The sequence below is a fragment of the Scyliorhinus torazame genome, chromosome 26 (assembly GCF_047496885.1).
Source record: "Scyliorhinus torazame isolate Kashiwa2021f chromosome 26, sScyTor2.1, whole genome shotgun sequence".
Classification (NCBI taxonomy): domain Eukaryota; kingdom Metazoa; phylum Chordata; class Chondrichthyes; order Carcharhiniformes; family Scyliorhinidae; genus Scyliorhinus; species Scyliorhinus torazame.
In genome coordinates this window covers 20,326,615-20,398,703 of record NC_092732.1, presented here as the reverse complement: position 1 = coordinate 20,398,703, position 72,089 = coordinate 20,326,615, and the positions used below count along the sequence as shown (strand labels likewise).

At 49.2% G+C, this 72,089-nt stretch overlaps 1 protein-coding gene across 1 annotated transcript; it reads right to left on the bottom strand.

Annotated features, from left to right (window-relative positions):
- Positions 1 to 28,004: 28,004 nt before the first annotated feature.
- On the bottom strand, positions 28,005 to 48,888 carry LOC140403071 (probable G-protein coupled receptor 139). Its single transcript, XM_072490723.1, has 2 exons — positions 48,643 to 48,888; positions 28,005 to 29,024 (listed from the first exon to the last, which is right to left on the bottom strand). The coding sequence occupies exons 1-2, from the start codon at positions 48,815 to 48,817 to the stop codon at positions 28,123 to 28,125; spliced, it is 1,077 nt and encodes a 358-aa protein (XP_072346824.1). The 5' UTR covers positions 48,818 to 48,888; the 3' UTR covers positions 28,005 to 28,122.
- Between the last annotated feature and the right edge of the window lie 23,201 nt (positions 48,889 to 72,089).

The following is a 72,089-nucleotide window of genomic DNA, read 5'->3' as shown; positions in this document are numbered from 1 at the left end:
GCTTTTCCCCGGGGTGGAGAGGTCAATTACTGGGGGGTATAGGTTTAAGGTGAGAGGGGCAATGTTTAGAGTAGATGTACGAGGGAAGTTTTTTACGCAGAGGGTAGTGGTTGCCTGGAACTCGCTGCCGGAGGAGGTGGTGGAAGTAGGGACGATAGTGACACTTAAGGGGCATCTTGACAAATATATGAATAGGATGGGAATAGAGGGATACGGACCCAGGAAGTGTAGAAGATTGTAGTTTAGTCGGGCAGCATGGTCGGCACGGGCTTTGAGGGCCGAAGGGCCTGTTCCTGTGCTGTAAATTTCTTTGTTCTTTGTATATAAACTACCCGAACTGCTCGATTAGATTCCAGTCTGTAACTCATTACCAAGTATCTGTTCTTCTTTATATAAACCACCCAAACTCCTCGATTAGATTCCAGCCTGCAATGCACTCTCGTGTAGCTGATATTCTATGTATAAACCTCCCTGAACTCACAATTAGATTCCATTCTATAACTCACTCCTGGGGATCTATTCTATATATAAGCCACCTGAGCAACACGATTAACTTCCAATGTGCAACTCACTCCCGTGTATCCGTTATTTTGGAGGCCTATAGAAAACCTCTAACAGGGTGACCTCTCCTTTCCTGTTTCTAACCTCAGCCCATACTACCCCAGTAGACGAGTCCTCATCAAACGTCCTTTCTGCCACCGTAATACTGTCCTTGACTAACAATGCCACCCCTCCGCCTCTTTTACCACCTTCCCTGAGCTTACTGAAATATCTAAATCCCGGCACCTGCAACATCCAGTCCTGTCCCTGCTCAATTCATGTCTCCGAAATGGCCACAACATCGAAGTCCCAGGTACCAGCCCATGCCGCAAGTTCACCCACCTTATTCCGGATGCTCCTGGCATTGAAGAAGACACACTTTAAACCACATTCCTGCCTGCCGGTACACTCCTGCAGCTTTGAAACCCTACTCATGACCTCACTACTCTCAACCTCCTGTATACTGGAGCTACAATTCAGGTTCCCAAGCCCCTGCTGAACTAGTTTAAACCCTACCGAAGAGCATTAGCATATTTCCCCCCCAGAATATTGGTACCCCTCTGATCCAGGTGCAGACCATCCCGTTTGTAGAGGTCCCACCGACCCCAGAATGAGCCCCAGTTATCCAGAAATCAGAAACCCTCCCTCCTGCACCATCCCTGTAGCCACGTGTTCAACTCCTCTCTCTCCCTATTCCTCGTCTCGCTATCACGTGGCGTGGGTAACAACCCAGAGAGAATAACTCTGTCCTAGATCTAAGTTTCCACCCTAGCTCCCTGAATTCCTGCCTTACGTCACGGCAAATCTTTTCCAGAAACTTCAGTTTCCCGCCCTTTCCCCTTATATATTAATCCATCATTGCTCACAGATTTCCCTCAGCGAGTGAACATTTATATGTCTCCGTGGTTAGCAGAAGAGGAATTACATTACAGAAAACAAACATCTGAAGATTTGAGAGGGCTTTGATCGGTCAATTATAAATTGAATCCGCATGGAGAGACACCTTATTTAGCAAGTTCGACTGCTCTTAATAAATCCTCAGATTAGCAGAAATGTTCATTGTGAATACCTACCTCTCTGATCTGTGAACTTGCACTCAGGACGACGCTGCCGTTGACCTGAACGGCGCAAGAGCAGAGAGCGCCGCTGTCCCAAGATTCCGCCGGTAGGCTGGTGCAACGCCTGATGGTGTAGGTCCCGTCACGCTCGATTGTCCCGGAATAGGTCTGTCCGTCGCTATCAGCCCCCCCCCCCCCCCCCGCCCTCCCCCAAACCCCCCACCCGCCCCGGGAACATTCCAGCTTTGCGAAGGGTAGGTCATGCCTCACAAACCTTATTGAGTTCTTTGAGAAGGTGACTGAACAGGTAGACGAGGGAAGAGCAATTGATGTGGTGTATATGGATTTCAGTAAAGCGTTTGATAAGGTTCCCCATGGTAGGCTATTGTAGTAAATACGGAGTCTGCGGATTGAGGTTGATTTACAGATGTGGATCAGGAATTGGCTAGCTGAAAGAAGACAGAGGGTGGTGGTTGATGGGAAATGTTCAGAATGGAGTTCAGTTACAAGTGGCGTACCACAAGGATCTGTTCTGGGGCCGTTGCTGTTTGTCATTTTTATCAATGACCTAGAGGAGGGCGCAGAAGGGTGGGTGAGTAAATTTGCAGACGACACTATAGTCGGTGGTGTTTTCGACAGTGCGGAAGGATGTAGCAGGTTACAGAGGGATATAGATAAGCTACAGAGCTGGGCTGAGAGGTGGCAAATGGAGTTTAATGTAGAGAAGTGTGAGGTGATTCACTTTGGAAGGAATAACAGGAATGCGGAATATTTGGCCAATGGTAAAGTTCTTGGAAGTGTGGATGACCAGAGGGATCTAGGTGTCCATGTCCATAGATCCCTGAAAGTTGCCACCCAGGTTGATAGGATTGTGAAGAAGGCCTATGGAGTGTTGGCCTTTATTGGTAGAGGGATTGAGTTCCGGAGTCATGAGGTCATGTTGCAGCTGTACAAAACTCATTTGGAGTATTGCGTACAGTTCTGGTCACCGCATTATAGGAAGGACGTGGAAGCTTTGGAGCGGGTGCGCAGGAGATTTCCCAGGATGTTGCCTGGTATGGAGGGAAAATCTTATGAGGAAAGGTTGATGGACTTAAGGTTGTTTTCGTTAGAGAGAAGGTTAAGAGGAGACTTAATAGAGGCATACAAAATGATCAGGGGGTTAGATAGGGTGGACAGTGAGAGCCTTCTCCCGCGGATGGAAATGGCTAGCACGAGGGGACATAGCTTTAAACTGAGGGGTAATAGATATAGGGACAGAGGTCAGAGGTAGGTTCTTTACGCAAAGAGTAGTGAGGCCGTGGAATGCCCTACCTGCAACAGTAGTGAACTAGCCAACGTTGAGGGCATTTAAAAGTTTATTGGATAGGCATATGGATGATTATGGCATAGTGTAGGTTAGATGGCTTTTGTTTCGGTGCAACATCGTGGGCCGAAGGGCCTGTACTGCGCTGTATCGTTCTATGTTCTATAAGAGGAAATGAATCTGGAGATAATCCTCTGACAAACGCAACAACGGGATTTGTTCCATGGATAGAATCTCATCCTGCGCAGGGACGAGGAGAATATGCTGGGGGATCCCGCTGAATCAGGAAAATAAAACAGGCATCCCATTAGCAATTGAAACAGGAAATTTGATTAGTTGTTGAAATTCTCACTTCAAAGGAATAATGACGAAATTTACCTGTAATGACTAACTTGGACGCGTTTCCAAATATTAGAGCCATGTTCGCACCATTGCAGATTGCACAGTAATATATCCCAGAATCATTTCTCCGGGTATCCACAATGAGCAATATAGAATTGCCCTTTTTGTTAGAAACCTCACTCGAAAACCTCCCCATTGCTCGCCTATAAACCAGTTTAATGTCACTTCTCCCCCTCTCCTTGTGCCAGTGGATAAACGTTGCTGCTGAGTCCTGGGTGTGGCAGCTGAGTTTACAACACACCCGACTGCGAGTGCCTGGCGCAGTGGAGACTGGGAGAAGTCGGGCTGAGACACCATAACTGTTTAAGTGGGAGGAAACAAAGTCACATCAGGTTATGAAGTCCCGACCAATATACTCCTGTAGAGAGACAAAAACAAACTTTGCGAAATGCCCACGTCAAATAAATCGCCCTCTTAAAATGGCATTGATTATGGGGCTGGCTGCACCACTTCTCTCCTCATTTTCTAAAGGCACAGTCGGAGTCCATTCACCAATAAACCTGATTTAAACAGGGGCCGGATATAGAGGCGGTACAGTGCACGGGAGGAGTGGATAGAGAAAGAGAGAGGAGCAGTGGTGTAGTATGGGTTGGTATAGTGCGGTGGTGGAGTGGATAGAGAAAGAAAGAGGAGTAGGGATGGTGTATTGGATCGGTATAGTGTAGGGGAGGAGGGGGAGAGAAAGAGAGAGGAGCAGGGATGGTGTATTGGATCGGTATAGTGTAGGGGAGGAGGGGGAGAGAAAGAGAGAGGAGCAGTGATGTAGTATGGATCGGTATAGTGTAGGGGAGGAGGGGGAAGAGAGAGGAGCAGTGATGAAGTGTTGAATCGGTATAGTGCAGTGGTGGAGTGGGGAGAGAAAGAGAGAGGAGGAGTGATGGTGTATTGGATCGGTATAGTGCAGTGGTGGAGTGGGGAGAGAAAGAAAGAGGAGCAGGGGTGGTGCATTGGATCGGTATAGTGTAGGGGAGGAGTGGATAGAGAAAGAGAGAGGAGCAGTGGTGTAGTATGGGTCGGTATAGTGCAGTGGTGGAGTGGATAGAGAAAGAAAGAGGAGTAGGGATGGTGTATTGGATCGGTATAGTGTAGGGGAGGAGGGGGAGAGAAAGAGAGAGGAGCAGGGATGGTGTATTGGATCGGTATAGTGTCGGGGAGGAGGGGGAGAGAAAGAGAGAGGAGCAGTGATGTAGTATGGATCGGTATAGTGTAGGGGAGGAGGGGGAAGAGAGAGGAGCAGTGATGAAGTGTTGAATCGGTATAGTGCAGTGGTGGAGTGGGGAGAGAAAGAGAGAGGAGCAGTGATGGTGTATTGGATCGGTATAGTGCAGTGGTGGAGTGGGGAGAGAAAGAAAGAGGAGCAGGGATGGTGCATTGGATCGGTATAGTGTAGGGGAGGAGTGGATAGAGAAAGAGAGAGGAGCAGTGGTGTAGTATGGGTCGGTATAGTGCAGTGGTTGAGTGGATAGAGAAAGAAAGAGGAGTAGGGATGGTGTATTGGATCGGTATAGTGTAGGGGAGGAGGGGGAGAGAAAGAGAGAGGAGCAGGGATGGTGTATTGGATCGGTATAGTGCAGGGGAGGAGGGGAGAGAAAGAGAGAGGAGCAGTGATGTAGTATGGATCGGTATAGTGTAGGGGAGTAGGGGGAAGAGAGAGGAGCAGTGATGGAGTATTGGATCGGTATAGTGCAGTGGTGGAGTGGGGAGAGAAAGAGAGAGGAGCAGTGATGGTGTATTGGATCGGTATAGTGCAGTGGTGGAGTGGGGAGAGAAAGAGAGAGGAGCAGGGATGGTGCATTGGATCGGTATAGTGTAGGGGAGGAGTGGATAGAGAAAGAGAGAGGAGCAGTGGTGTAGTATGGGTCGGTATAGTGCAGTGGTTGAGTGGATAGAGAAAGAAAGAGGAGTAGGGATGGTGTATTGGATCGGTATAGTGTAGGGGAGGAGGGGGAGAGAAAGAGAGAGGAGCAGGGATGGTGTATTGGATCGGTATAGTGCAGGGGAGGAGGGGAGAGAAAGAGAGAGGAGCAGTGATGTAGTATGGATCGGTATAGTGTAGGGGAGGAGGGGGAAGAGAGAGGAGCAGTGATGGAGTATTGGATCGGTATAGTGCAGTGGTGGAGTGGGGAGAGAAAGAGAGAGGAGCAGTGATGGTGTATTGGATCGGTATAGTGCAGTGGTGGAGTGGGGCGAGAAAGAGAGAGGAGCAGTGATGTAGTGTGGATCGGTATAGTGTAGGGGAGGAGGGGGAAGAGAGAGGAGCAGTGATGAAGTGTTGAATCGGTAAAGTGCAGTGGTGGAGTGGGGAGAGAAAGAGAGAGGAGTTGTGATGAGGTTTTGGAACAGATCTAGAGCTGGGGCGAGAAAAGGTGAGATAGGAGAAGATCTCTGCTCTCTTTCTCCACTGCCCAACTCTACACCTATCCAATGCTCCATCTCCTCTATTTCTCTCTTCTGCTCTCTCCACCCTGTCAAGATCACCGCAGTGCTTCTTTCGCTCAGGATCAATCTTCACAGCAATGCTCTCTGTTAATTTCCTGACTGACCATTATGCATAAGGATGTCCTGCAGCTCGACTTGATATTTTAGAAAATGATTGGCATGCCGGCTTCAGAAACATTTAGAACGTCGATAATGTTCTCCCAAACACGCTCTCACGCTCCGGCTCTCACACTCCGGCTCTCACGCTCCGGCTCTCACACTCCAGCACCCCGGCTCTCACACTCAGGCACTCACACTCCAGCTCTCACACTAAGGCTCTCCCATTCTGGCTCTCACACACTAGCTCTCAGACTGCGGCTCTCGCGCTCAGGTTCTCACACTCTAACTCAAATACTCTGGCTCTCATCCTCTCGTACACACTATCACACACACACACTCACACTCCGGCTCTCACGCATGCTCTCACACACCCTCACACACACTCACTGTCAAACCCTCAATGTCAACAAACACTCACTGTCAAATGTGCTCTCACTCACACTCTCTCTCTCACTCACACTCTCTCACACTCACACACACACACACACATTGTCTCAAACACAGAGTATCACACAATCGCTGCGCAGCTGTTCATTGTCTCATTCTTTCACAAGCGCTCTCTCACACTCACTCTCTAACACACACACTACCTCACACATACACTCACACACACTCTCTCACACACACACTCGCCCTCGCACACACAATCTGTCACGCATACTCTCTCACACACACTCTCTAAGACACACATTCTCACACTCCTACACTCTCACACACTCTCACACACACTCTTCCTCACACACACTCTCCCTCACACACATACACACACAGTATGTCATCCACATTCTCTCACACACACTCGATCAAACATTCACTATCACACACTCACACACACTATCTCTCACACTCTCTCACACACTCCCTCTCTCATCCACACTTCCTCTCTCACTTTCTTGTATACACGCACTCTCTTCGACGTTCACTCTCTCACACACAGTCACTCTCTCAGACGTTTACACTCTCACACACACTCACTCACACTTTCTCATATAGGCACACTCTTTTCGACGTTCACTCTCTCATACACAGTCACTCTCTCAAATGTTCTCTCTCTCACTCACACTTTCTCATGTACGTGCACTCTTTTCGACATTCACACTCTCACACACACTCTCACACATACACACTCGTTCACACACTCTCTCTCACACACACTGTTGCTCTCTGATGCACAATCAATACTCTTGAGACCACGAGGAGTCATATCGATTCAGATTTAATCAGATAGAACATTACCCAGCAGCGATGTTACAGAAGTGAAGGCTGCTTGGACGGCATCGGTTCTTATACCCCGCCTCTCAGGGCGGGGCTATGTACATTACCCAATGGTAGACCCCGCGGTCTAGCCAATGGTCATTCACCTCTCAGTTACTGCCATACTTGGTATTACCACATTCACCCCCTGTTAAAAAAAGAGCCAGCGGGGTGATGGCCAGTGTGACTGTCGCCTTTGCATGGTAGGACCAGGTATTGCAGGTACCATGCTGTCGAGGGTAACGGAGAAAGTTCTTGTGTTGTTTATTTTATTCATGGTGTTGCAATCAGACGATCGGGTGGCCTGATCGCCCTACTGGAGTGTCTAAGTTTCGGCGGCGATCTGGTGAGTGTCTTCCTCCCAGGCAGTTTCGTCACACCTAGAAGGCGCTGTAGGGGAGAAAAATGGGCAGGGGGAGGGGCGCCTGTAGGGGGCGTCGGTGCCTATTCGGTGCTGGGTCGGGTTTCTGGCGGCAGTACTGACCCTCCGGTCAGGTGCTGTGGGGGGGGGGGGGGCAGTGGCGCGGGCACGATTGGGGCTCTGGCGGGCGCCAGGTCCCGAAGGGAGACCGTATCTTGGCATCCGTTGGGGAACGCTACGTAGGCGTACTGGGGGTTGGCATGCAGCAGGGGGACCCTCTCGACCAACGGGCCTGACTTGTGCGCCCTCGCATGTTTCCGCAGCAGGACGGGTCCGGGTGTCGCTAGCCAGGTTGGGAGCAAGGTCCCCGAGGAGGACTTCCGTGTCGGGGTGGACGAAACTCTCCGTGCTCCCGGAGTCGATGAGGCATGACGTCACGTGCCCGTTGATGGCGATCGTCGTGGTGGCTTCGCTGGCGTTCGGGGCCGACTCTGGTCCAGGGTAATGGAGGCCAGCTGCAGCAAGGAGTTTAGGTCGGGCAGCGCGTAGTCAGCCGTGCTGGGGGCTTGAGGCCCCATCCAAGATGGCGCCGGCCATGGATCGCACATGGAGTCCAGGGAGGGGGACTCCGAAGATGGCGGCGGGGAGGAACAAAATGGCGGCGGAGAGGAACAAAATGGCGGCGCACACTACTCCAGCGTGGCGGAGGCCAGCTGCAGCAAGGAGTTTTGATCGCACATGGAGTCCGGGGACGGGGACTCTGAAGATTGGACCGGCGAGGGACAAAATGGCGACGCGCACTCTCCAGCGTGGTTGCCAGGGGGCAAAATGGCCACGGCTGCGATGCTTCCTGGAGGGACAAGGCGTTGGGCTGGCGGGGCTGGGAAAAAGGAGTGCGGTGGGCCTTGGACAGTCGGGACTTGAAAAACGGCTGTGGCTGAACAGCAGGGACCTGGAAAAACGGCTGTGGGTACTCGCTGGATACCGCGACCACCGCGTGGGCTAGGCAGACCGTATAGTGGCCTTTCTTGCCGCACCCTTTGCAGGTGACGGTTTGGGCCGGGCAGCGCACGCGCAGATGATTCGCCTGGCCGCAGAAGAAGCAGCATTGGCCGGCGGCGGTAGCGGGGCGCCTTGCCGCGCAGGCGTGCGGAGTTAGCTGGTAAGTCTGTGGGTTAAGCGGGTAAGTCTGGGGGGCTGCTGCGGCGGGGTGTCATGCAGCCCAGGGGAGCACGGTGCGCGCGGGGGCATACGCAAGGGCGTTCTTGTACGCCACATCCATGGAGGTGACGGGCGTAGACCTGGTTCATTGGACGAATGTAATGTCCTTCCAGCAGTTCCATGGCTTTATCATAGTTCGCCGCCCCTTCGATCGGGGTAGATCGCCGGGCTGACCAGCGAACGTAGGAGGTGTATCTTCTGCCTTTCCGTGGGGGTGTCGGCAGCCGTATCGAGGTAGCTCTGAAAGCACACCAGCCAATGCTTAAAAATCGCAGTCGAGTTTTCTGCGTGAGGGCTGAGCTGAAGGCACGTCGCTTGATGCGGAGATCCACCCTTCAAAAGTACTTATCTGATTAAATTGATGCACAATCAATACTCTTGAGACCACGGGGAGTCATATCGATTCAGCTTTAATCAGATGAACTGTACCCAGCAGCGAAGTTACAGAAGTGAAGGCTGATTGGACGGCATTGGTTCTTATACCCCGCCTCTCAGGGCGGGGCTATGTACATTACCCAATGGTAGACCCCGCGGTCTAGCCAATGGTCATTCACCTCCCAGGTACTGCAATGCCTGGTATTACCACACTCTCTTTGGTTGGCTCTGACTATGGCGGCTAATATGGTCACTTTCCTTAATCCTAATTAGGTTTGTTCGCGTGTCGCCAGGTATTTTCGATACCGCCACAATGTTCAAAACCGAATACTGATCAAATACTCGATACACCAGTTAGTTAGTTCAAAGTCAATGCTTATTTATTTACACACACAGTTAAATCTACTCATGCACGAAAACTCTACAGACTAAACTATCACTACTGCTAAAGCCTATACTTACCTTCGGGCACCCACTCAGTCAGAGGAACAATGGTCGTTATTCGGTTCTGAGGCTGCTGGGGTCGAACTGGTACAGGGGAACAGCTAAGGTCGCCTGTCTAGTAGCCTGCGTTGACCTTGGACTTACTTGCTTCTGGTGCAGCTGGTCATGTCTCTCCTCGGTGAGAGCCGGGTCCAAGAGAACAACTCTCTCTTGGGAACTCCTTCTTATCCCAAAGGGGCTTTGCGGTCTTTTGGGCGGGCCTTGAACTTGGCCCCAATTAATTGGGCAGTTTCTTGATCATTCCTATTGATTTCAATAAAGTGGTGGGTGCCCTGATTGCTGGGCGTGTCCTAGGTGGCCGTTGGCCAGCTTTGTTTCGTTTTCTTCTGGCGCCAGGGTGTCTGCCTTAGTATCGGTTACTCAAATGTTACTCTTTTGTTCCCGGAGATGGGCCATCAATATGCTAAGGGGGCTACAGTTATGGTCTTATTTGGGAGCTGCGGCTCCCAGAGACAGACAAGCTCTGAACCTGCTTGTTTTCTCTGCATTGTTGATTTTCCCTGCAATCTTTGCAAAGTGTCCATTTTGTAATCGGGAAGTGGCCATACCAAATTGCTACAACACTCACACACACTCTCACACAATCCTCTGTCAGACTTTCACCTTCTCAGGCTCACTCTCTCTCACACACTCTCTCACACACACTCTCTGACACACACTCTTATACACACACAAACTAACACTCTCTCATACCACACACTTTCACACTCTCTCTCTCACAAACCTCTATTAGACTTTTACCATCTCAAACTCACTGTCTCACATACTTTCACTTAGACTCTCTCACACACACTCACACACCCTCTCTCTCACACACATTCTGACACACTCACACACACTCACCCACACTCACACAATACCTCACACCCTCTCACAAAGTCTTCTCTCAGACTTTCAACTTCTCAAACTCACTCCCTCACACACTGTCATTTATACCCTCTCTCACACACGCGCGTTCATATACACACACTCGCAATCACACACTATTTCAAACATACTATCTCACCATCACTCTCGCAGCCGTTCACCATCTCAAACTCACCTCTCCCACTTGCTCACGCACACTCTCACTTACACTCTCTCACACGCACACTCTCTCACACACACTTTCATACACAGACACTCAACCCTATATCACACTCACACTCACTCGCCTAAACACGCACTCACTCTTACATACTATCTTGCAACTTCTCTCAGGCTTTCACTGCCTCATACACACACTCTCACACACATTCCCTCACACACTCTTGCACACACGTTTGTTTTCTCAAACACACTGTCTTACACGACCTCTCTCACACACACTTTCACACAGTCTCTCACACACTCTCACACACAAACTCTCTCTTAACTACCTCACACTTTCTCTGTCACTCTCCCGCTCTCTCATAGTCTCTGCCTCTCACACACCCACTCTGTGCTACTCTCTCCCTTTCTCATGCTCCCTCATTCTCACACACTCTTTCCCTCTCAAATAATCTGCCCCTCCCTCATAGTCTCTCCATCATTCTAAATCTCTCCCTTTTGCGCACTCTCTCCTTCTCACACTGTCACCCCCTCTCACACTGTCACCTTCTCTTACCCTCTCTCTCCCTCACTCCCTCCCTCTCTCACACTCCCTCACTGTCTCCCACACCCTCCCTCTCTCATACTGTCTCCCTCTCTCTCACTCATCCCGCTCTCACATTCCCTCGCTCTCTCCCACTCCCCCCCTCTCAGACTCTCTTCCTCTCTCACACCCTCCCTCTCACACAATCCAGCTCTCACACTCTCTCCCTGTCTCACTATCCCTCCCCTGGAAATGGGGAAAGCAGCCAACAGGACACAAATGGACAGCTGCAGATAGAATAGCGTATTCGGTTCTGGGGAAGTCGGTCCAGATCGATACTCAAGACTATTAGCAGCACATCAACCCAGACATCTGCAGTTTAATCGGCTATCCCCGGGAACAATTGCAACATATTAGCAATTGAATGCCGGGCCAGACCTGTCGGCACCTGCAGTGGCCGAAACAAAGACAGGTGAACGACCCCCCCACCGCCCCCCTCCCAATAGAGGAATCGCCCCATTATTGGAGCATATCGAACCCAGTGGTTGGGAACAAGTCCAATCACTTGGGACTCAGGGTCAAGGGCCGCCCCGAGAGGCGGGAAGCCCCTGGCCACTATAAAGTGAGGGGCCAAGTTCAGATCTCTCTCTCCCTTCTTCTCCTGCTCGCGACCTTCGCAAGAACATCGACCAGAAACTGTAAGTTTGACTCCAGCGATCGCTACCCGACAGAGACTCCGAGCCAATGACCCGTATCAGCCTTTTGAATCCGATTCGATAAGCCATTCGTTTCCCTGACCTGGTGGGCCCTTCCTAAAGTTAAGTATTGGCCAGTTGGGGTAGGTTTCGTGATAGACAGTAGGATTATTGTGTAATCATTAATTGTTGTACATAATAAATGACCGTTCATTTCAATCTTACTAAGCGGTGTGTTGACTTATTAATCATAACTTGAGCTTGAACCACGTGGCGGTATCAGAAAGCTACCTGGCGACTCGTGAGCAAAGGTGACATAATCAGAGCTAATAAAACTAAGGCTAAAAAGAGCAACATAATTGGCGACTCCGCTGGGACCCGACATAGAAGTGGAAAACCACTCCCGGAGAACCCCAACAATTAGAATAAAATCCAATCGGAAACAAAAACAAAACAAAAACCACAAGTGTTCAAGCGGTTCTGGTTAATAATTCACAATTCGGAAGTGTGTGTATGCATGCGTAACTAACAGGGTTATAAGGTAAAACTGTTAGATTTTTGTTGCGTCAAAACTGTCCGAAGTCGGTATTTTCAGAAATTAGCGCAAGCTGTACCTGCATCTACGACACCACCTTAGCCCCCGTTCCAAATTTGAACATAGCAAGCAGATAAGAGAGATGGCCATGCAGGCAACGCAGGCAATGCAGTGCCTCATGAACCCCGAAGAAGCACCGATCAGCAGCATTAAAGTGGGACAGTGTCCCATTTGGCAAGTGGAAATTCGGAAATTTCTACAGGGCAAAGGATGGCCCGTGTGGAGCGGTTTCTGTAATAATGACGACTCAGGCCCCGGAAGTATAGGGCATACTTGGTGGGAGAACAACATGAGTGAAATTCATAAAAGGAGCTTAGCAAAAGCGCGCAAGCCGATGGCAATCGTGTCCTGTATGGCACAATTGCGAGGCACAGAGGAGGTCGTCAGGACGCTCCGAAAAGAAATAGAAGGCATACATCATATGAGTAAAATCGATGTATGCGAGATGGAAAAAGAGAACCTGGAATTGAAAAGGCAGTTAGAAGCCAAGGACGAAGAGGTGGCTGACGCCAAATGGGGTCACCAGTCTTGTCTGGCGCATTGAAGCAGTTTTCAATCCCAGTATGAAAAGGCTTATCAGGACACGCAGCGTGCGGTCCTGGTTAAGAAAGAGACAGACAAGCAGGTGGAGATGCTACAAAAGCAATGTAGTGATCTCAAGGCAGCCTTGAGAGCGCTACACGCTGCAACCACGGAACAAAGACAGAGTACTTTAGACCACGCGAAGTGCCGAAAGCAAATTGCAGACCTGCAATCAATGCTTTCTGTCAAAAAGGGATTCCCAGAAACCTTTGGGGAAAGTTTAGAACAGGAAGACGGCCCTGATTGGGAAGAAATGCAGGAGACAGTGCAGAGATATGTTCAGGGGACATATGCGCAAGGAAGGCCCCAAAGGAGGAAAGCACCCCCACAGCCTCACACAACAGGTAGTACAGGCTCCCATGACCCCTGTAACAACCCACCGCACAGCCACAGCAGACGAGGGGAAATGCCTATATTCCACCCCTCTCACAGTGACCCAATTACGGGACGCGTGTACTAAAATCACACCATTCCTCCCCGCTTCAGACCCACACCATTTCTTTGCCACCGTCAAATACCAGGCGACCTTGTACGGCCTGGATGAGAAAGAGCAGGTCAAGCTCACGGTCCTCAGCTTCGACCCATTGGTTGCAGCAGCCCTTCCCGACCCACAGAATGTAGGAGGAGGCACCCTTGCAGATGCGAGCGGGTACAACCGGGGCGACCCCGTAGACGGTCTAAATAAGTGCAGACAGAAAAAGTCTGAACACCCCACAGCGTTCGCAGGACGCTTGTGGATTCACTTTGAAGCCGTTTTCGGAAATGTAGATAGTGCCCATTTGTCCGCAGACACTATGGCCAAATGGACACGCACCCTTTTCTCCCATGCCACGGAAGCAGGACAGAATGCCTGTAATAATTATGACCCCTCAGAGGAGGCTCATAATGAGAAGTGGGTGGTCAAAAGATTGTCCCGCGTTTGGGAACAGTCAGCTCACAATAAACCCGCCGCTAGAACCCCCGAGGAAAAACAAGCCGCCGCAGACGTGCAGGCAGTAAGAACCACTCTTCACAACCCCGCCTGGGTAAACGAGGGAAAGAGCAGCCCTCCAGCAAAACCGCAAGAATGCTACAATAGCGGACAGTTGGGACATTTTGCCAAAGATTGCAATGGCCCTAAAAAGCCACAGAGAGCCCAACAGACAGGCACTCGCAATAAGAAAAAGGCAGAGCCCATGCATAGCGCTGGCGCCCAGTCGGATCAGACAGACTTGACCGGAACGGAATGACGGTGTACAGTCTCCCCCAGTTGGGTCTGCAGTACCCTTTGGGATAGGTCTGGACGACCCGTAGTCGCAGCAAAAGTTAGGGGACAGCCGATCGAGCTTCTCTGGGACACAGGAGGGTCCCGCACCACCTTAAATTCCTCCACCCTTGGGAAGGACACGTGGTCCACTACAGCCACTATCACCCTCAGCGGCTTTACAGGCCACTCATAGCCGGGACACATCACAACCCCTGTACCCATCCAACTCGGAACCATTAACAAAAAACACCCCGTTGTTTGAGTCGACCTGCCCCCAACAGCAGAGCACATTTTAGGGATCGACTTCATGAATTCCCATCACCTATCTTTCGACCCAGTCAACCAGTGTGTCTGTTAGATGGCGAAGTCCGCTAGAGCCCGCAACGCTCACCATAGGGGACTATATGAACAAAATTAGCGCAGTGGGCGAGTTTTGGTTCAACCCCACCACACTCAGCACGGACCGACAGTCCTGCAAAAGAACAGGGCAGCATTCGCGACCCACAAACTCGACTGTGGACGGATGACCGGTTCCGTACAAATAACAGGACCGGACCCTAGTCCCCAAAAGTAGTACGGATCCCTCCTAGAAGCAGAGGGGGAAATCCTAAAGGTTATCGAAAGCTTATTAGAACAGGGCGTCCTAAGATCGGTAGCCTCAACTAATAATGCCCCGATTTGGCCAGTAAGGAAACCCGACGGATCATGGCGCATGACCATAGATTATCGGGAACTCAATAAAGTCACCCCCGTAGCAGCCCCCACCGTTGCAACAAGTCCCGAGACCATGCTCAAACAGGGACTCCATGCCCGATATTTCACGGTTTCGGATGTCAGTAATGGGTTCTGGTCCATTCCACTGGCAAAGGCGTGCCAGTATAAATTTGCCTTCACTTTCAGAGCGCAGCAGTACACGTGGACATGCCTGCCACAAAGCTTCCACAACTCCCCCTCCATTTTCCACCGACAGCTGGCAAATGGACTAGCAACGTTTTCTCGCCCCGAATGTCTGGTACAGTATGTAGACGATCTACTACTGCAGACAGACACGAAGGAAGAGCACATTGAGCTTCTGTCCGAACTCCTGGAATTACTACATTCCATTGGCTGTAAAGTAAACCCCCAAAAGGCCCAGATATTGGAAGAGAAAGTGGTATATTTGGGTACTATTATCACGCACGGCAAACGCGAGATTGAGCACAAAAGAATTGACTCGATCGCTAAATTGCCCCTTCCCCAACACGTTTCAGCCCTCCGGTCGTTTTTAGGACTGGTTGGCTACTGCCGAAACCACTTTGACGGTTTCGCCAGCAAGGCAGCACCCCTCTCAGACCTCCTAAAGAAAGGAGCCCCCTGGAAATGGCTTCCGCAGCATACGGATGCTGTGGAATCATTAAAACAGGCGCTCATAGCCGCCCCCGCACTACAAGTTCCTGACCCGCTCTCCCCCAACGCAATAGAGGTAGCGACCACAGACCGCACCCTTTCAGCCGTGCTCCTGCAGGAACGGCACGACCAGCTAAGACCCTCGAATTTTAGATGCTGTGGAGCAGGGATTTCCAGTCTGTGAGAGGCACCTGCTCGCAGTTTTCTGGGCAGTCCAGTACTTCTCATACATTACCGGACTGAACCCCATCACCATTTTGACCGAGCACACTCCCACCCAACTTTTACTAGACGGACAACTGAAAGACGGTACCGTCAGCCAAATCCGCGCTGCTAGGTGGACTCTTCTCTTACAAGGACTGGACATCACAGTCAAACCGACCAAGACACACACATACTTAGCGGACAATCTACAGTACCCCGGAACCCCCAAGAGTGTGAAATCATCTCGCCCCACCATAATACAGGCCCCTTTATAGCTAAACCCCCCCCCCCCCCCCCAGAAAACTAGCCACTCCATCTCAGAACCCCCCTCACTCGGACACGTGTGACTCCATTAGGATCTATGTGGATGGATCTTCCAGAGTCCTGGATGGGCAACGCATAACAGGTTGTGGGATTTATGTGGAAGACGCGCAGGGACGCGCCCTCGAGGAAATCGCATTAAAATTACTGGGCACTTAGGCGCGCAGGCAGCAGAGCTTGCGGCCATCGCTTACATTGTAGAGCACCCAGATTCCTTCCCCAGCCCAGCAGACATATATTCAGACAGTCTATACTTGTGCAACAGCCTCACTGACTTTCTGCCCCTCTGGGAAACAAGAGGATTTGTTTCCGCGGATGGGAAACCCCTCCCCTCAGCCCCATTACTCCGCCATATTTCGAAAAAAGCCAAGAACCGGACCTTTGGCATTATAAAAGTCCGCAGCCACCATCGTTCCTCCCCCCCTGGAAATGTAAAAGCCGACACGCTGGCTAAGGCAGGATCCAGGCATGGGTACTTTTGGAATCCCCCCGAGAGCACCCCAGTGAGTGCGCCAGTGAGTGCAGTTCAGGTCGCGCAGACTAGGATCGAAGATCTAGTAGAGGCCCAGAAGCAGGACAGCGCTCTCACTGAAATCGTGAAAGGGACGTTTCCAGCCTCATACGAGAGGTACAGAAATACAATAACCACACATGACGGTGTGATGCTAAAGGACACCCTTTATGTACTTCCTGAGCAGGATAGGAACCAAATAATCTGTTTATTCCATGATGGTCATGTACACCAGGGAATCAAACCCACCGCAGCCCACCTCAAACAGCTTTGTTGGTGGCCTAATCTCAAAGAGTATGTATCCCATTACATTGAGAATTGCCTCATCTGCGCTCAGAACAACCCAGATAGATATGCCAAAAAGGCACATCTCCGCCACACCCGACCCGTTAATGGCCCCTGGACTAACCTCCAGATCGATTTTATAGGTCCATTGCCCCCTTGTAGGAATGGCTATAAATATGTTCTGGTGGTCACAGACACTTTTACAAAGTGGGTGGAAGCATTTCCAGTCCGCACCAACACTGCGAAAACCACTGCCAAAATCCTAACCCACCACATCTTCACAAGATGGGGACTCCCCCGCAGTATTGAGTCGGACCAAGGTTCTCACTTTACGGGACGGGTCATGCAGAACGTCCTTACGATATTTGGCATAACCCAAAAATTTCACATTGCATACCACCCACAATTGAGTGGTATAGTGGAGCGCATGAATCGGACCCTAAAAACCACCCTTAGAAAAAGGTCCGGCAGAACAACACCACTTGGGATTCGGTCCTCCCCTTTGCGCTGATGTTTTTGCGTAACACTGTTTCCACCTCCACAGGTTTCACCCCACACACCCTCATGACCGGACGCCCCATGAAAGGGACAGAGTACTTGTTGGGTTTAGACCTGACCAGCCCTGAAGTTACGGCCCTCACCCATGAGAAAGCCGTTGAACAATTACTTGCAAATGTAAAAACGGCTCAGTTAGCAGCCGCTGTTAAACTGGGTACTAAAAGAAAACAGAGCAAGGCCTGTTTTGATAAGGCAGTACATGCTACGGAGTACAACATAGGACAACAAGTGATGTTGTCTGTGTATAACCCCAGCACATTTCTGTCTCCAAAATACTCGGGTCCGGACTCCATTACGGATAAAGTAAGCCCATCGGTATATAAAATTAAATACCCAAATGGTAAGACTGCCTGGTTTCACATAAACCAGCTAAAGGCTTATGGAGCACAGTCAAACCACGCCCACCACGTCATCCTTGACGCAGCAGCCCACACCCCACCCACAGCCAGCGTAACCAGACCAACCCCCACCACGTCCAGCCCAGAAACGGACTCGCCCACGACTCCACCCCCAAATTCTACACTCCGCCCCGGAACGCCCACAGACTGCAGCAGCAGCGACAGCGACTGTGACTCTAACGATAGCCACAGCACACACCCCTACTATCCCCATACAGCCGGACCCACACCCAGCGACTCCGATTTCGACTCCAGTGATTCCTTCATGATCACCTTTCTAAATTAACCACACCACCGATCATCGAACCACACGGACGACCCCGACTTTGTCCCCACCCAACTCGACCCAACTCATTGGCACCGCGACAACTCCTGCAGACTCGTCCGCAACGACGAGAGCGGCCCCAACTCACACCACGCAGCCCTTTCCGCCCTAATTCACTCCAGAGTTTGGCACCCGGGAGAAGGTGACGACCTCGGGTCTGACTCCCAAGCCGCCAACCCCTTTGCGACCCTGTTCGCAACAGAAAACTGAGGTGTCCACATGATGATTTAAAGGAGACACTTGGTGAAAAGTGTTGTCCTTCCTGATGGAACCTGCCGGATGTTTTGCGTTGTTTGTAGGTTTGTTTAAATGTAATTCGTTTGACAGGAGAATTTTTCCCCGTCCCATTCACCTGAAACTTTTTAGATCTTTCCAAAACCCGCACCGCGGCCAGGCGCTTGTTCAGCGGGACTAGCTTATCAGCTGATACCTGGTCAGCAGACCAGACGCCTGTTCAGCGGTACCAACTTATCTGCAGATACCTGGTCAACAGACCAGACGCTTGTTCAGTGGAACTAGCTTGTCTGCAGACACTTTAGCTGATACCCGTTCGGGTACCAGACGCCCGTTCTGATTCGAGGGTAGAAGCACAGCAGCCAACGCTGGTTCAGAGGAACTAGCTTTTCAGCAGATATCCGTTCGGGTACCATACGCCCGTTCTGATTTGACAGTAGACTCACAGCAGCAACGCCACCATGATGACTACATTTTTGCCCGTTCTTTGGTTGCTCAGGCAGTGGAGAAACGGCGTGAGACCCGCCCTGCCTGGTTGGTCAAAAACGCTCGGGAAGGGGAGATACGGTATTGGTAGCCGTCCTACCCGGGGACTCCATCCAAATCTTACTCGTCATGGCCAAATGCTATTTACATCCAGGAACAATTGGATGATAAACTTAGCACTGGTCCACCATTGGGAAGTGTGCCGTGTCCTAACATTTGTTGTGAAAAAAAAATGAGGGAATCACATAGAGTGACCAATTATAAGGGAATAATTGGCCCCGAAGGACAGACACACTAACATACCGGATATTATACCAATGTAGTTACAGATACTATGCTTGTTTTACAGAACTCCAGAAGCTCCAGGACTGGAGAAAACAGAGAACACAAAGAAAGAAATAGAAGGAGGACAGCCATGAGGACTTCTTTCATCATGCTCAACATCTTTTATTTGGACATTTGTTTGCGCGGGAACGCAGACCCCATTACTCCAAACCCCCCTACCGTTAATGTTTCACTGCCACGTAGTCACCAGCCACGCTGCATTATCCTGGTGTGCCAAGTTCATAACTTGGTACTCCCTGTCGTACGTTATTGAAGCACTATTAGCGTTGGCAATACTCTGCTGTGCAGTACAGACTATGTGCCTCCGCAAGTGGAGAAGGAGAGCGTACCGCGCTCGAACCCCGGTATATCAGATCCAATCCCCTATGTTCGGGTATGACCAGACCCCAGACTCCCGCGACATATAATACAAAAATAAAGAACAAGCACTTGCGTTTTTCCTGTAAATAAAAGATGTACAAAACTACCTGTAACAAGAAAAAAAAAAGTATGATCCTGAACTTGACTGCCAAGCCAGGAAAGAATATATGGAATGTTATGATTGTTGTTGTATGTTTTAGAGAGATATGATGATGCAATGCTTCATGAATGTATTTAGGTAAAATTAGAGGTTCCAAGTTTTAATTTTTTTAGATACATGCCCCTGCCTGACATAGCGCCCTCAAGAATTGTTTAGGTAAATTTTTGTGCATAGCTAGGGTCAGAATAGTGGCCATGTAGGAGGTGTCCCCCCCGGTCAGGGGACGGAAAGGACAACATTTATGTGATCCTTCATGCTTCGCGTTAGGATCACAAGGAGGTTTAGCCATCTAAAATGGCTGATTCCCTATTAATTTGGCCAAAACCCGATTTAAAATGGCTAACCAAAAAGGCTGATGGGAAAAGCAGCCAACAGGACACAAACGGACAGCTGCAGACAGAATAGGGTATTTGGCTCTGGGGAAGTCGGCCCAGATCGATACACAAGACTATTAGCAGCACATCAACCCAGACATCTGCAGTTTAATCGGCTATCCCCGGGAACAATTGCAACATATTAGCAATTGAATGCCGGGCCAGGCCTGTCGGCGCCTGTAGTGGCCGAAACAAAGACAGGTAAACGACCACCCCCCGATCGAAGAATCGCCCCATTATTGGAGCATATCGAACCCAGTGATTGGGAACAAGTCCAATCACTTGGGACTCAGGGTCAAGGGCCGCCGCGAGAGGCGGGAAGCCCCTTGGCCCTATAAAGTGAGGGGCCAAGTTCAGATCTCTCTCTCTCCCTTCTTCTCCTGCTCGCGACCTTCGCAAGAACATCGACCAGAAACTGTAAGTTTGACTCCAGCGATCGCTACCCGATAGAGACTCATAGCCATCGACCCGTATCAGCCTTTTGAATCCCGCGGGCCAGATCCAATTCGATAAGCCATTCGTTTCCCTGACCTGGTGGGCCCTTCCTAAAGTTAAGTATTGGCCAGTAGTAGTAGGTTTCGATATAGACAGTAGGATTATTGTGTAAGCATTTATTGTTGTTACATAATAAATGACCGTTTATTTCAATCTTACTAAGCGGTGTGCTGACTTATTGATCATAACTTGAGCTTGAACCACGTGGCGGTATCAGAAAGATACCTGGCGACTCGTGAGCAAAGGTGACGTAATCAGAGCTAATAAAACTAAGGCTAAAAAGGCCAACACTCTTTCACGATTGCACCCTCTATCATGATCCTTCACTCACACATTCACATTCACAGTTACAGCCCCTCTCTCACTGGCCCCATCTCCTCCCAGGAAAACTATCATCACAGCTTCCTCTCTTCCGCCAGCTGACCCAATTTCTCTGTACCTTAACTCAACTCTCTCTCCCACTCTCCCTCTCTCTCACTCTCTCTCACACACACTCTCACACCCTCTCTCCCTGCTCACTCTCCATCTCTCTCTCTCACTATCACTCCCTCTGCCCCCCTCAATCTCTGTCACTATATATCACTCCCTCACACACACACTCTAACCCCTTTTTCCCCCATCACTCTCCATCTCTCTCTCTCTCCATTTCTCTCTCTCTCTCTTTCACTCTCGCTCAAACTCACGTACACTTGATACATTTATGGCGGAGTTGTCATTTCATAAAGATACCGTGGGCAGCACGGTAGCACAGTGTTAAGCACAGTTGTTTCACAGCTCCCGGGTACCAGGTTCGATTTCAGGCTTGAGTCACCGTCTGTGCGGAGTCTGCACGTTCTCCCTGTGTCTGCGTGGGTTTCTTCCGGGTGCTCCGGTTTCCTCCCCTAGTCCAAAGATATTCAGGTTAGGTAGATTGTCCGTGCTAAATTACCATTTGTTTCCAAGAAGTTTAGATGGGGTTACTGGGTTACGGCGATGGGGTGTGGGCTTGGGTAGTGTGCACTTTCCAAGAGCCAGTGTCGACTCGATGGGCAAAATGGCCTCCTTCTGCACTGTAAATTCTGTGATTCTTATAGAACAAAATAAACAAACAGAAGTGCAGAAGGGAAGTGGCGCTTCAGCCGCCCAAGCTTGCCCCGTCAATGCCGACTGTCTAACCTCAGACGTTATTTTATTGTTCAAAATTCGTCCGTCTCACACCATCTGCCTCACTCAGCCACTCGCCCGCTCTGTCTCCAGTCTCTCGTCTTCCTTTTCTCTCTGACAATCAGCTTCCTTTTATCATTCTTACCCTTTATTTCTCACACCAACTTCCTCACACTCTTTCTCACGCTCTTGCTCTCATCCTCTTTTTCTCACACTCTCTTTCACTCTCATCCTCTGCTCCTCTCACCCTCTGTCTCTCTCACACACATTTTCACTTACCCTCTTTCTCTCTCATCCTTTCTCAGGGGGTTGGATAGGGTGGACAGTGAGAGCCTTCTCCCGCGGATGGATATGGCTGGCACGAGGGGACATAACTTTAAACTGAGGGGTAATAGATATAGGACAGAGGTCAGAGGTAGGTTCTTTACGCAAAGAGTAGTGAGGCCGTGGAATGCCCTACCTGCTACAGTAGTGAACTCGCCAACATTGGGGGCATTTAAACGTTTATTGGATAGACATATGGATGATAATGGCATAGTTTAGGTTAGATGGCTTTTGTTTCGGTGCAACATCGTGGGCCGAAGGGCCTGTACTGCGCTGTATTGTTCTATGTTCTATGTTCTTTCTCTCACATTCTCTTTATCTCTCACCCTCTTTCTCTCTCACTCACTCTCTCTGACCCTCTTTCCCTCTCACCCTCTTTCTCTCACTGTTTCTCTCTCATCCTCAGTGTCTCTCATGCTCTTTCTGTCTCACGCTCTTTTACTCTCACTCTCTGTGTCTCTCATCGTCTTTTTCTCTCACCCACGTCTCTCCCACCCCCTTTCCCTCTCACACTCTTTCTCTCTCATCCTATCTTTGATCAGAAATTCTCACAGACCAGCTCTCTCTCTCTCGCATCCTCCACATCTCAATCCGTCTGTCTCTCAGTTTAAGTGTGTGTATCAGATGGAGGGGCAGTATCAGTTAAAGACGGTGCATTCGTTTTCACAACTAAATATGTTTTTTGCTGCGTTATAAGGAGCTGCAGTCTCTGAGTTTTCTGAGGTGTACCGATTATTCAAAATGTTTTGTTTGTTTGAAGCCCTGCTTCAAATTTAGGTTTGGAATCAATTACCTTGGACTTCTAGGTTTTAGGTTCATTGAAATGTGCAATTTATTGTCAGCTTGAACCCATTTAAATCACAGAGCTCAATGGTCACATTTAAAGACGCAGCTAAACCCCAGACTGCAGGGGAACCACCCAGAGAAACACACTGGCAATGGGAACTGAATCACTGAATGGTCACAGTCGAGTGACGGATGTCACTGAAACAATCTGAGATCGAGAGATGGGAGTGATGTTGTCTGAGTGGACAGCATCCGTTCTTGTTATTGTTAGATGAACAATGAGATCAAGACAGCCCAGCGTTTCGAAAGTGGTCACTCACCAAAAAGTAATAATTTATTTTACTGAACGCAATGTCGTAATCTGTTGGCTCATATCTTAAAAACGAACTTAAATGATGATGCCATCTCTAGATCGCTGATGTGGTTCCGCAGGGTATAAATTAAATGCTTTGGGAATATCTAACCTCAGAGTTTAAGACAGAGAGACTGCCAGAAACACGGAGGTACACATCACTTCACAGTGAACATGCCTAATCCAATTGATTATGCTGAGATAATTTTTACCAATCGTTGCTGCTGTTGGTGTTCTTGATGTGGAGATGCCGGCGTTGGACTGGGGTGAGCACAGTACGAAGTCTTACAACACCAGGTTAAAGTCCAACAGGTTTGTTTCGATGTCACTAGCTTTCGGAGCGCTGCTCCTTCCTCAGGCGAATGAAGAGGTATGTTCCAGAAACATATATATAGCCAGATTCAAAAATGCCAAACAATGCTTGGAATGCGACCATTAGCAGGTGATTAAATCTTTACAGATCCAGAGATGAGGTAACCCCAGGTTAAAGAGGTGTGAATTGTGTCAAGCCAGGACAGTTGGTAGGATTTCGCAGGCCAGATGGTGGGGGATGAATGTAATGCGACATGAATCCCAGGTCCCGGTTGAGGCCGCACTCATGTGTGCGGAACTTGGCTATAAGTTTCTGCTCGGCGATTCTGCTTTGTCGCGCGTCCTGAAGGCCGCCTTGGAGAACGCTTACCCGGAGATCAGCGGCTGAATGCCCTTGACTGCTGAAGTGTTCCCGGACTGGAAGGGAATTGTTGCGCGATGTCCGTTCATTCGTTGTCACAGCGTCTGCATGGTCTCGCCAATGTACCACGCTTTGGGACATCCTTTCCTGCAGCGTATGAGGTAGACAACGTTAGCCGAGTCGCATGAGTATGTACCGCGTACCTGGTGGGTGGTGTTCTCACGTGTAATAGTGGTATCCATGTCGATGATCTGGCACATCTTGCAGAGATTAGATGAACAATGAGATCAATTTGGGGCACCACGGTAGCCTTGTGGATAGCACAATTGCTTCACAGCTCCAGGGTCCCAGGTTCGATCCCGGCTTGGGTCACTGTCTGTGCGGAGTCTGCACATCCTCCCCGTGTGTGTGTGGGTTTCCTCCGGGTGCTCCGGTTTCCTCCCACAGTCCAAAGATGTGCAGGTTAGGTGGATTGACCATGATAAATTGCCCTCAGTGTCCAAAATTACCCTTAGTGTTGGGTGGGGTTATGGGGATAGGGTGGCGGTGTTGACCTTGGGTAGGGTGCTCTTTCCAAGAGCCGGTGCAGACTCGATGGGCCGAATGGCCTCCTTCTGTACTGTAAATTCTATGATAATCTATCTATCTATGAATACAGTCCAGTGTTTCGAAAGTGGTCACTCACTCAGAAAGTAATAATTTATTTTACTGAACGCAATGTCGTAATCTGTTGGCTCATATCTTAAAAACGACCTTGGTGTTCTTGGTAAGGGACTATCGCCATTAATGTGGAGGTGCCTGGTAAGTGACTGTCACCATTGAAGTTGTGAAAATCTGTGTGTAAGCGACTCTCTGATATTAAAATGTGACTGAAAATGTTTAATGCTGACCTCGTGCTCACTGTTATACAGATACCTGATCAAAGATGTAATTCACTTCAGGTGAAGTTAAATGTCTTTAAACATGTCTATGGTTTGAACCCCTTTCATCAACTGCCAATAACCTCACGCACCTGATGAAGAATCTACGTTCCAAAAGCTCGTGATTCCAAAATAAATCATTTGGACTTTAACCTGGTGTTGTCACACTTCTTACTGTGCCCACCCAGTCCAACGATGGCATCTCCACATCACAGTACCTGTCAATCTGGAATTGTACTGAATGTGGGTTTCTCACCAGAGTGGAATATCAGATGCTATTATCCTGAAATGCGTTCCAATGATTGTTCAATTTTAATAGGTGTTTTTAAACTGTGTGGCTGCTTCACACGATTAGAGAATCTGTTCACCTGAACCCAGAACCCCCTCCAGTCCATTCAGACCCTTGTTTTCCAAGGAGCGATTGGGAGACATTGTTTTGATCAAAATGCAGCAGCGGACACTGAGCTGTCTGAAAATTAACTTCCCATTGAAAAACCCATTTGCCGAGTTTATAATTGATTTGTAAAATACATTTAGAGTACCCAATTCTTTTTTTGTCAATTATGGCGAAATTTAGCGTGGCCAATACACCTACTGCTTTGTGTTGAGAGGTGAGACCCAAACAGACACGAGGAGGATGTGCAAATTCCACACGGACAGTGACCCGTGTCCGGAATTGATCCAATGTCTTCGAGGCAGCAGTGCTCAGAATTGCGCCTCCGTGTTGCTCACTATAATTGATGATTATTCTGTTACTCTATTTATCTGTATTGTTCCTCTGTATTGACTGTCACTCTCAATTTATTTTGTCTGTAAATTCTGTAATTATCATTCTGCTTCCCGATTCCATATTGTTGACGTAAATGAGGAACATAGAACATAGAACATTGCAGCGCAGTACAGGCCCTTCAGCCCACGATGTTGCGCCGACCTGTGAAACCACTCTAAAGTCCATCTACACTATTCCCTTATCGTCCATCTGTCTACCCAATGACCATTTGAATGCCCTTAGTGTTGGCGAGTCCAATACTGTTGCGGGCAGGGCATTCCACGCCCTTACTACTCTCTGAATAAAGAACCTACCTCTGACATCTGTCTTATATCTATCTCCCCTCAATTTAAAGCTATGTGCCCTCGTGCTAGACATCACCATCTGAGGAAAAAGGCTCTCACTGTCCACCCTATCCAATCCTCTGATCAGCAACAGTCTGATAAATCTCCTCTGCACTCTTTGCAATGCTCCCACAACCTTCCTATAATGCGGCGACCAGAATTGCACGCAATACTCAAATGGGGCCGCACCAGAGTTTTGTACAGCTGCAACATGACCTCATGGCCCCGAAATTCAATCCCTCTACCAATAAAAACTAACACACCGTACGCCTTCTTAACAACCCTCTCAACCTGGGTGGCAACTTTCAGGGATCTATGTACATGGACACCGAGAACCCTCTGCTCATCCACACTGCTAAGAATCTTACCATTAGCCCAGTAGTCTTTCTTCCTGTTATTCCTGCCAAAATGAATCACTTTTCTGCATTAAACTCCAGTTGCTACCTCTCAGCCCAGCGCTGCGGCTTATCTATGTCCCTCTGTAACTTGTAACATCCTTCAGCACTGTCCACAACTCCACCGACTTTAGTGTAATCTGAAAATTTACTCACCCATCCTTCTACGCCGTCCTCCAGGTCATTTATAAAAATGACAAACAGCAGTGGCCCCAAAACAGATCCTTGTGGTACACCACTAGTAACTGGACTCCAGTCTGAACATTTCCCATCAACCACCACCCTTTGTCTTCTTCCAGCTATCCAATTTCTGATCCAAACTGCTAAATCACCCTGAATCCCATGCCTCCGTATTTTCTGCAGCAGCCTACCGCGCTGAACCTTTTCAAACGCTTTACTGAAATCCATATACACCACATCAACTGTTTTACCCTCATCCACCTGTTTGGTCACCTTCTCAAAGAACTCAATAAGGTTTGTGAGGCACGACCTACCCTTCACAAAACCGTGTCGACTACCTCTATTCAAATTATTACTTTCCAGGTGATTATACATCCTATCTCTTATAAACCTTTCCAAGATTTTGCCCACAACATAAGTAAGGCTCTCTGGTCTATTGTTACAGGGGATGTCTCTACTCCCCGTCTTGAACAAGGGAACATCATTGGCTATCCTCCAGTATTCTGGCACTCTGTCGCTCATTCCCCCATCCCCCACATATCAGGGGCACTGTCGGAGAACTATGTCCCTCAACCCCAACCACACACCCTGTTTATAAGGGACATTGTCGGTGAACTGTGTCCACCCCCCCCCCCCCCACCCACACACACACCATTTATCTGGGTTTTTTATTTTTCTTTAAAAGGGACATTTCTCCAATTCACACATTTGGCTATTTGTATATTTTTAACTACATTATAATATTCTTTGTGTGAGCGGAGTTATTTCTCTTGACATATTTTCCATGCTTTGGTCCACTCCTCCTCCTGGACGCCGAGGGTTGCTACAGTTGTCAGTGCATTGCCTGATGTTCCTCTCGGTGTCACCTCTTCGACCTGCACCCCCAACTCGGCCTCTGCTCTTTGGCTGGAACATCCAGGTCCCTGAGGACAAGGTGCGGGCGTGGTGTCTCCGCGGTCCCTCCTCTCCCCCCCTCCCCCCCCCCCCCCCCCCCCCCACCACCGTTAATTTTAATCATGTGGAGATGCCGGCGATGGACTGGGATGGGCACAGTAATAAGTCTTACAACACCAGACCAAAGTCCAAAAGGTTTATTTGGAATTACGAACTTTCGGCGTTTAGCTCCTTCATCAGGTGAATCACCGAAAGTTAGTGATTCCAAATTAACCAGTTGGACTTTAAACTGGTGTTGTAAGACTTCGTACCGTTAATTTTAAATAAAGAGGAAGAAGCCACTCTTCCGAAATGTGAGCAAAGTGACTGAAATTCTAAAAAGCACAAACTCCGGCCTGGAGATAGTTTTAAAAAACAAAAGAAACACAAAGACACGTCGCCGACGCCGCTTCTACCGTGCGGGCCACGGTTCACGGACAATGCTAACCTGGATACGCAAGATGGTGACCCACCACCTCCCCAGCAATGGAAGATGGCGGCCCACCGTCTCCCCAACAACGCATGATGGCCGCCCACGTTATCCCCTGGCAACCGAAGATGCCCAAAGGCATGCTTAGTGATGTGCAGTGGCCAATGCGAGAAGAGAGATACCGTGTTGGCGGGGTTCCCTCTCAGGATCTAATGAATTGAAGAAATGGAGTGAAGGGGAATTTCAAAACATTCTTCAATTGCTGTCTGAACTGAGTCTGTGTCACGGCGTAAATTGCAGTGTTTGTGCAGCAGCTCAGAAGCTGCAGCATGACGCCCAATTCCATAACAAAATTATGTAAGTGTATAGAATTATACCCGAAATAAAGCATCCGGTACCATATAGAATAAACCATGAACATTGACCACAACAGAATGAAATTGGCTGAGATAATGAACAATAAAATGATGGATTTCCTACGACTCTCCATCTCTGGGTCTCTGGGACGCACCCCACTGCCGTGAGTCCGGAGTCTCCTGCGGGCCCTGCTGCTAACGACAATGTGTCTGACGGTGAAAACATTGAGTAGCAGAATCAGGACAAATGGAACACACGGGGTTAGAATGTTGTGCAGGAAATCGATTGCTCCCCAGACTGGAGAGTAATAAACATAATCTGGCACTTGACAAAACCAGGGAGTGTTCGCCATCCGGTACCCAGTCGAGAACATAAAATACCAGAAAATGTTCTTCAAACAGCTCAGCACAGTCACTATTCCCAGAACCACAGACATCGTTTTCTTGCTGCAATATTTACTTTTCAGCTTCGGGCAACAAATGGCCACAAATCGATCAAACGTGAAAGTGACGGTGAACCAGACAGAACAGTCAGTGGCTGCAAAAAGCAGGACGGCGTGGATATTACACAAGGGGATGGACCCCAGGAAATCAAATTGTTCCACAAAAACAATGGGAATCTGTCTCAATATCAGGTCCAGAATAATTACCAGTTGATCCGCCATTGCCATGGCCACCAGGTAGCAAGTGACACATTTCGACAGTCCACAATTTCTTTTCTTCAGGATCACAATTGTGATGAGGTTCACTGTGAGGAAAGGGAATAAACAATGGAATTATACATCAGGCGGAGGAATGCATTACCCTTTGATTCCGTTAGTGTAAACAAAAGCAAACAAATGCACACACTCACAGACACAGAAACACAAATACACACACTCACAGACACAAAGACACATATACACACACTCACACAGAGTCACAAATACACACACTTACAGACACAAAGACACATATACACACACTCACACAGAGTCACAAATACACACACTCACAGACACAAAGACACATATACACACACTCACAGAGTCACAAATACACACACTTACAGACACAGAGATATACAAGTACATAATCTCACAGAAACAGATAAACAAATACACACAGACAAACAGAGACAGAAATAAACACAATGACAGACACAGTGGGACACAAATACACATGCCCAGACTGAGAACACAAATACACAAACTCACAGAGACACAAATACACACATTCAAAGACACAAATACACAAACATACACAGAAACACAAATGTACACGCTCATAGTCACAGAGACACAAATGCACACACATGCACACTGAGACACAAGTTCATACACACATACACAGAGATGAAAAAATACGTATAGTCACAGACATCACAGAGACACATATCCAGTCACACACCCACACACACAAATACAGACACACCCACACCCTGGCAAACACACCCAAATAATATAGGCCCACACACTGACATACTCACATCCACACACTCAGGCCCACACTCTGACACACTGACATCCACTCACATACACACATGTACAATGACAATGACCTGCGCACACGCAAATACACACAGCAACAGGATGACAGCCACATCAGGCAAACCCAACACATATCCATGCATACCCACACATTGATATGCAACCTGAACTCACCTTCAAACCCACACAAACCCTCAGACACATACACATCCTCACACACACTCTTATCCAACACACACTACACCAAACTCAGACACACAAACACACACACCCAACCACACACACACAACCATGGCACCCCCCAACACACACACCCACACCCGGAGATCCAAACACTCAGCCATATAAACAACCACTCACATGCAGCCGCAGGCAAACACACACATGCACACACACACATTGCCCCACACACCTGCAGACAGACATACACACACAAACAGTGACATACACACCCACACACAACCACACACTCCCCACACACTCACAATCACACGCAACCCATACACTCACCCAATCACACTCACGCACACTGACATGCTCCCATCAACACCTACACATACACATTCATCCACACACCTTCACATCCCCACACACGGGAACAACCACACTGACCCCCACACCCAGCACACATACACACATCCAGTCGTGTGCACACACACAAACATCCACATCTACACAGACACACACGCCCACTGACATTCAAATACACACCCACACGCACCCGCCCCACACGCAAACAGAAACACAACAACAAAACCAAATTCACAAATACGCAGATATACAGGTACACACAACCAAACCCACACTCATCCACCCTCACACCCACACATGCATCCACGCTCACACTCACCTGCACAAAAAGAGACACAAATATTGACACATCACAAACACACATACCTACATCCACACACCTAGACTTGCACACAGAACACCCACACACCCAAACAAATATCCACCGGACACACAAGTTCCCACACACCCACAAACACATCACTAAACTTACTCTCTCACACACACCACACTGACTACACAAACATGTATCCACAGAGTCAGATAATCGCCAATGCACACACGAACACAGAGACGTACATAACTGCACACAACCACACATATTGTGGACAAACGCACAATTGCTTCACAGCTCCAGGGTCCCAGGTTCGATTCCGGCTTGGGTCACTGTCTGTGCGGAGTCTGCACATCCTCCCCGTGTGTGCATGGGTTTCCTCCGGGTGCTCCGGTTTCCTCCCACAGTCCAAAGATGTGCAGGTTAGGTGGATTGGCCATGATAAATTGCCCTTAGTGTCCAAAATTGCCCTTAGTGTTGGGTGGGGTTACTGGGTTATGGGGATAGGGTGGCGGTGTTGACCTTGGGTAGGGTGCTCTTTCCAAGAGCCGGTGCAGACTCGATGGGCCGAATGGCCTCCTTCTGCACTGTAAATTCTATCTATGATATGCATACACCCACACCAAACACACCCACACAGGCACCTACCCACACACACTCACAGGCATCTAAGCCCACGTACACAAACACACATGCATTCAGACATGATAACAACTACATATACACCTACACACCCATGCACAAACACACACACACACACATACATCCACAGCCACATACACACAAAGAACAAAGAAATGTACAGCACAGGAACAAGCCCTACGGCCCTCCAAGCCCGTGCCGACCATGCTGCCCGACTAAACTACAATCTTCTACACTTCCTGGGTCCGTATCTCTCTATTCCCATCCTATTCATGTATTTGTCAAGATGCCTCTTAAATGTCACTATCGTCCCTGCTTCCACCACTTCCTCCGGTAGCCAGTTCCAGGCACCCACTCCCCTCTGTGTAAAAAACTTGCCTCGTACATCTACTCTAAACCTTGCTCCTTTCACCTTAAACCTATGCCCCCTAGTAATTGACCCCTCTACCCCGGGGAAAAGCCTCTGACTATCCACTCTGTCTATGCCCCTCATAATTTTGTAGACCTCTATCAGGTCGCCCCTCAACCTCCTTCGTTCCAGTGAGAACAAACCGAGTTTATTCAACCGCTCCTCATAGCTAATGCACTCCATACCAGGCAACATTCTGGTAAATCTCTTCTGCACCCTCTCTAAAGCCTCCACATCTTTCTGGTAGTGTGGCGACCAGAATTGAACACTATACTCCAAGTGTGGCCTAACTAAGGTGCTATACAGCTGCAACATGACTTGCCAATTCTTATACTCAATGCCCCGGCCAATGAAGGCAAGCATGCCGTATGCCTTCTTGACTACCTTCTCCACCTGTGTTGCCCCTTTCAGTGACCTGTGGACCTGTACTCCTAGATCTCTCTGACTTTCAATAGTCTTGAGGGTTTTACCATTCACTGTATATTCCCTACCTGCATTAGACCTTCCAAAATGCATTACATCACATTTGTCCGGATTAAACTCCATCTGCCATCTCTCCGCCCAAGTCTCCAAACAATCTAAATCCTGCTGTATCATCTGACAGTCCTCATCGCTATCCGCAATTCCACCAACCTTTGTGTGGTCTGCGAACTTACTAATCAGACCAGTTATATTTTCCTCCAAATCATTTCTAGAAACTACAAACAGCAAAGGTCCCAGCTCTGATCCCTGTGGAACACCACTGTTCACAGCCCTCCAATTAGAAAAGCATCCTTCCATTGCTACTCTCTGCCTTCTATGATCTAGCCAGTTCTGTATCCACCTTTCCCCTGATCCCGTGTGACTTCACCTTTTGTACTAGTCTACCATGAGGGACCTTGTCAAAGGCCTTACTGAAGTCCAGATCGACAACATCAACTGCCCTACCTGCATCAATCATCTTAGTGACCTCCTCGAAAAACTCTTATCATGTTAGTGAGAGACGACCTCCCCTTCACGAAACCATGCTGCCTCTCACTAATACGTTCATTTGCTTCCAAATGGGAGTAGATCCTGTCTCGAAGAATTCTCTCCAGTAATTTCCCTACCACTGAAGTAAGGCTCATCGGCCTGTAGTTCCCTGGATATTCCTTGCTATCCTTCTTAAACAGAGGAACAACATAGGTTGTACTCCAGTCCTCGGGGACATCACCTGAAGACAGTGAGGATCCAAAGATTTCTGTCAAGGCCTCAGCAATTTCCTCTCCAGCCACCTTCAGTATTCTGGGGTAGATCCCATCAGGCCCTGGGGACTTATCTACCGTAATATTTTTTAAGACGCCCAACACCTCGTCTTTTTGGATCTCAATGTGACCCAGGCTATCTACACACCCTTCTCCAGACTCAACATCTACCAATTCATTCTCTTTGGTGAATACTGATGCAAAGTATTCATTTAGTACCTCGCCCATTTCCTCTGGCTCCACACATAGATTCCCTCGCCTATCCTTCAGTGGGCCAACCCTTTCCCTGGCTACCCTCTTGCTTTTTATGTACGTGTAAAAAGCCTTGGGACTTTCCTTAACCCCATTTGCCAATAACGTTTCGTGACCCCCTTCTTGCCCACCTGACTCCTTGCTTAAGTTCCTTCCTACTTTCCTTATATTCCACGCAGGCTTCGTCTGTTCCCGGCCTTTTAGCCCTGACAAATGCTTCCTTTTTCTTTTTGACGAGGCCTACAATATCTCTCGTCATCCAAGGTTCCCGAAAATTGCCGTATTTATCCTTCTTCCTCACAGGAACATGCCGGTCCTGAATTCCTTTCAACTGACACTTGAAAGCCTCCCACATGTCAGACGTTGATTTGCCCTCAAACATCCGCCCCCAATCTAGGTTCTTCAGTTCCCGCCTAATATTGTTATAATTAGCCTTCCCCCAATTTAGCACATTCATCCTAGGACCACTCTTATCCTTGTCCACTAGCACTTTAAAACTTACTGACTTGTGGTAACTGTTCCCAAAATGCTCCCCTACTGAAACTTCCACCACCTGGCCGGGATCATTCCCTAATACCAGGTCCAGTACCTCCCCTTCCCTAGTTGGACTGTCTACATATTGTTTTAAGAAGCCCTCCTGGATGCTCCTGACAAACTCTGCCCCGTCTAAGCCCCTGGCACTAAGTGAGTCCCAGTCAATATTGGGGAAGTTGAAGTCTCCCATCACCACAACCCTGTTGTTTTTACTCTTTTCCAAAATCTGTCTACCTACCTGCTCCTCTATCTTCCGCTGGCTGTTGGGAGGCCTGTAGTAAACCCCCAACATTGTGACTGCACCCTTCCAATTCCTGATCTCTACCCATATAGCCTCACTGCCCTCTGAGGTGTCCTCCCGTAGTACAGCTGTGATATTCTCCCTAACCAGTAGCGCAACTCCGCCACTCCTTTTACACCCCCCTCTATCCCGCCTGAAACACCTGAATCCTGGAACGTTGAGCTGCCAATCCTGCCCTTCCCTCATCCATGTCTCTGTAATGGCAACAACATCATAGTTCCAAGTACTAATCCAAGCTCGAAGTTCATCTGCCTTACCCGTAATACTTCTTGCATTAAAACATATGCACTTCAGGCCACAAGACGCGCTGTGTTCAGCAACATCTCCCTGTCTGCTCTGCCTCAGAGCCACACTGTCCCTATTCCCTAGTTCTCCCTCAATGCTCTCACCTTCTGACCTATTGCTCCCGTGCCCACCCCCTGCCATACTAGTTTAAACCCTCCCGTGTGACACTCGCAAACCTCGCGGCCAGCATATTTATGCCTCTCCAGTTTAGATGGAACCCGTCCTTCTTATATAGGTCACACCTGCCCCGGAAGAGCTCCCAGTGGACCAGATAACGGAAACCCTCCCTCCTACACCAGCTGTTTAGCCACGTGTTTAGCTGCTCTATCTTCCTATTTCTAGCCTCACTGGCACGTGGCACAGGGAGTAATCCCGAAATTACAACATTAGAGGTCCTGTCTTTTAACTTTCTGCCTAGCTCTCTGAACTCCTGCTGCAGGACCTCATGCCCCTTCCTACCTATGTCGTTAGTACCAAGATGTACAATGACCTCTGCCTGTTTGCCCTCCCCCTTCAGGATGCCCTCTACCCGTTCGGAGACATCCTGGATCCTGGTACCAGGGAGGCAACATACCATCCTGGAGTCTCTTTCACGTCCACAGATACGCCTATCTGTGCCCCTGACTATAGAGTCCCCTATTACTATTGCTTTTCTGCGCTTTGACCCACCCTTCTGAACATCAGAGCCAGCAGTGGTGTCACTGCTCTGGCTGCTGCTCTTTTCCCCTGATAGGGGTATCCAAAGGGGTATTCCTGTTCGAGAGGGGGACAACCACAGGGGATTCCTGCACTGACTACCTGCCCTTTCTGGTGGTCACCCATTTCTGTACCTGCATCTTGGGTGTGACCTCATTTATATAACTGCGATCTATGACGCTTTCCGCCATGCATTTGGGGACGCTTTCCAATTGCTGCTCCAACCGAACCATGCAGTCTGTGAGGAGCTCCAATTGGGTGCACTCTCTGCAGACGAAGCCATCCGGGACGCTGGAAGCCTCCCGGACCTGCCACATCTCACAGTCAGAGCACTGCACCCCTCTAACTGACATAGCGTCAATTAATTCGTAAATTAAAATTAAAAGTAAAAAAAAATAAATTTAAGTTACTGTTAACTATCTGGATAAATTTATCGTACCCAATTATTTTTTTCAATTAAGTGACAATGTATCGTGGCCAATCCACCGACCCTGCACATCTTTGCGTTGTGGAGACGAATCCCACACAGACACGTGGAGAATGTGCAAACTCCACACGGACAGTGACCCGGGGCCGGGATCGAACCCGGGTCAACGGCGCCGTGAGGTTGCCGCGCTAACCACTGCGCCAGGGTGCCACCAAACACATGCATACCCACCCACAAACACCCAGACACTGGCACACACACAGAAACACAGACACTCCTACTCTCAGACCCACACACAACCACCTACACACAAACATACATACATTCATCCACACACCTACCCACACACAGACTAAATCACACACTTTCCATATGTGCGTACGCACATCCACAGCAAAACACGCAGAACCACCATACAAAGGACCACACTCCTGAGCCACATAACTCGCACACATAACTATATACAGAAACACACACAGACTTACAAACACTCATACACCCACACCAAACGCACATACCTAGGCCCCTACCAACGCACACTCACCCACGAACACAAACACACGCACACATATCAGCTTCCACCCATAACTACACAGAGACACATTCAACCATACACCAATACTCACATACAAAACCATATGCACACCCACGTGCGCACGTGCACACAACCACATCCATCGGCGCACAAACCCACACGAACAGCGACGCCCAAATCCAGATACACCCATAAACACACACATCCAGAAATGCATCAAAACACGGACCCATACCCAGAAAGGAATCCGCCCCGACATACACCCACTCAGATGCACACAACATAAACACTGAAACACACACAACAAAACACACACTCTCACACACTTTTTAGAAATATAAATTTATAGTATCGAATGCATTTTGTTCCAAATAAGGGGCAACTTAGCATGGCCAATCCTTCTAGCCTGCACATCTTTGGGTTGTGGGGATGAAACCCAGGCAAAGACGGGGAGAATGCGCAAACCCCACCCGGACTCTCACACACCCTTACCCACACATGTATACATACAGCCAAACATTCACACACACACACAACCAAACGCACACTCCAACACGCGCACACACAAACACACACCCATAAAGGCACAATGGAAGGAATTTGAGGAAGCTCGGCCGCTGCCCGGGTGAAATGAGGAAAATGCGGAATGCGTGAACAAACACGGCGAGGTGATCGGGAACATGGAGAAGGCGCTGATGAGTCTCACCAGAAGCTGACATCGCCGAGCTGACTGTGGAAAACAGGACGCTGAATGTTAAAGCGGATAACCTCAAAAACCAAACAGGGAGGCAGACACTCAGAGCCGTGGGCTTTCCGGAGGGGTATAGGGACTGATCACAACGCCATATCTTGCCCGAATATTCTGGAAAATGCTGCAGGAGGATAGTCCCGGGTCCCCGCCGGAATTAGGTAGAGCCCAACGGACTCTTTGCTGCAATCCGCGACCGAACGAGCTGCCAGGCGCGATGCTAATTTCTCCTGCCATAGTTTCCAGGAGAAAGAGCTGCTCCTGGAATGGGTCAAGAATCATCGGGATTAGAGATGGGAAGATAATCTCGTGTGGATATGCCAGGATGTGGGAGGTCAGCTGGTAAGGAAGCGGGCAGCCTTCAACAAGGACAAGGCCGCCTTGTACAGGAAAGGAGATTGGTTCAGCCCAGTGTACCCGGCCAGGCTGCGGGTCAGTGCCAAGTCAGGTTCAGCCTGGTGTACCCGGCCAGGCTGCGGGTCACTGCCAAGTCAGGTTCAGCCTGGTGTACCCGGCCAGGCTGCGGGTCACTGCCAAGTCAGTTTGAGCCTGGTGTACCCGGCCAGGCTGCGGGTCACTGCCAAGTCAGGTTCAGCACAGTGTATCCGGCCAGGCTGCGGATCAGTGCCAAGTCAGTTTCAGCCTGGTGTACCCGGCCACGCTGCGGGTCACTGCCAAGTCAGGTTCAGCCTGGTGTACCCGGCCAGGCTGCGGGTCACTGCCAAGTCAGGTTCAGCCCGGTGTATCCGGCCAGGCTGCGGGTCACTGCCAAGTCAGGTTCAGCCTGGTGTATCCGGCCAGGCTGCGGGTCACTGCCAAGTCCGGTTCAGCCTGGTGTACCCGGCCAGGCTGCGGGTCAGTGCCAAGTCAGTTTCAGCCCAGTGTACCCGGCCAGGCTGCGTGTCACTGCCAAGTCAGTTTCAGCCTGGTGTACCCGGCCAGGCTGCGTGTCACTGCCAAATCAGGATCAGCCAAATGTACACGGCCAGGCTGCAGGTCACTGCCAAGTCAGGTTCAGCCTGGTGTATCCGGCCAGGCTGCGGGTCACTGCCAAGTAAGGTTCAGCCTGGTGTACCCGGCCAGGCTGCGGGTCAGTGCCAAGTCAGTATCAGCCCGGTGTACCAGGCCAGGCTGCGGGTCAGTGCCAAGTCAGGATCAGCCTAATGTACACGGCCAGGCTGCGGGTCACTGCCAAGTCAGTTTCAGCCTGGTGTATCCGGCCAGGCTGCGGGTCACTGCCAAATCAGGTTCAGCCTGGTGTATCCGACCAGGCTGCGGGTCACTGCCAAATCAGGTTCAGCCTGGTGTACCCGGCCAGGCTGCGGTCAGTGCCAAGTCAGTTTCAGCCCGGTGTACCCGGTCAGGCTGCGGGTCACTGCCAAGTCAGGTTCAGCCTGGTGTATCCGGCCAGGCTGCGGATCACTGCCAAGTCAGTTTCAGCCCGGTGTACCCGGCCAGGCTGCGGGTCAGTGCCAAGTCAGGTTCAGCCTGCTGTACCCGGCCAGGCTGCGAGTCACTGCCAAGTCAGGTTCATCCCGGTGTACCCGGCCAGGCTGCGGGTCAGTGCCAAGCCAGGTTCAGCCTGGTGTACCCGGCCAGGCTGCGGGTCAGTGCCAAGTCAGGTTCAGTCTGGTGTACCCGGCCAGGCTGCGGATCACTGCCAAATCAGTTTGAGCCTGGTGTACCCGGCCAGGCTGCGGGTCAGTGCCAATTCAGGTTCAGCCTGGTGTACCCGGCCTGGCTGCGGGTCAGTGCCAAGTCAGTTTCAGCCTGTTGTACCCGGCCAGGCCGCGGGTCAGTGCCAAGTCAGGTTCAGCCTGGTGTATCTGGCCAGGTTGCGGGTCACTGCCAAGTTAGTTTCAGCCCGGTGTACCCGGCCAGGCTGCGGGTCAGTGCCAAGTCAGGTTGAGCCTGGTATACCCGGCCAGGCCGCAGGTCACTGCCAAGTCAGGTTCAGCCTGGTGTACCCGGCCAGGCTGCGGGTCAGTGCCAAGTCAGGTTCAGCCCGGTGGACCCGGCCAGGCTGCGGGTCAGTGCCAAGTCAGGTTCAGTCTGGTGTACCCGGCCAGGCTGCGGGTGACTACTAAGTCAGGTTCAGCCCGGTGTACCCGACCAGGCTGCGGGTCAGTGCCAAGTCAGGTTCAGCCCGGTGTACCCGGCCAGGCTGCGGGTCAGTGTCAAGTAAGGTTCAGCATGGTGTACCCGGCCAGGCTGCGGGTCACTGCCAAGTCAGGTTCAGCCTGATGTATCAGGCCAGGCTGCGGGTCAGTGCCATGTCAGTTTCAGCCCAGTGTACCCGGCCAGGCTGCGGGTCAGTGCCAAGTCAGGTTCAGCCTGGTGTATCCGGCCAGGCTGCGGGTCACTGCCAAGTCAGGTTGAGCCTGGTGTACCTGGCCAGGCTGCGGGTCACTGCCAAGTCAGGTTCAGCCTGGTGTATCCGGCCAGGCTGCGGGTCACTGCCAAGTTAGTTTCAGCCCGGTGTACCCGGCCAGGCTGCGGGTCAGTGCCAAGTCAGGATCAGCCTAATGTACACGGCCAGGCTGCGGGTCACTGCCAAGTCAGTTTCAGCCCGGTGTACCCTGCCAGGCTGCGTGTCACTGCCAAGTCAGTTTCAGCCCGGTGTACCCGGCCAGGATGCGTGTCAATGCCAAGTCAGGATCAGCCTAATGTACAGGGCCAGGCTGCGGGTCACTGCCAAGTCACGTTCAGCCTGGTGTATCCGGCCAGGCTGCGGGTCACTGCCAAGTCAGGTTCAGCCTGGTGTACCCGGCCAGGCTGCGGGTCAGTGCCAAGTCAGTTTCAGCCCGGTGTACCCGGCCAGGCTGCGGGTCAGTGCCAAGTCAGGATCAGCCTAATGTACACGGCCAGGCTGCGGGTCACTGCCAAGTCAGGTTGAGCCTGGTGTATCCGGCCATGCTGCGGGTCACTGCCAAGTCAGTTTCAGCCTGGTGTATCCGGCCAGGCTGCGGGTCACTGCCAAGTCAGGTTCATCCCGGTGTACCCGGCCAGGCTGCGGGTCAGTGCCAAGTCAGTTTCAGCCTGGTGTATCCGGCCAGGCTGCGGGTCACTGCCAAGTCAGGTTCATCCCGGTGTACCCGGCCAGGCTGCGGGTCAGTGCCAAGTCAGGTTCAGCCCGGTGTACCCGGCCAGGCTGCGTGTCACAGCCAAGTCACGTTCAGCCTGGTGTACCCGGCCAGGCTGCGGGTCAGTGCCAAGTCAGGTTCAGCCTGCTGTACCCGGCCAGGCTGCGAGTCACTGCCAAGTCAGGTTCAGCCTGGTGTACCCGGCCAGGCTGCGGGTCACTGCCAAGTCTGGTTCAGCCTGGTGTACCCGGCCAGGCTGCGGGTCAGTGCCAAGTCAGTTCCAGCCCGGTGTACCCGGCCAGTCTGCGGGTCAGTGCCAGGCCAGGATCAGCCTAATGTACACGGCCAGGCTGCGGGTCACTGCCAAGTCAGTTTGAGCCTGGTGTATCCGGCCAGGCTGCGGGTCACTGCCATGTCAGGTTGAGCCTGGTGTATCCGGCGAGGCTGCGGGTCAGTGCCAAGTCAGGTTCATCCCGGTGTACCCGGCCAGGCTGCGGGTCAGTGCCAAGTCAGGTTCAGCCCGGTGTACCCGGCCAGGCTGCGGGTCAGTGCCAAGTCAGGTTCAGCCTGGTGTACCCGGCCAGGCTGCGGGTCAGTACTAAGTCAGGTTCAGCCCGGTGTACCCGACCAGGCTGCGGGTCAGTGCCAAGTCAGGTTCAGCCCAGTGTACCCGGCCAGGCTTCGGGTCAGTGCCAAGTCAGGTTCAGCCTGGTGTATCCGGCCAGGCTGCGGGTCACTGCCAAGTCAGGTTGAGCCTAGTGTACCTGGCCAGGCTGCGGGTCACTGCCAAGTCAGGTTCAGCCTGGTGTATCCGGCCAGGCTGCGGGTCACTGCCATGTCAGGTTCAGCTTGGTGTACCTGGCCAGGCTGCGGGTCACTGCCAAGTCAGTTTCAGCCCGGTGTACCCGGCCAGGCTGCGGGTCACTGCCAAGTCAGGATCAGCCTAATGTACACGGCCAGGCTGCGGGTCACTGCCAAGTCAGTTTCAGCCCGGTGTACCCGGCCAGGCTGCGTGTCACTGCCAAGTCATTTTCAGCCCGGTGTACCCGGCCAGGATGCGTGTCACTGCCAAGTCAGGTTCAGCCTGGTGTACCCGGCCAGGCTGCGGGTCACTGCCAAGTCAGGTTCAGCCTGGTGTATCCGGCCAGGCTGCGGGTCACTGCCAAGTCAGGTTCAGGCTGGTGTACCCGGCCAGGCTGCGGGTCAGTGCCAAATCAGTTTCAGCCCAGTGTACCCGGCCAGGCTGCGGGTCAGTGCCAAGTCAGGATCATCCCGGTAACCCGGCCAGGCTGCGGGTCAGTGCCAAGTCAGGTTGAGCCTGGTGTACCCGGCCAGGCCGCAGGTCACTGCCAAGTCAGGTTCAGCCTGGTGTACCCGGCCAGGCTGCGGGTCAGTGCCAAGTCAGGTTCAGCCTGGTGTACCCGGCCAGGCTGCGGGTCACTACTAAGTCAGGTTCAGCCCGGTGTACCCGACCAGGCTGCGGGTCAGTGCCAAGTCAGGTTCAGCCCGGTGTACCCGGCCAGGCTGCGGGTCAGTGCCATGTCAGTTTCAGCCCAGTGTACGCGGCCAGGCTGCGGGTCAGTGCCAAGTCAGTTTCAAACCGGTGTACCCGGCCAGGCTGCGGGTCACGTCCAAGTCAGGTTGAGCCTGGTGTACCCGGCCAGGCCGCGGTTACTGCCAAGTCAGGTTCAGCCCGGTGTACCGGACCAGGCCGCGGTTACTGCCAAGTCAGGTTCAGCCCGGTGTACCCGACCAGGCCGCGGTTACTGCTAGTCAGGGGACAGCTACTTTGATAGACCGGGGGAGGGGGACACCTTCATCAAGAAGCAAGAACTCGGTTTAAATTGATGATGGTTTGTTTGGTCTCTGTCTGCTGTAGGTTGGGAGAATATTGGGGAATCCGTTATATAATTGTTGTTTTTTGAGGGTGGAATTCTTCTGATCTTTTTCTGTTTTACTTCTATGGGGGTCACAGCGGATTTCTGCTTCACGTCTGGTTTGCATATCGGTGGAGTTAACGTCTACGAAATGTGTTTTTTGTGTCTTTAGTCCTCTAGTTGGCGTTGCATTGTTCTATTCTGCTGGTTTTGTGGGGGTATTGGGATATCCTCGGAGCGAACGATAAAGTTAAATTGTGTTTTACTTCTCTATCTGGTGGTGGGATGTGGTGGGGAAGAGGGGAGAAGGGGAGGAACTGTCCCACTGACATTAGGATTCAGCTGGTGAGCACCAGCGAGGAGGGTGAGGAGCTGCAGGTATTCAAGCAGTCTCAGGTTGTTCGAGCGTCAGACTGATGTTTGACTTGTCTGTGAGACCCTCTCCCAAATCTCACACAAGCCCCCAGACATTAACAGTGTGGACTTTGCAAGGTCCACAGGGCAGGGTTTGCTGTTGTTATTTCTCGATCTGAGGTCGATGCCCGGTGGTCCATCCAGTTTTATGTATTTCTGACCTCCTAGCACCTCGAAACAACTCAGTAAATTTCGCGGCCATTTCAGAGGACAGTTCAGTTTAAACCACATTGCAGTGATTCTGGAGTTACATGTGGATCAGACCAGGTAAAGACGACAGATTTCCCACCCTCAAGGACATTAGTGAACCAGATATAATGGTTTCATGGTCATCATTAGACTTTTAAAAAATGAATTTAGTGAACCCAATTCATTTTTTCTAATTAAGTAGCAATTTAACGTGGCCAACCCACCCACCTTCCACATCTTTTGGGTTGTGGGGGTGAGTCCCTCACAGACACGGGCAGAATGTGCAACATCCACACGGACAGTAATCCAGGGCCGGGATCGAACACTGGTTGTCAACTGGAAAGCAACGGTGCTAACCACTGTGTCACCGTGCCGCCCATCAGTAGCCTTTTGATTCCAGACTTTGTTTCTTATTTAATTCAAATTCCACCAATTGCCGTTGTGGGATTGGAACCTGTGTCCCCAGAGAATTGCCCTTTACCACTGGATTACTAGTTCAGTGATAATACCTCTGTGTGCTTGTAACACCCGGACTGGGAGGATAGAACCCCTCCTCCTCTCTCTTTACAGAGCTTCCGCTCTCTGCATCCTCGATTTGCTGGTCATGTTACCGATCCAGATACTCTGTAACTACAGTCCCTCATCCTTGCCCATAGCTGTGTCACCAAATTCCCTCTGCCCTCTGAATGTGTCCAATAGCTCACAGCACAACCTCCAGAAACCCATCCACGCACCTCCACTGACCATCCAATAACAGAAGTAAGTCAAAAGCCCCGCAGCTGCAAATTATTTCTCTGGATCATTTCTAATAACAGGAAAGGGGGGTCCTCATGCTGGTGATCTTATGTTCAGCTGAGAGTGTCCAACACAGGTGCTCAGTGGACTGCCACAGACCAAGTTTCCATCACATGTGTCAGAGCTGCTGAAATTTTTGTCCAACATGGAGCCCCGTACGGGAGACTCCAGGAATTGAAGCGACAGGATTTCATGTTTTCTCAACTCTGTCTGACCAGCACCAGTGACTCAATGGACACAAAATCAAAAGAAGGGAAATATACAGTGGAACAGAAATTCACTTCAAACACATTCCTAAAGCCAACACGTTGTGGAGATCTGGGGAAATGGAATGTGACAAATTGGAGAGAGAATGGAACCACAAAAATGGGGAAATTAAAACACAGGGTCTGCTAGATTGATTGAAACAGTTTAGTAGGGTGGCACCCTGGTGCAGTGGTTAGCGCTGCAACCTCACGGCGCCGTTGACCTGGGTTCGATTCCGGCCCCGGGTCACTGTCCGTGTGGAGTTTGCACATTCTCCACGTGCCTGTGTGGGATTCGTCTCCACAACCCAAAGATGTGCAGGGTCGGTGCATTGGCCACGATACATTGTCACTTATTTGGAAAAAAATAATTGGGTACTATAAATTTATTTTTTTAAAACGCTCATTGATGTCACAGTCAATGTCACAGTTGCCTCACATTACGTACCCACGCTGGATACACCACAGCACGATATCTGTCCAGCATGGGGAGATGGACAGGCCACATTGGAAGTGATCAGCTGTGTGGCTACACCATTTATGGATCGAGGTTTTCACAGCACAGGGACAAGAGGGGCTGTATCAGCGAAATCTGGTGTCAGGGGAGAGATATGGCGTCGGGTTAGGGACGGGGAGATTGTGGAGGTTGTGAGTGTATCAGGCGCTGTAAACGGGAACAAGAACAAACATTTCGGGAAATGGACAGAGAGTGAGGCAATCAGGATAAAAGGACATGGAAGTGTTTGATCAGATGAGTTAGAAAAGAAAGGCGATGCCAGTGCTATGGTGATAGCGGTCAAGGAGCACAAGGATGATGGGTGAAGTGGATTTGGTCAGGGATTGGATATGGACAGCGGAGCTTGAGATGAATTTTGGTTCTGCAGCTTTGTAACTGAGAGGCTGCTCAGCAGAGAATTGCAATAAGCGATTCTGGAATTCACATTGAGAGCTACGGTCAGCAAGAGGATGATATTTAGGAGGTGTCTGTCGACAGCATTAATGATGGATAAATATGGGGTCAGAAATCTGCTCAGGGTTAAAGGGTAACAGAGGTGGTAATCAGTGTGGACCAGTGTCCGGTACAGGAATGGAGACCGGGGTAGGCCACAGAGTCTATGAGTGGAACTGAAGTCATTGTACATGTACCGGGGACTTTCACAAAAAGGAGAGCCATACATGATGAAAACGGGATCATAATTTTATTGGCTGCATATAGGGCCATGGCAACAACTCCACAAGGAGCCAGAGGAGAGACTGAAATATAAAATCACTCAAACGTTTTGCAGAGTGTTGTTGATGTAAAAGCTGGGTACAGAGACTAAACCGTAATCTAAAGAGAGAGCTAAGACGAGCAAGGAGGGTATATGAGAAGTATTTGGCAGGAAGGATCAAGGAAAACCCAAAAGCTTTCTATAGGTATGTCAGGAATAAAAGAATTACTAGGGTAAGAGTAGGGCCAGTCAAGGACAGGGATGGGAAGTTGTGTGTGGAGTCTGAAGAGATAGGCGAGATACTAAATGAATATTTTTCGTCAGTATTCCCTCAGGAAAAAGATAATGTTGTGGAGGATAATGCTGAGACCCAGGCTATTAGAATAGATGGCATTGAGGTACGTAGGGAAGAGGTGTTGGCAATTCTGGACAGGCTGAAAATAGATAAGTCCCCGGGGCCTGATGGGATTTATCCTAAGATTCTCTGGGAAGCCAGGGAAGAGATTGCTGGGCCTTTGGCTTTGATTTTTATGTCATCATTGGCTACAGGAATAGTGCCAGAGGACTGGAGGATAGCAAATGTGGTCCCTTTGTTCAAAAAGGGGAGTAGAGACAACCCCGGCAACAGTAGACCGGTGAGCCTCACGTCTGTTGTGGGTAAAGTCTTGGAGGGGATTATACGAGACAAGGTTTATAATCACCTAGATAGGAATAATATGATCAGGAATAGTCAGCATGGCTTTGTGAAGGGTAGGTCATGCCTCACAAACCTTATTGAGTTCTTTGAGAAGGTGACTGAACAGGTAGACGAGGGTAGAGCAGTTGATGTGGTGTATATGGATTTCAGTAAAGCATTTGATAAGGCTCCCCACGGTAGGCTATTACATAAAATACGGAGGCTGGGGATTGAGGGTGATTTAGAGATGTGGATCAGAAATTGGCTAGCTGAAAGAAGACAGAGGGTGGTGGTTGATGGGAAATGTTCAGAATGGAGTTCAGTTACAAGTGGCGTACCACAAGGATCTGTTCTGGGGCCGTTGGTGTTTGTCATTTTTATCAATGACCTAGAGGAGGGCGCAGAAGGGTGTGTGAGTAAATTTGCAGACGACACTAAAGTCGGTGGTGTTGTCGACAGTTCGGAAGGATGAAGCAGGTTACAGAGGGACATAGATAAGCTGCAGAGCTGGGCTGAGAGGTAGCAAATGGAGTTTAATGTAGAGAAGTGTGAGGTGATTCACTTTGTAAGGAATAACAGGAATGCGGAATATTTGGCTAATGGTAAAACATAGAACATAGAAAATACAGCACAGAACAGGCCGTTCGGCCCACGATGTTGTGCCGAACCTTTGTCCTAGATTAATCATAGATTATCATTGAATTTACAGTGCAGAAGGAGGCCATTCAGCCCTTTGAGTCGGCACCAGCTCTTGGAAAGAGCACCCTACCCAAACTCAACACCTCCACCCAACACCAAGGGCAATTTGGACATTAAGGGCAATTTATCATTGGCCAATTCACCTAACCCGCACATCTTTGGACTGTGGGAGGAAACCGAAGCACCCGAAGGAAACCCACGCAGACACGGGGAGGACGTGCAGACTCTGCACAGACAATGACCCAAGCCGGAATCGAACCTGGGACCATGGATCTGTGAAGCAATTGTGCTATCCACAATGCTACCGTGCTGCCCTTAAGAACAAATACATCTACACTATATCATTTTCCCGTAATCCATGTACCTATCCAACAGCTGCTTGAAGGTCCCTAATGTTTGGGACTCAACTACTTCCACAGGCAGTGCATTCCATGCCCCCACTACTCTCTGGGTAAAGAACCTACCTCTGATATCCCTCCTATATCTTCCACCTTTCAACTTAAATTTATGTCCCCTTGTAATGGTGTGTTCCACCTGGGGGAAAAGTCTCTGACTGTCTACTCTATCTATTCCCCTGATCATCTTATAAACCTCTATCAAGTCGCCCTTCATCCTTCTCCGCTCTAATGAGAAAAGGCCTAGCACCCTCAACCTTTCCTCGTAAGACCTACTCTCCATTCCAGGCAACATCCTGGTAAATCTTCTTTGCACCTTTTCCAGAGCTTCCACATCCTTCCTAAAATGAGGCGACCAGAACTGTACACAGTACTCCAAATGTGGCCTTACCAAAGTTTTGTACAGCTGCATCATCACCTCACGGCTCTTAAATTCAATCCCTCTGTTAATGAACGCGAGCACACCATAGGCCTTCTTCACAGCTCTATCCACTTGAGTGGCAACTTTCAAAGATGTATGAACATAGACCCCAAGGTCTCTCTGCTCCTCCACAATGCCAAGAACTCTACCGTTAACCCTGTATTCCGCATTCATATTTGTCCTTCCAAAATGGACAACCTCACACTTTTCAGGGTTAAACTCCATCTGCCACTTCTCAGCCCAGCTCTGCATCCTATCTATGTCTCTTTGCAGCCGACAACAGCCCTCCTCACTATCCACAACTCCACCAATCTTCGTATCGTCTGCAAATTTACTGACCCACCCTCATCCAAGTCATTAATGAAAATCACAAACAGCAGAGGACCCAGAACTGATCCCTGCGGTACACCACTGGTAACTGGGATCCAGGCTGAATATTTGCCATCCACCGCCATTCTCTGACTTCTATTGGTTAGCCAGTTCGTTATCCAACTGGCCACATTTCCCACTATCCCATGCCTCCTTACTTTGTGCAGAAGCCTACCATGGGGAACTTTATCAAATGCCTTACTAAAATCCATGTACACTAACTACATCCACTGCTTTACCTTCATCCACATGCTTGGTCACCTCCTCAAAGAATTCAATAAGATTCGTAAGGCAAGACCTACCCCTCACAAATCCGTGCTGACTATCCCTAATCAAGCAGTGTCTTTCCAGATGCTCAGAAATCCTATCCTTCAGTACCCTTTCCATTACTTTGCCTACCACCGAAGTAAGACTAACTGGCCTGTAATTCCCAGGGTTATCCCTAGTTCCTTTTTTGAACAGGGGCACGACATTCTCCACTCTCCAATCCCCTGGTACCACCCCTGTTGACAGTGAGGACGAAAAGATAATTGCCAACGGCTCTGCAATTTCATCTCTTGCTTCCCATAGAATCCTTGGATATATTCCGTCAGGCCCGGGGGACTTGTCTATCCTCAAGTTTTTCAAAATGCCCAACACATCTTCCTTCCTAACAAGTATTTCCTTGAGCTTACCAATCTGTTTCACACTGTCCTCTCCAACAATATCGCCCCTCTCATTTGTAAATACAAAAGAAAAGTACTCATTCAAGACCTCTCCTATCCCTTCAGACTCAATACACAATCTCCCGCTACTGTCCTTGATCGGACCTACCCTCGCTCTAGTCATTCTCTTGTAAACTTCTTGGAAGTGTGGATGAGCAGAGGGATCTAGGTGTCCATGTACATAGATCCCTGAAAGTTGCCACCCAGGTTGATAGGGTTGTGAAGAAGGCCTATGGAGTGTTGGCCTTTATTGGTAGAGGGATTGAGTACCAGAGTCATGTGGTCATGTTGCAGCTGTACAAAACTCTGGTACGGCCGCATTTGGAGTATTGCGTACAGTTCTGGTCACCGCATTATAGGAAGGCCGTGGAAGCTTTGGAGCGTGTGCAGAGGAGATTTACCAGGATGTTGCCTGGTATGGAGGGAAAATCTTATGAGAAAATGCTGTTGGACTTGAGGTTGTTTTCGTTAGAGAGAAGGTTAAGAGGAGACTTAATAGAGGCATACAAAATGATCAGGGGGTTAGATAGGGTGGACAGTGAGAGCCTTCTCCCGCGGATGGAAATGGCTAGCACGAGGGGACACAGCCTTAAACTGAGGGGTAATAGATATAGGACAGAAGTCAGAAGTAGTTTTTTTACGCAAAGACTGATGAGGCCGTGGAATGCCCTCCCTGCAACAGTAGTGAACTCGCCAACATTGAGGGCATTTAAAAGTTTATTGGATACGCATATGGATGATAATGGTATAGTGTAGGTTAGATGGCTTTTGTTTCGGTGCAACATCGTGGGCCGAAGGGCCTGTACTGCGCTATATCGTTCTATGTTCTATGTTCTATCACCAAACAGGGCAGAGCGAAGGACAAGAACAGTGGTGCAGTTAAACCGAGTTTAGTGAATTTATAACTGGATAGAGAGACTTACCAGGGACACCAACAATAGCCAGGATCGGATAGTATCCTGCTTGCATAATCTTGAGTGCAAAATAAATCCTGGATGTTAAAATATACTGTCCATGATTAAACCAATAAAGTCCATAGGTAAAACGCCGAACCACAGTTGTAATATTCCAATCAATTGATCTCAGATTATCACCCATTGCTTTAACGCTACGATTGATTGTTGCCAGATTCTGATCTATCGTTTTAATGTTCCAATCGATTGTTTTTAGATGCTGATCCCTTCTCTCGGTCTATCTGAAGCCGCTGATCTCTTTCAGTGCTGGAGTTGATGCTCCCGCTGATAGTGTGTGAAAACACATTGAAATGAATCGCTTATTATTAGAAGAGGACAACCCACCAGTGACAGAATTAAGCTCAATGGAGCTTCACATTAATCACAGTCACTGAACAAACATTGTCAGTTTAACCCTTTCAATCCAATACTTTCCATATCAGAATAGAGGAGAATATTCTTCCCGTCTAGAAGGGGTGTATGAGAGTCGGTGACGGATGGAAAGGTTATAATGCCTGAGAGTCTGACCATAATTTTTATATTTCCCTTGGATACCGGAGTGGTCATTTTGTTCTCAGTCTGAGACGACGTTATCTTGAGGATTATCTTTAGAATCCCTCCAATGCAGAAGGAGGCAATTTGGCCCATCGAGTCAGTGTCATAGGTTATCAATGGTCCTTTTGTGTCTAAAAGGTTAGGTGGGGTTACTGTGTTATGGGATTAAGGAAGGGGCTTGACCATAGGGAGTGTACCCTTTTCCCCAGGGTAGAGGGGTCAATTACTAGGGGGCATAGGTTTAAGGTGAGAGGGGCAAGGTTTAGAGTAGATGTACGAGGCAAGTTTTTTACGCAGATGGTAGTGGGTGCCTGGAACTCGCTACCGGAGGAGGTAGTGGAAGCAGGGACGATAGGGACATTTAAGGGGCATCTTGACAAATATATGAATAGGATGGGAATAGTAGGATACGGACCGAGGAAGTGTAGAAGATTGTAGTTTAGTCGGGCAGCATGGTCGGCACGGGCTTGGAGGGCCGAAGGGCCTGTTCCTGTGCTGTACATTTCTTTGTTCTTTGTTCTTTGTTTGAGTCTGCACCGACCCTCTGAAAGACACTCCCTATGGTCAAGCCCCTTCCCTAATCCCATAACACAGTAACCCCACCTAACCTTTTAGACACGAAAGGACCATTGATAACCTATTCATCTTTGGACTGTGGGCAGACACTGGAACATCTGATGAAATCCGACACAGACACGGGGAGAAAGTGCAGACTCCACACAGGCAGTCACAGGAGGCTGGAATTAAAGCCAGTTGCCTGGCGCTGTGAGGCAGCACTGCTAACCACTGTGCTACCGTGCCTGAAATCGAGGATGTTGTCAACCATCACATTTATTGAACACTCTGTTATGTACAGCACAAACGTTATAGGAAACTTCACATAGAATTATTTCCAAGTGTGAAGTGCAGTCTAACCTTAGCAATAAGAATCACATACATTGATATGTACAGTACAACCTTAGCAAGAAGCTTCACACATAACTATCTTTAAGTGTGATGGACAGTATAACCTTAGCAAGAAGATTCACATAGAATTATCCCTAAATGTGATGTGCGGTACAAAATATTTCACACAGAACTATCGCTCAGTGCTATGTAAAATATAACCTCAGCAAGAAGCTTCAGATGGAACTATCTCCCAGTGTTATAAACAGGTGGGAAGTTTCCAGAAAATGGCAGAATCCTTATGAGCATTCACAGGCAGGGTCATCTGGGCATACAAGTCCACAGGTCACTGAAAGTGGCAATGTAGCTGGAGAACTTAGTCAAGAAAGCATGCGGCATGCTTGCCTTCAGCTGTCGAGAAACTGGGTATAAATATCGGCAAGTCATGCGGCGGCTCTAGAAACCCCCAGTTTGGCCACACTTGGAATAGTGTTCACTTCTGATCACCACACTGCTGGAAGAATGTGGAGGCTTTGAAGAGGATGCAGAAGTGAGTTAACAGGAAGCTGCCTGGAATGGAGGGTATTATCTATGAGCAGAGGTTGTAGAACCTTGATTTCTTCTCACTTAAGCGATGGAGTTTGAGGGGTGACCTGATAGAAGTCCACATGATTATGCGGGACATGGGCAGAGTGGATAGTCAGAAGCTTTTTCCCCAGGGTGGAAGAGTCAATTAATAAGAGGCATTGGATTAAGATGCGAGGAGTCAAGTTTAGAGACGATGTGCGAGGAAAGTTTTTTTACACAGAGGGTAGTGGATGCCTGAACTCGCTGCCGGAGGAGGTGGTGGAAGCAGGTACGTTAATGGCGTTTAAGGAGCATCTTGACAAATACATGAACAGGATGGGAGTAGAGGAATACGGACCCCGGAAGTGTAGAAGGGTCGAGGTTAGACGGGAAGCATGGTTAGCACAGTACCTGGATTGCCAAAGGGCCTGTACTTTTCTTTGTACTTTACATTATGAAGAGATATGAGCAGTTAGGCCGATACTCTCGAGTTTACACGAATGAGAGGAGAGCTAATTGAGGTTTTCATGAAATGAAAAAATGGACGCGATCCAATCAAACAAAATAGATTGCATTTTGGGTGGGAAGAACTATCCTGCCACTTCGATTAATTTCCAGTCTGGAACTCACTCCCGGTGATCTGTTATTCTACATATAAACCACCCCGAACCCCTCGATTAGATTCCAGTCTGGAACTCACTCGCGGGTATCTGTTATTCTATACATAAACCATACAGAACCACTCTATTATGCTCCAGTCTGTAACTCACTCCCGGGGATCTGTTATTACATCGAACATAGAAATACAGTGCAAAGGGACGCCACCGAATCAGCAACGATCCGCTTAAGTCCTCACTTCCACCCTATCATCGTAACCCAATAATACCTCCGAACCTTTTTGGTCATTAAGGGCAATTTACCACGGCCAATCCACTTAAGCTGCACGTCGTCGGACTGTGGGAGGAAACCGGTGCACGGTGAGGAAACGCATGCAGACATTGGGAAAACGTGCAGACTCCGCACACACAGTGCCCCAGGGAGGAATCTAACCTGGGACCCTGGCGAATTGAAGCCACAGTTCTAACAACTTGTGCTACCGTGCTGCCCACAAATATTCTGTAGTAAAACCATACAGAACCCCTCGATTATATTCCAGTCTGGAACTCACTACCGGGCATCTATTATTCTATATATAAACCATACATAATAATAACAGCTTATTGTCACAAGTAGGCTTCAATGAAGTTAGTGTGAAAAGCCTGTGGTCGCCACATTCCGGCGCCTGTTAAGGAGGCCGGTACGGGAATTGAACCCACGCTGCTGCCTTTTTCTGCATTACAAGCCAGCTGTTTAGCCCACTGTGCTAAACTAGGCTGCGACTTGCTCCTGGGGCTTTGTTATTCTATATTTAAACCATCCCGAACCCCTCTATTAGATTGCAGTCTGTAATTCACTCCAAGGATCTGTTTTTCCACATAAAAACCATCCCGAATCGCTCGATTAGATTCCAATCTGTAACTCATCTCGGGGATCTGTTATGCCATAAAGAACCTCCCCGAACCCCTCAATTAGTTTCAAATCTGTAACTCATTCCCGGATATCTGTTGTATCCCTGAAACCCTCCATTAGAGTGAGGTCCGTAATTCACTCTCGGGCATCTGTTATATAAACCCCTCGATTAGATTCCAGTCAGTTATTCCCTCCCGGGTACCTGCTATTCTATATATAATCCACCCGAACCCCTCGTTTAGATTCCAGTCTGCAACTCGCTCTCGGGTATGTGTTACTCTATATATAAACCATCCTGGACCCCTCAATTACATTCAAGTCTGCAACTCACTCCCAGGTATCTGTTATTCTACATATTAGAAAAAGCGCGGGATCTGCGAGTCAGAGCGGAGATTTTAAAAGATGGTGGCCTAGTTTCGGGAGCCGTTCGGAGGAGGAGGAGTCTCTGTCAGGGAGAGAACATGAGAACATCGAAGACCCTCAGAAGGTAAGTCAGTGATTTTTACTCATTTTTACTTTTATACCTTTTTCAAATTGTGTGTGTCGAAGGAAAACTGAAGTGACATCACAGAAAAGCTGTGACCTGAGTGGCTGGCTGGGAATCTACACTAAATTAAAAAAATTAAGCATTGGTAACTAATTAAACATAATTACTTAATTATAATTTAGAGGGCTATCTAAGCCAGAGATCAGAGATCACTATATTTAGCTTTCGCATTTATATTAGAAATCTAGTGCTAGGAAACAGATAGTTAACAGTAACTTTAAAAATATTAAAAATAATATTAGAACATTTTTTAAAAAACTTTTAATTTTAATTAATTGACGCAATGTCAGTTAGAGGGGTGCAGTGCTCTGACTGTAAGATGTGGCAGGTCCGGTAGGCTTCCAGCATCCCGGATGGCTTCATCTGCAGAAAGTGCACCCAACTGTAGCTCCTCACAGACCGCATGGTTCGGTTGGAGCAGCAATTGGATGCACTTAGGAGCATGCAGGTGGCGGAAAGCGTCATAGATCGCAGGTATGTAAATGTGGTCACACCAAAGGTGCAGGCACAGAAATGGGTGACCACCAGAAAGGGCAGGCAGTCAGTGCAGGAATCCCCTGTGGTTGTCCCCTTCTCGAACAGGTATACCCCTTTGGATACTGTCGGGGGGATAGCCTATCAGGGGAAAACAGCAGCAGCCAGAGCAGTGGCACCACGGCTGGCTCTGATGTTCAGAAGGGAGGGTCAAAGCGCAGAAGAGCAATAGTAATAGGGGACTCTATAGTCAGGGGCACAGATAGGTGCTTCTGTGGACGTGAAAGAGACTTCAGGATGGTATGTTGCCTCCCTGGTGCCAGGGTCCAGGATGTCTCCGAACGGGTAGAGGGCATCCTGAAGGGGAAGGGCAAACAGGCAGAGGTCGTTGTACATATTGGCACGAACGACATATGCAGGAAGGGGCATGAGGTCCTGCAGCAGGAGTTCAGGGAGCTAGGCAGAAAGTTAAAAGACAGGACCTCTAGGGTTGTAATCTAGGGATTACTCCCTGTGCCACGTGCCAGTGAGGCTCGAATTAGGAAGAGAGAGCAGCTAAACACGTGGCTAAACAGCTGGTGTAGGAGGGAGGGTTTCCGTTATCTGGGCCACTGGGAGCTCTTCCAGGGCAGGTGCGACCTATATAAGAATGACGGGTTGCATCTAAACCGGTGAGGCATAAACATCCTGGCCGCGAGTTCTGCTAGTGTCACAAGGGAGGGTTTAAACTAGTGTGGCAGGGGGGTGGGCACGGGAGCAATAGGTCAGAAGTTGAGAGCATTGAGGGAGAACTAGGGAATAGAGACAGTGGGGCTCTGAGGCAGAGCAGACAGGGAGATGTTGCTGAACACAGCGCGTCTGGTGGCCTGAAGTGAATATGTTTTAATGCAAGAAATATTACGGGTAAGGCAGATGTACTTAGAGCTTGGATTAGTACTTGGAACTATGATGCTGTTGCCATTACAGAGACCTGGTTGAGGGAAGGGCATGATTGGCAGCTAAACGTACCAGGATTTAGATGTTTCAGGCGGGATAGAGGGGGATGTAAAAGGGGAGGCGGGGTTGCGCTACTGGTTAGGGAGAATATCACAGCTGTACTGCGGGAGGACACCTCAGAGGGCAGTGAGGCTATATGGGTAGAGATCAGGAATAAGATGGGTGCAGTCACAATGTTGGTGGTTTACTACAGGCCTCCCAACAGCCAGCGGGAGAAAGAGGAGCAGATAGGGAGACAGATTTTGGAAAAGAGTAAAAACAACAGGGTTATGGTGATGGGAAATCTCAACTTCCCCAATATTGACTGGGACTCACATAGTGCCAGGGACTTAGACGGGGCGGAGTTTGTAAGGAGCATCCAGGAGGGCTTCTTAAAACAATATGTAGACAGCCCAACGAGGGAACGGGCGGTACTGGACCAGGTATTGGGGAATGAGCCCGGCCAGGTGGTAGATGTTTCAGTAGGGGAGCATTTCGGTAACAGTGACCACAATTCAGTAAGTTTTAAAGTACTGGTGGAAAAGGATAAGAGTGGTCTTAGGATGAATGTGCTAAATTGGGGGAAGGCTAATTATAACAATATTAGGCGGGAACTGAAGAACATAGATTGGGGGCGGATGTTTGAGGGCAAATCAACATCTGACATGTGGGAGCCTTTCAATTGTCAGTTGAAAGGAATTCAGGACCGGCATGTTCCTGTGAGGAAGGATAAATACGGCAATTTTCGGGAACCTTGTATAACGAGAGATATTGTAGGCCTCGTCAAAATGAAAAAGGAGGCATTGGTCAGGGTTAAAAGGCCGGGAACAGACGAAGCCTGCGTGGAATATAAGGAAAGTAGGAAGGAATTTAAGCAAGGAGTCAGGGGTGCTAGTAGGGGTCACGAAAAATCATTGGCAAATAGGGTTAAGGAAAATCCCAAGGCTTTTTACACGTACATAAAAAGCAAGAGGGTAGCCAGGGAAAGGGTTGGCCCACTGAAGGATAGGCAAGGGAATCTATGTGTGGAGCCAGAGGAAATGGGCGAATACTTTGCATCACTATTCACCAAAGAGAAGGAATTGGTCGATGTTGAGTCTGGAGAAGGGTGTGTAGATAGCCTGGGTCACATTGAGATCCAAAAAGACGAGGTGTTGGGCGTCTTAAAAAATATTAAGGTAGATAAGTCCCCAGGGCCTGATGGGATCTACCCCAGAATACTGAAGGTGGCTGGAGAGGAAATTGCTGAGGCCTTGACAGAAATCTTTGGATCCTCACTGTCTTCAGGTGATGTCCCGGAGGACTGGAGAACAGCCTATGTTGTTCCTCTGTTTAAGAAGGGTACAAGGATAATCCAGGGAACTACAGGTCGGTGAGCCTTACTTCAGTGGTAGGGGAATTACAAGAGAGAATTCTTCGAGACAGGATCTACTCCCATTTGGAAGCAAATTGATGTTTTAGTGAGAGGCAGCCTGGTTTTGTGAAGGGGAGGTCATAGAAATCATAGAAGTTTACAGTATGGAAACAGGCCCTTCGGCCCAACCAGTCCATGCCACCCAGTTTTTACCATTAAGCTAGTCCCAGTTGCCCGTACTTGGCCCATAACCCTCTATACCCATCTTACCCATGTAACTATCTAAATGCTTTTTAAACGACACAATTGTACCCGCCTCTACTACTACCTCTGGCAGCCCATTCCAGACACTCACTACCCTCTGAGTGAAGAAATTGCCCCTCTGGGCCCTTCTGAATCTCTCCCCTCTCACCTTAAACCTATGCCCTCTAGTTTTAGACTCCCCTACCTTTAACAAAGACAAAGAACAAAGAAATGTACAGCACAGGAACAGGCCCTTCGGCCCTCCAAGCCCGTGCCGACCATACTGCCCGACTAAACTACAATCTTCTACACTTCCTGGGTCCGTATCCTTCTATTCCCATCCTATTCATATATTTGTCAAGATGCCCCTTAAATGTCCCTATCGTCCCTGCTTCCACTACCTCCTCCGGTAGTGAGTTCCAGGCACCCACTACCCTCTGCGTAAAACACTTGCCTCGTACATCTACTCTAAACCTTGCCCCTCTCACCTTAAACCTATGCCCCCTAGTAATTGACCCCTCTACCCTGGGGAAAAGCCTCTGACTATCCACTCTGTCTATGCCCCTCATAATTTTGTATACCTCTATCAGGTCGCCCCTCAACCTCCTTCGTTCCAGTGAGAACAAACCGAGTTTATTCAATCGCTCCTCATAGCTTATGCCCTCCATACCAGGCAACATTCTGGTAAATCTCTTCTGCACACTCTCTAAAGCCTCCACATCCTTCTGGTAGTGTGGCGACCAGAATTGAACACTATACTCCAAGTGTGGCCTAACTAAGGTTCTATACAGCTGCAACATGACTTGCCAATTCTTATACTCAATGCCCCGGCCAATGAAGGCAAGCATGCCGTATGCCTTCTTGACTACCTTCTCCACCTGTGTTGCCCCTTTCAATGACCTGTGGACCTGTACTCCTAGATCTCTTTGACTTTCAATACTCTTGAGGGTTCTACCAATTCACTGTATATTCCCTACCTGCATTAGCCCTTCCAAAATGCATTACCTCACATTTGTCCGGATTAAACTCCATCTGCCATCTCTCCGCCCAAGTCTCCAGACAATCTAAATCCTGCTGTATCCTCTGACAGTCCTCATCGCTATCCGCAATTCCACCAACCTTCGTGTCGTCTGCAAACTTACTAATCAGACCAGTTACATTTTCCTCCAAATCATTTATATATACTACAAACAGCAAAGGTCCCAACACTGATCCCTGTGGAACACCACTGGTCACAGCCCTCCAATTAGAAAAGCATCCCTCCATTGCTACCCTCTGCCTTCTATGGCCTAGCCAGTTCTGTATCCACCTTGCCAGTTCACCCCTGATCCCGTGTGACTTCACCTTTTGTACTAGTCTACCATGAGGGACCTTGTGAAAGGCCTTACTGAAGTCCATATAGACAACATCTACTGCCCTACCTGCATCAATCATCTTAGTGACCTCCTCGAAAAACTCTATCAAGTTAGTGAGACACGACCTCCCCTTCACAAAACCGTGCTGCCTCTCACTAATACGTCCATTTGCTTCCAAATGGGAGTAGATCCTGTCTCGAAGAATTCTCTCCAGTAATTTCCCTACCACTGAAGTAAGGCTCACCGGCCTGTAGTTCCCGGGATTATCCTTGCTACCCTTCTTAAACAGAGGAACAACATTGGCTATTCTCCAGTCCTCCGGGACATCCCCTGAAGACAGCGAGGATCCAAAGATTTCTGTCAAGATCTCAGCAATTTCCTCTCCAGCCTCCTTCAGTATTCTGGGGTAGATCCCATCAGGCCCTGGGGACTTATCTACCTTAATATTTTTTAAGACACCCAACACCTCGTCTTTTTGGATCACAATGTGACCCAGGCTATCTACACCCCCTTCTCCAGACTCAACATCTACCAATGCCTTCTCTTTGGTGAATACTGATGCAAAGTATTCATTTAGTACGTCGCCCATTTCCTCTGGCTCCACACATAGATTCCCTTGCCTATCCTTCAGTGGGCCAACCCTTTCCCTGGCTACCCTCTTGCTTTTTATGTACGTGTAAAAAGCCTTGGGATTTTCCTTAACCCTATTTGCCAATGACTTTTCATGACCCCTTCTAGCCCTCCTGACTCCTTGCTTAAGTTCCTTCCTACTTTCCTTATATGCCACACAGGCTTCGTCTGTTCCCAGCCTTTTAGCCCTGACAAATGCCTCCTTTTTCTTTTTGACGAGGCCTACAATATCACTCGTCATCCAAGGTTCCCGAAAATTGCCGTATTTATCTTTCTTCCTCACAGGAACATGCCTGTCCTGTATTCCTTTCAACTGACACTTGAAAGCCTCCCACATGTCAGATGTTGATTTGCCCTCAAACATCCGCCCCCAATCTATGTTCTTCAGTTCCCGCCTAATATTGTTATAATTAGCCTTCCCCCAATTTAGCACATTCATCCTCGGACCACTCTTATCCTTGTCCACCAGTACTTTAAAACTTACTGAATTGTGGTCACTGTTACCGAAATGCTCCCCTACTGAAACATCTACCACCTGGCCGGGCTCATTCCCCAATACCAGGTCCAGTACCGCCCCTACCCTAGTTGGACTGTTTACATATTGTTTTAAGAAGCCCTCCTGGATGCTCCTTACAAACTCCGCCCCGTCTAAGCCCCTGGCACTAAGTGAGTCCCAGTCAATATTGGGGAAGTTGAAGTCTCCCATCACCACAACCCTGTTGTTTTTACTCTTTTCCAAAATCTGTCTACCTATCTGTTCCTCTATCTCCCGCTGGCTGTTGGGAGGCCTGTAGTATACCCCCAACATTGTGACTGCACCCTTCTTATTCCTCATCTCTACCCATATAGCCTCACTGCCGTCTGAGGTGTCCTCTCGCAGTATAGCTGTGCTATTCTCCCGAACAAGTAGCGCAACTCCGCCTCCCCTTTTACATCCCCCTCTATCCCGCCTGAAACATCTAAATCCTGGAACGTTTAGCTGCCAATCCTGCCCTTCCCTCAACCAGGTCTCTGTAATGGCAACAACATCATAGTTCCAAGTAGTAATCCAAGCTCTAAGTTCATCTGCCTTACCCGTAATGCTCCTTGCATTAAAACATATGCACTTCAGGCCACCAGACCCGCTGTGTTCAGCAACTTCTCCCCGTCTGCTCTGCCTCAGAGCCACACTGTCCCTGTTCCCTAGTTCTCCCTCAATGCTCTCACCTTCTGACCTATTGCTCCCGCGCCCACCCCCCTGCCATACTAGTTTAAACCCTCCCGTGTGACACTAGCAAACCTCGCGGCCAGGATATTTATGCCTCTCCGGTTTAGATGCAACCCGTCCATCTTATACAGGTCACACCTGCCCCGGAAGAGCTCCCAGTGGTCCAGATAACGGAAACTGCGTTAACTGCGACGACTGATCAAAGACTCGATACACCAGTTAGTTAGTTCAAAGTCAATGCTTATTTATTTACACACACAGTTAAATCTACTCATGCACGAAAACTCTACAGACTAAACTATCACTACTGCTAAAGCCTATACTTACCTTCGGGCACCCACTCAGTCAGAGGAACAATGGTCGTTATTCGGTTCTGAGGCTGCTGGGGTCGAACTGGTACAGGGGAACAGCTAAGGTCGCCTGTCTAGTAGCCTGCGTTGACCTTGGACTTACTTGCTTCTGGTGCAGCTGGTCATGTCTCTCCTCGGTGAGAGCCGGGTCCAAGAGAACAACTCTCTCTTGGGAACTCCTTCTTACCCCAAAGGGGCTTTGCGGTCTTTTGGGCGGGCCTTGAACTTGGCCCCAATTAATTGGGCAGTTTCTTGATCATTCCTATTGATTTCAATAAAGGGGTGGGTGCCCTGATTGCTGGGAGTGTCCTAGGTGGCCGTTGGCCAGCTTTGTTTCGGTTTCTTCTGGAGCCAGGGTGTCTGCCTTAGTATCGGTTACTCAAAAGTTACTCTTTTGTACCCGGAGATGGGCCATCAATATGCTAAGGGGGCTACAGTTATGGTCTTATTTGGGAGCTGCGGCTCCCAGAGACAGACAAGCTCTGAACCTGCTTGTTTTCTCTGCATTGTTGATTTTCCCTGCAATCTTTGCAAAGTGTCCATTTTGTAATCGGGAAGTGGCCATACCAAATTGCTACAACACTCACACACACTCTCTCACACAATCCTCTGTCAGACTTTCACCTTCTCAGACACACTCTCTCTCACACACTCTCTCTCACACACTCTCTGACACACACTCTTATTCACACACAAACTAACACTCTCTCATACCACACACTTTCACACTCTCTCTCTCACAATCCTCTATTAGACTTTTACCATCTCAAACTCACTCTCTCACATACTTTCACTTAGACTCTCTCACACACACTCACACACCCTCTCTCTCACACACATTCTCTCACACTCACACACACTCACCCACACTCACACAATACCTCACACTCTCTCACAAAGTCTTCTCTCAGACTTTCAACTTCTCAAACTCACTCCGTCACACACACTGTCATTTATACCCTCTCTCACACATGCGCGTTCATATACACACACTCGCAATCACACACTATTTCAAACATGCTATCTCACCATCACTCTCGCAGCCGTTCACCATCTCAAACTCACCTCTCCCACTTGCTCACGCACACTCTCACTTACACTCTCTCACAAAGTCTTCTCTCAGACTTTCAACTTCTCAAACTCACTCCCTCACACACACTGTCATTTATACCCTCTCTCACACACGCGCGTTCATATACACACACTCGCAATCACACACTATTTCAAACATGCTATCTCACCATCACTCTCGCAGCCATTCACCATCTCAAACTCACCTCTCCCACTTGCTCACGCACACTCTCATTTACACTCTCTCACACGCACAGTCTCTCTCACACACACTTTCATACACAGACACTCAACCCTATATCACACTCACTCTCACGCTCACTCGCCTAAACATGCACTCACTCTTACATACTATCTTGCAACTTCTCTCAGGCGTTCACTGCCTCATACACACACTCTCGCACACATTCCCTCACACACTCTTGCACACACGTTTGTTTTCTCAAACACACTGTCTTACACAACCTCTCTCACACACACTTTCACACACATTCTCTCACACACTCTCACACACAAACTCTCTCTTAACTACCTCACACTTTCTCTCTCACTCTCCCGCTCTCTCATAGTCTCTGTCTCTCACAAACCCATTCTCTGCTACTCTCTCCCTTTCTCATGCTCCCTCATTCTCACACACTCTTTCCCTCTCAAATAATCTGCCCCTCCCTCATAGTCTCTCCATCATTCTAAATCTCTCCCTTTTGCGCACTCTCTCCTTCTCACACTGTCACCCCCTCTCACACTGTCACCTTCTCTTACCCTCTCTCTCCCTCACTCCCTCCCTCTCTCACACTCCCTCGCTGTCTCCCACACCCTCCCTCTCTCATACTGTCTCCCTCCCTCTCACTCATCCCGCTCTCACATTCCCTCGCTCTCTCCCACTCCCCCCTCTCTCAGATTCTCTTCCTCTCTCACACCCTCCCTCTCACACAATCCCGCTCTCACACTCTCTCCCTGTCTCACTATCCCTCCCCTCTCACCCTCTCACTCTCCCACATTCCCTCCTCCTTTCGCTCCATCTCTCATACTCCCCTCCCTTTCTGAAAGTCCCTCCCTTTCGCACAATTCCTCCTTCACTCACACTCTCCAACATTCACAGTCCCTCCCTCTCTAAAATGCTATGCCTCTTGTAGCCACATAAAATGGCTGATTCCCTATTAATTTGGCCAAAACCCGATTTAAAATGGCTAACCGAAAAGGCTGATGGGGAAAGCAGCCAACAGGACACAAATGGACAGCTGCAGATAGAATAGCGTATTCGGCTCTGGGGAAGTCGGTCCAGATCGATACTCAAGACTATTAGCAGCACATCAACCCAGACATCTGCAGTTTAATCGGCTATCCCCGGGAACAATTGCAACATATTAGCAATTGAATGCCGGGCCAGACCTGTCGGCACCTGCAGTGGCCGAAACAAAGACAGGTGAACGACCCCCCCCCCCCCCCCCTCCCGATAGAGGAATCGCCCCATTATTGGAGCATATCGAACCCAGTGATTGGGAACAAGTCCAATCACTTGGGACTCAGGGTCAAGGGCCGCCCCGAGATGCGGGAAGCCCCTTGGCCCTATAAAGTGAGGGGCCAAGTTCAGATCTCTCTCTCTCTCCCTTCTTCCCCTTGGCGCGACCTTCGCAAGAACATCGACCAGAAACTGTAAGTTTGACTCCAGCGATCGCTACCCGACAGAGACTCCGAGCCATCGACCCGTATCAGCCTTTTGAATCCCGCGGGCCAGATCCGATTCGATAAGCAATTCGTTTCCTTGACCTGGTGGGCCCTTCCTAAAGTTAAGTATTGGCCAGTAGGGGTAGGTTTCGTGATAGACAGTAGGATTATTGTGTAAGCATTTATTGTTGTACATAATAAATGACCGTTCATTTCAATCTTACTAAGCGGTGTGTTGACTTATTAATCATAACTTGAGCTTGAACCACGTGGCGGTATCAGAAAGCTACCTGGCGACTCGTGAGCAAAGGTGACATAATCAGAGCTAATAAAACTAAGGCTAAAAAGAGCAACATAATTGGCGACTCCGCTGGGACCCGACATAGAAGTGGAAAACCACTCCCGGAGAACCCCAACAATTTGAATAGAATCCAATCGGAAACAAAAACAAAACAAAAACCACAAGTGTTCAAGCGGTTCTGGTTAATAATTCACAATTCGGAAGTGTGTGTATGCATGCGTAACTAACAGGGTTATAAGGTAAAACTGTTAGATTTTTGTTGCGTCAAATCTGTCCGAAGTCGGTATTTTCAGAAATTAGCTCAAGCCGTACCTGCATCTACGACACCACCTTGGCCCCCGTTCCAAATTTGAACATAGCAAGCAGATAAGAGAGATGGCCATGCAGGCAACGCAGGCAATGCAGTGCCTCATGAACCCCGAAGAAGTTGCGGTCGCACCGATCAGCAGCATTAAAGTGGGACAGTGTCCCAATTGGGAAGTGGAAATTCGGAAATTTCTACAGGGCAAAGGATGGACCTTGTGGAGCGGTTTCTGTAATAATGACGACTCAGGCCCCGGAAGTATAGGGCATACTTAGAATCATAGAATCATAGAAGTTTACAGCATGGAAACAGGCCCTTCGGCCCAACCAGTCCATGCCGCCCAGTTTTTTACCATTAAGCTAGTCCCAGTTGCCCGCACTTGGCCCATAACCCTCTATACCCATCTTACTCATGTAACCATCTAAATGGTTTTTGAAAGACACAATTGTACCCGCCTCTACTACTACCTCTGGCAGCCCATTCCAGACACTCACTACCCTCTGAGTGAAGAAATTGCCCCTCTGGGCCCTTCTGAATCTCTCCCCTCTCACCTTAAACCTATGCCCTCTAGTTTTAGACTCCCCTACCTTTGGGAAAAGATGTTGACTATCTACCTTATCTATGCCCCTCATTATTTTATAGACCTCTATAAGATCACCCCTAAGCCTCCTACGCTCCAGGGAAAAAAGTCCCAGTCTATCCAGCCTCTCCTTATAACTCAAACCATCAAGTCCCGGCAACATCCTAGTAAATCTTTTCTGCACTCTTTCTAGTTTAATAATATCCTTTCTGTAATAGGGTGACCAGAACTGCACACAGTATTCCAAGTGTGGCCGTACCAATGTCTTGTACAACTTCAACAAGACGTCCCAACTCCTATATTCAATGTTCTGACCAATGAAACCAAGCATGCCGAATGCCTTCTTCACCACCCTGTCCACCTGCGACTCCACCTTCAAGGAGCTATGAACCTGTACTCCTAGATCTCTTTGTTCTATAACTCTCCCCAACGCCATATCATTAACTGAGTAGGTCCTGGCCTGATTCGATCTGCCAAAATGCATCACCTCACATTTATCTAAATTAAACTCCATCTGCCATTCGTCGGCCCACTGGCCTAATTGATCAAGATCCCGTTGCAATCCTAGATAACCTTCTTCACTATCCACTGTGCCACCAATCTTGGTGTCATCTGCAAACTTACTAACCATGCCTCCTAAATTCTCATCCAAATCATTAATATAAATCACAAATAACAGTGGACCCAGCACCGATCCCTGAGGCACACCACTGGTCACAGGCCTCCAGTTTGAAAAACAACCCTCTACAACCACCCTCTGCCTTCTGTCGTCCAGCCAATTTTGAATCCAATTGGCAACCTCACCCTGGATCCCGTGAGCTTTAACCTTCTGCAACAACCTACCATGCGGTACCTTGTCAAAGGCTTTGCTAAAGTCCATGTAGACAACGTCTACTGCACTACCCTCATCTACCTTCTTGGTCACTCCCTCAAAAAACTCAATCAAATTTGTGAGACATGATTTACCACGCACAAAGCCATGCTGACTGCCCCGAATCAGTCCTTGCCTCTCTAAATGCTTGTAGATCCTGTCTCTCAGAATACCTTCTAGCAACTTACCTACTACAGACGTTAGGCTCACCGGTCTGTAGTTCCCAGGCTTTTCCCTGCTGCCCTTCTTAAACAAGGGCACAACATTCGCCACTCTCCAATCTTCAGGCACCTCACCTGTGGCTGCCGATGATTCAAATATCTCGGTTAGGGGACCCGCAATTTCCTCCCTAGCCTCCCACAACATCCTGGGATACATTTCATCAGGTCCCGGGGATTTATCTACCTTGATGCGCTTTAAGACTTCCAGCACCTCCTCCTCTGTAATATGCACACTTCTCAAGACATCACTATTTATTTCCCTTAGTTTCCTAACATCCATGCCTTTCTCCACCGTGAATACCGATGAGAAATATTCATTCAGGATCTCACCCAACTCTTGTGGCTCTGCACATAAATGCCCTTGTTGATCCTTAAGAGGCCCTACTCTGTCCCTAGTTACTCTTTTCCCCTTTATGTATCTGTAGAATCTCTTTGGATTCTCCCTTGCATTATTTGCCAAAGCAATTTCATGTCCCCTTTTTGCCCTCCTGATTTCCCTCTTAACTCTATTTCGACAATCTCTATACTCTTCAAGGGATCTACTTGATCCCAGTTGCTTATGTACGTCATATGCCTCCTTCTTCTTTTTGACCAGAGTCTCAATATCTCGAGTCATCCAGGGTTCCCTACTTCTACCAGCCTTGCCCTTCACTCTAAAGGGAATGTGCTTACCCTGCACCCTGGTTAACACATTTTTAAAAGCCTCCCATTTACCAGCCGTCCCTTTGTCTGCCAATAGTCTCCCCCAATCTACCTCTGCAAGTTCCTGTCTGATACCATCAAAATTGGCCTTGCCCCAATTAAGAATTTTAACTCTTGGGCCAGACCTATCATTCTCCATAGCTATCTTAAAACTAATGGAATTATGGTCACTTGTCCCAAAGTGATCCCTCACTAGCACTTCTATCACTTGCCCTTCCTTATTTCCCAAGACGAGGTCAAGTTTTGCCCCCTCTCTAGTCGGTCCATCCACATACTGAATGAGAAATTCCTCCTGAATACACTCAACAAATTTCCCTCCATCCAAGCCCCTAATGCTATGACTGTCCCAGTCAATGTTGGGAAAGTTAAAGTCCCCTACTACTACCACCCTATTATTCTTGCAGCTATCTGTAATCTCCTTACATATTTGCTCCTCAATTTCCCGCTGACTATTTGGGGGCCTGTAGTACAGTCCTACCAAGGTGATCTCTCCCTTCTTATTTTTCAGTTCCACCCATATAGACTCAGTGGGCGAACCCTCGGATATATCCCCTCTAAGTACTGCCGTGATGTTCTCCCTAATCAAAAACGCCACTCCCCCTCCTCTCTTACCTCCTGTTCTATCCTTTCTATAGCATCTGTAGCCCGGAACATTGAGCTGCCAGTCCTGCCCCTCCCTTAGCCATGTTTCAGTCATAGCTATAATATCCCAGTCCCATGTGCCCGTCCATGGTTCTGGTCCATTCCATTGGCAAAAGCGTGCCAGTATAAATTTGCCTTCACTTTCAGAGCGCAGCAGTACACGTGGACATGCCTGCCACAAAGCTTCCACAACTCCCCCTCCATTTTCCACCGACAGCTGGCAAATGGACTAGCAACGTTTTCTCGCCCCGAATGTCTGGTACAGTATGTAGACGATCTACTACTGCAGACAGACACGAAGGGAGAGCACATTGAGCTTCTGTCCGAACTCCTGGAATTACTACATTCCATTGGGTGTAAAGTAAACCCCCAAAAGACCCAGATATTGGAAGAGAAAGTGGTATATTTGGGTACTATTATCACGCACGGCAAACGCGAGATCGAGCACAAAAGAATTGACTCGATCGCTAAATTGCCCCTTCCCCAACACGTTTCAGCCCTCCGGTCGTTTTTAGGACTGGTTGGCTACTGCCGAAACCACATTGACGATTTCGCCAGCAAGGCAGCACCCCTCTCAGACCTCCTAAAGAAAGGAGCCCCCTGGAAATGGCTTCCGCAGCATACGGATGCTGTGGAATCATTAAAACAGGCGCTCATAGCCGCCCCCGCACTACAAGTTCCTGACCCGCTCTCCCCCAACGCAATAGAGGTAGCGACCACAGACCGCACCCTTTCAGCCGTGCTCCTGCAGGAACGGCACGACCAGCTAAGACCCTCGAATTTTAGATGCTGTGGAGCAGGGATTTTCAGTCTGTGAGAGGCACCTGCTCGCAGTTTTCTGGGCAGTCCAGTACTTCTCATACATTACCGGACTGAACCCCATCACCATTTTGACCGAGCACACCCCCACCCAACTTTTACTAGACGGACAACTGAAAGACGGTACCGTCAGCCAAATCCGCGCTGCTAGGTGGACTCTTCTCTTACAAGGACTGGACATCACAGTCAAACCGACCAAGACACACACATACTTAGCGGACAATCTACAGTACCCCGGAACCCCCCAAGAGTGTGAAATCATCTCGCCCCACCATAATACAGGCCCCTTTACAGCTAAACCCCCCCCCAGAAAACTAGCCACTCCATCTCAGAACCCCCTTCACCCGGACACGTGTGACTCCATTAGGATCTATGTGGATGGATCTTCCAGAGTCCTGGATGGGCAACGCATAACAGGTTGTGGGATTTATGTGGAAGACGCGCAGGGACGCGCCCTCGGGAAATCGCATTAAAATTACCGGGCACTTAGGCGCGCAGGCGGCAGAGCTTGCGGCCATTGCTTACATTGTGGAGCACCCAGATTCCTTCCCCAGCCCAGCAGACATATATTCAGACAGTCTATACATGTGCAACAGCCTCACTGACTTTCTGCCCCTCTGGGAAACAAGAGGATTTGTTTCCGCGGATGGGAAACCCCTCCCCTCAGCCCCATTACTCCGCCATATTTCGAAAAAAGCCAAGAACCGGACCTTTGGCATTATAAAGGTCCGCAGCCACCATCGTTCCTCCCCCCTGGAAATGTAAAAGCCGACACGCTGGCTAAGGCAGGATCCAGGCATGGGTACTTTTGGAATCCCCCCAGGAGCGCCCCAGTGAGTGCGCCAGTGAGTGCAGTTCAGGTCACGCAGACTAGGATCGAAGATCTAGTAGAGGCCCAGAAGCAGGATAGCGCTCTCACTGAAATCGTGAAAGGGACGTTTCCAGCCTCATACGCGAGGTACAGAAATACAATAACCACACATGACGGTGTGATGCTAAAGGGCACCCTTTATGTAGTTCCTGAGCAGGATAGGAACCAAATAGTCTGTTTATTCCATGATGGTCATGTACACCAGGGAATCAAACCCACCGCAGCCCACCTCAAACAGCTTTGTTGGTGGCCTAATCTCAAAGAGTATGTATCCCATTACATTGAGAATTGCCTCATCTGCGCTCAGAACAACCCAGATAGATATGCCAAAAAGGCACATCTCAGCCACACCCGACCCGTTAATGGCCCCTGGACTAACCTCCAGATCGATTTTATAGGTCCATTGTCCCCTTGCAGGAATGGCTATAAATATGTTCTGGTGGTCATAGACACTTTTACAAAGTGGGTGGAAGCATTTCCAGCCCGCACCAACACTGCGAAAACCACCGCCAAAATCCTAACCCACCACATCTTCACAAGATGGGGACTCCCCCGCAGTATTGAGTCGGACCAAGGTTCTCACTTTACGGGACGGGTCATGCAGAACGTCCTTACGATATTTGGCATAACCCAAAAATTTCACATTGCATACCACCCACAATCGAGTGGTATAGTGGAGCGCATGAATCGGACCCTAAAAACCACCCTTAGAAAAAGGTCCGGCAGAACAACACCACTTGGGATTCGGTCCTCCCCTTTGCGCTGATGTTTTTGCGTAACACTGTTTCCACCTCCACAGGTTTCACCCCACACACCCTCATGATCGGACGCCCCATGAAAGGGACAGAGTACTTGTTGGGTTTAGACCTGACCAGCCCTGAAGTTACGGCCCTCACCCATGAGAAAGCCGTTGAACAATTACTCTGAAATGTAAAAACGGCTCAGTTAGCAGCCGCTGTTAAACTGGGTACTAAAAGAAAACAGAGCAAGGCCTGTTTTGATAAGGCAGTACATGCTACGGAGTACAACATAGGACAACAAGTGATGTTGTCTGTGTATAACCCCAGCACATTTCTGTCTCCAAAATACTCGGGTCCGTACTCCATTACGGATAAAGTAAGCCCATCGGTATATAAAATTAAATACCCAAATGGTAAGACTGCCTGGTTTCACATAAACCAGCTAAAGGCTTATGGAGCACAGTCAAACCACGCCCACCACGTCATCCTTGACGCAGCAGCCCACACCCCGCCCACAGCCAGCGTAACCAGACCAACCCCCACCACGTCCAGCCCAGACACGGACTCGCCCTCGACTCCACCCCCAAATTCTACACTCCGCCGCCGGAACGCCCACAGACTGCAGCAGCAGCGACAGCGACTGTGACTCTAACGATAGCCACAGCACACCCCCCTACTATCCCCATACAGCCGGACCCACACCCAGCGACTCCGATTTCGACTCCAGTGATCCCTTCATGATCACCTTTCTAAATTAACCACACCACCGACCATCGAACCACACGGACGACCCCGACTTTGTCCCCACCCAACTCGACCCAACTCATTGGCACCGCGACAACTCCTGCAGACTCGTCCGCAATGACGAGAGCGACCCCAACTCACACCACGCAGCCCTTTCCGCCCTAATTCACTCCAGAGTTTGGCACCCGGGAGAAGGTGACGACCTCGGGTCTGACTCCCACGCCGCCAACCCCTTTGCGACCCTGTTCGCAACAGAAAACTGAGGGGTCCACATGATGATTTAAAGGAGACACTTGGTGAAAAGTGTTGTCCTTCCTGATGGAACCTGCCGGATGTTTTGCGTTGTTTGTAGGTTTGTTTAAATGTAATTCGTTTGACAGGAGAATTTTTCCCCGTCCCATTCACCTGAAACTTTTTAGATCTTTCCAAAACCCGCACCGCGGCCAGGCGCTTGTTCAGCAGGACTAGCTTATCAGCTGATACCTGGTCAGCAGACCAGACGCTTGTTCAGCGGGACTAGCTTATCAGCTGATACCTGGTCAGCAGACCAGACGCCTGTTCAGCGGTACCAACTTATCTGCAGATACCTGGTCAACAGACCAGACGCTTGTTCAGAGGAACTAGCTTGTCTGCAGACACATTAGCTGATACCCGTTCGGGTACCAGACGCCCGTTCTGATTCGAGGGTAAAAGCACAGCAGCCAACGCTGGTTCAGAGGAACTAGCTTTTCAGCAGATATCCGTTCGGGTACCATACGCCCGTTCTGATTTGACGGTAGACTCACAGCAGCAACCCCACCATGATGACTACATTTTTGCCCGTTCTTTGGTTGCTCAGGCAGTGGAGAAACGGCGTGAGACCCGCCCTGCCTGGGGTCCCCCCGTTGGTCAAAAACGCTCGGGAAGGGGAGATACGGTATTGGTAGCAGTCCTACCCGGGGACTCCATCCAAATCTTACTCATCGCGGCCAAATGCTATTTACATCCAGGAACATTTGGATGATAAACTTAGCACTGGTCCACCATTGGGAAGTGTGCCGTGTCCTAACATTTGTTGTGAAAAAAAAATGATGGAATCACATAGAGTGACCACATATAAGGGAATAATTGGCCCCGAAGGACAGACACACTAACATACCGGATGTTATACCAAGGTAGTTACAGATACTATGCTTGTTTTACAGAACTCCAGAAGCTCCAGGACTGGAGAAAACAGAGAACACAAAGAAAGAAAAAGAAGGAGGACAGCCATGAGGACTTCTTTCATCATGCTCAACATCTTTTATTTGGACATTTGTTTGCGCAGGAACGCAGACCCCATTACTCCAAACCCCCCTACCGTTAATGTTTCACTGCCCCGTAGTCACCAGCCACGCTGCATTATCCTGGTGTGCCAAGTTCATAACTTGGTACTCCCTGTCATACGTTATTGAAGCACTATTAGCGTTGGCAATACTCTGCTGTGCAGTACAGACTATGTGCCTCCGCAAGTGGAGAAGGAGAGCGTACCGCGCTCGAACCCCGGTATATCAGATCCAATCCCCTATGTTCGGGTATGACCAGACCCCAGACCCCCGCGACATATAATACAAAAATAAAGAACAAGCACTTGCGTTTTCCTGTAAATAAAAGATGTACAAAACTACCTGTAACAAGAAAAAAAACCGGATGACCCTGAGCTTGACTGCCAAGCCAGGAAAGAATATATGGAATGTTATGATTGTTGTTGTATGTTTTAGAGAGATATGATGATGCAATGCTTGATGAATGCATTTAGGTAAAATTAGAGGTTCCAAGTTTTAATTTTTTTAGATACATGCCCCTGCCTGACATAGCGCCCTCAAGAATTGTTTAGGTAAATTTTTGTGCATAGCTAGGGTCAGAATAGTGGCCATGTAGGAGGTGTCCCCCCCGGTCAGGGGACGGAAAGGACAAAATTTATGTGATCCTTCATGCTTCGCGTTAGGACCATAAGGAGGTTTAGCCATCTAAAGTGTCTGATTCCCTATTAATTTGGCCAAAACCCGATTTAAAATGGCTCACCAAAAAGGCTGATGGGAAAAGCAGCCAACAGGACACAAACGGACAGCTGCAGACAGAATAGGGTATTCGGCTCTGGGGTAGTCGGCCCAGATCGATACACAAGACTATTAGCAGCACATCAACCCAGACATCTGCAGTTTAATCGGCTATCCCCGGGAACAATTGCAACATATTAGCAATTGAATGCCGGGCCAGGCCTGTCGGCGCCTGCAGTGGCCGAAACAAAGACAGGTAAACGACCACCCCCCGATCGAAGAATCGCCCCATTATTGGAGCATATCGAACCCAGTGATTCGGAACAAGTCCAATCACTTGGGACTCAGGGTCAAGGGCCGCCCCGAGAGGCGGGAAGCCCCTTGGCCCTATAAAGTGAGGGGCCAAGTTCAGATCTCTCTCTCTCTCCCTTCTTCTCCTGCTCGCGACCTTCGCAAGAACATCGACCAGAAACTGTAAGTTTGACTCCAGCGATCGCTACTCGATAGAGACTCATAGCCATCGACCCGTATCAGCCTTTTGAATCCCGCGGGCCAGATCCAATTCGATAAGCCATTCGTTTCCCTGACCTGGTGGGCCCTTCCTAAAGTTAAGTATTGGCCAGTAGTCGTAGGTTTCGATATAGACAGTAGGATTATTGTGTAAACATTTATTGTTGTACATAATAAATGACCGTTGATTTCAATCTTACTAAGCGGTGTGCTGACTTATTGATCATAACTCGAGCTTGAACCACGTGGCGGTATCAGAAAGATACCTGGCGACTCGTGAGCAAAGGTGACGTAATCAGAGCTAATAAAACTAAGGCTAAAAAGGGCAACACTCTTTCACGATTGCACCCTCTATCATGATCCTTCACTCACACATTCACATTCACAGTTACAGCCCCTCTCTCACTGGCCCCATCTCCTCCCAGGAAAACTATCATCACAGCTTTCTCTCTTCCGCCAGCTGACCCAATTTCTCTGTACCTTAACTCATCTCTCTCTCCCGCTCTCCCTCTCTCTCGCTCTCTCTCACACACACTCTCACACCCTCTCTCCCTGCTCACTCTCCATCCCTCTCTCTCACTATCACTCCCTCTGCCTCCCTCAATCTCTGTCACTATATATCACTCCCTCACACACACACTCTAACCCCTTTTTCGCCCATCACTCTCCATCTCTCTCTCTCTCCATTTCTCTCTCTCTCTCTTTCA

What these genes read in the sequence shown, in the direction of transcription:
- LOC140403071 (XM_072490723.1), bottom strand. Translation starts at nt 48,817, where the DNA reads ATGGGTGATAATCTGAGATCAATTGATTGGAATATTACAACTGTGGTT. An exon ending in GGCTATTGTTGGTGTCCCTG is followed by an intron (nt 29,025 to 48,642) that starts GTAAGTCTCTCT and finishes CTTTCCTCACAG; the next exon opens with TGAACCTCATCACAATTGTG.